This window comes from Nicotiana sylvestris, chromosome 4 (assembly GCF_000393655.2).
Source record: "Nicotiana sylvestris chromosome 4, ASM39365v2, whole genome shotgun sequence".
Lineage (NCBI taxonomy): Eukaryota > Viridiplantae > Streptophyta > Magnoliopsida > Solanales > Solanaceae > Nicotiana > Nicotiana sylvestris.
The window spans coordinates 69,120,460-69,192,548 of record NC_091060.1 but is presented as its reverse complement, the minus strand read 5'-3'; the positions used below and the strand labels follow the sequence as shown (position 1 = coordinate 69,192,548).

General features: G+C 37.1%; 1 protein-coding gene and 2 long non-coding RNA genes across 4 annotated transcripts; 1 reads left to right on the top strand and 2 right to left on the bottom strand.

Annotated features, from left to right (window-relative positions):
* Positions 1-14,736: 14,736 nt before the first annotated feature.
* On the bottom strand, positions 14,737-15,204 carry LOC104216432 (uncharacterized). The gene is made up of 3 exons (XR_708485.1): positions 15,107-15,204; positions 14,959-15,011; positions 14,737-14,858 (listed from the first exon to the last, which is right to left on the bottom strand). It is a non-coding gene; the product is annotated as an uncharacterized lncRNA (long non-coding RNA).
* A 22,420-nt stretch (positions 15,205-37,624) lies between these two features.
* LOC138889012 (uncharacterized) lies at positions 37,625-43,193 on the bottom strand. The gene is made up of 2 exons (XR_011406556.1): positions 42,715-43,193; positions 37,625-38,119 (listed from the first exon to the last, which is right to left on the bottom strand). It is a non-coding gene; the product is annotated as an uncharacterized lncRNA (long non-coding RNA).
* Positions 43,194-51,626: 8,433 nt separating this feature from the next.
* On the top strand, positions 51,627-57,974 carry LOC104238143 (ATP-citrate synthase alpha chain protein 2-like). Of its 2 annotated transcripts, none has more exons than XM_009792431.2 (13): positions 51,627-51,763; positions 51,945-52,053; positions 55,019-55,195; positions 55,355-55,516; positions 55,627-55,707; positions 55,944-55,995; positions 56,075-56,189; positions 56,302-56,383; positions 56,779-56,874; positions 56,981-57,082; positions 57,251-57,367; positions 57,455-57,571; positions 57,648-57,974. In XM_009792431.2, exons 2-13 carry the CDS (start codon positions 51,955-51,957, stop codon positions 57,717-57,719), a joined length of 1,272 nt encoding a protein of 423 aa, XP_009790733.1. In that variant the 5' UTR covers positions 51,627-51,763; positions 51,945-51,954; the 3' UTR covers positions 57,720-57,974. The 2 variants fall into 2 exon arrangements, with proteins under 2 accessions (XP_009790733.1, XP_009790731.1); XM_009792429.2 differs by having other exon boundaries at positions 51,723-51,823.
* Positions 57,975-72,089: the final 14,115 nt, after the last annotated feature.

Genomic DNA, 72,089 nt, shown 5'->3' with positions numbered 1-72,089 from the left:
GTGGTGGGTTTGGACGTGGTGTTTGGACATTGGCGGAGGGTCAGTGACGACGAACAGCAGTGTCGTCGGGGCAGTGGTCGAGGACTGAGCTAGTAACGGCAACAATGGCGGATTCAAGGAGGAGGAAGGCGATGGTCGTTATTGTCGCGACTGGTTTTAGTTACGACGGGGTGAGGGCTGCTGACGGGTTAACGATGCTGCTGCCGGACTGGTTTGGGTTACAATGGTGGTTTGTTGACGGTGGTGATGGAGGAGGCAGAAGGGGTGGTTGTTTGGGTGGTTTGACGGAGGTGGAAGCAGGTGGTTAGGGTTGTTTGGTTCTTCTTCTTCTTTGTGAAGAAGAAGATCAACAGTGTATCCGTTCTTTTTTTCTTTAAAAAATTTCCAAGTCCCCTCTCTTTTAGCTTTGCCCGTGCATTTGTAAGCCTCTGCCAAGAAAAATGAGCCCCACGCGTGGTGGGGTTCGAGACTTGTGTCCCCCACGCGTGGTGGGGTTCTCCGTGTACGGTGTTCCGTCCGTGTTCCCCACGCGTGTCCCCTCACGTGTGGTGGACTCGAATTATTATGGGCTAGGTCCGAAATTAGGCCTAAAATCGGGTAGTTTGAACCCGAATATTATTCTTTTGCCCGGACCCGAGAAATAGGAACACGACGTTGCTTAACTGATTATGTAAGCAAAATAACTACAAAAAATAAGACTAATAATTAACACAAAACTAGATCTTTTTTTTAATATTTTTTCAAGATTAAAATAACTACAAAATACTAATAAAACTATTTTTTGTAATTTTCGTTTTTAATATAAAGATAAAATATAAATTAACATTTTTTGTATTCTTCAAAATTAAAATGACTATAAAACATTAATAGAACTATATTTTTGGTAATTTTCGAAATTATATAAAGTACAAAAATAAAGTACAATTTTTGCATTTTTTCAAGTTTATGAGAAATACATAAACTAAAATTTATATATATTTTTGTAATTTTCCTCTTTTGCGACGAAAATAAAGTAAAAATAGTCAAAATAGTTATATTAGACCTAAATTAAATATTTAAGCTAAAAATGTGAAAATTCTCGGGGAGGGTCAAAAATCAGGTGTCTACAACAGCAAAGTTTCAAAGTAAGCTGACGAAAAAGTGAACACAAAAGAAGGATGAAGACAGGAAACTGTTAACAAAGATTATAAGACTTGAAGATATTGCAAAGGATTAAAAGATAGGGAATTGGAATATTTATAAGTCATCTAAGTGTATTGGAGGAGTGGAAAGGACGGCCAATAGCGGTTCGTGGGATTTTCGAGAACCATGTTTGACAAGTCCTCTGTATAACTTTTTTGTCACGCCATTTAATGATCTCACGTGGCTGACATCACAATGGGAGTATCGAAGAGGCAAGAACTCAAGATCGTTTCTTATCATTTCATTCTAAGAAACGTGGGGACTATTTGTATATGGCCAAAATCGGGAAGTTTGACTTAGGGGCTACTGTGGCTCTCCACACCCAACCTCGAGAAGCTCGAAGCAAAATTTGAAGTGTGACCTCGAGGTGCGTCCCTCAAGGGAGCACGTCGAAGGTTCATTGTTGTCAACCTTGGAGCAGTACAAATCGGTGATCATAATGGAAAGGCGGGAAAGCTCTCAAGCACACGTGGATAGAGCTGATCAGGTCTGCAAGAATAGTACAAATACGTACTGAGCCATTATACAGCTATATAGCATTTTCTCATTATTATTAGACTGGTACTATGCTGGGATTCTCTCTCCTATATAAAGGGACCCTTATCATTTTGTAATGGACACAATATTGAATACAATATAATATTCTCTGCTTTTCTTGCCTAAACGTGCTCAATAATTACTTTTCAGATTTATTACTTGTTCATTTATTGTTCATTCCTTGTTCTTCATTTATTGCACATTATCAACCTTTAAAGGCTGCCCTCGAGGTCCCATATCGCTGATCTTGAGGCCCTCAGTCTTGTGACCACACTGATTTGCTTATTATTTCTTGCTCGTTTACACTTAGCATTATTCATATAACAACTAGTATTAAAATAAATCACGTATTTTTAGAACCACAAATCAAATATAATTGTAAATACCATTTTCAATGTAAATAAATTTTCTTGCTAGGATCTTTGAATTCTTGAATCCTTGCGTGATATCCATTGATTAACAATACAAATGAAAAGGGATGATAAGCCAAGTCTTACGGATAAGTTCCGGAAACATAATACCTAAATGTTAATCATCAATTTATAAGCACGTTGCATCCAAATGGTAATTCTCTTTTTTTGTCATAAATTTACCTCTTGGAAACAGTGTCTCTCAAGTGTTCTTTAGTTTATTCTAAAGCACTCAATAAGACTACTGACCCCCTTTTTACTAAAATGGTATATGAGTGACATAATGTGTATATGAATCACTTAAGGCATTTGCATATGGCTGTCACGTGGGTTGATTTAATTCTTATCAAAAGACCTTAGTCTTTATCCAAAGACAATCATTAATTATTAATTAACTAGGTAATGTTTCATTACCCAATAATTAACTAATTACTCACATAATTAAGAATTTTTTTCAGTTACTTAAAATATTACTCACTTTTAACATACATTATACACTTTACTATCATGGTCACGTAGTACCTTGTATGGTACTAGTCCATAAATATCGGGTATTATAGCTCGGACCTTATTTTATCCCAAATTGTTAAACTTCGATGAGACTCATTTTATTCGATTCACTTACCCTCTCACATTCACGAATTTACTTATCACTTGTTTGAAATAGCATGATGCTTATAATTCCAAAATAAATCTCAATCCCAAACTTACGTCGATTAACTTACGACGAAGCTTTAACGTACGAAAATGCAGAATGTAATATCTCATTTTTAGACTTTTATCAATTTACTTATGTCGTACTTTCATGTACGAAAATATGGGGTGTAACACTAACACTTCTCATCCTCCACCCAAGAACCCCACTGATGTAAACACCCGCCACCCAAACCAAAAGAACATGACATGGGAAATGATACGAGAAAAGAATTTGTGTTACAAATGCCATGACAAATACCACCTAGGGCACAAATGTAAAAACAATGTTATTAACACCATGGAGGCTGAGGAACTTGTAGATGCTTATGGGGAAATCTTAGAACCGAAAAAAGTTGAGTGTAAGGACACCGACCAAGCAGAGGTTACTCTAAACGTGATACTTGGAAGGAGTAAAACCCCTTCAACTATTAAAATTATGGGTTAGGTTAAGGGTCAGCAAGTGGTAGTATTAATTGATAGTAGGTCAACTAATAGTTTTATTGACCCTCATGAGGCAAAGGCAAGCTCTATTTTAGTGGAAGATTTGGGTCGGCCCATGCGAGTTAAAGTGGCCAATGGCAATATTTGTTGTGCAAACAAAGGTGCCATAATCTGGGATGGAAAATGCAAGATATGGAATTTAAATTCAACTTTGGGATTTTAAAAGTGGGTGGTTGTGACATGGTGTTGAGCATGAATTGGGTTGACACCTTATCTCTAGTAATATTGCATACACGCCCATTGAGTATAATATTCTTTCATAATAAGGAATAGGTTACTTTATGGAGTTGTCTAGATGATGATAAGGTGTCTAACATGGACACAAAAGTGATATACAAGCTACTAAACAAAGGGAAAGGCAATTTTGTGGCCCAAATGCTCTTAATGGGTTGTGCTCATGATAGTAAAGAGCGATACCTCCATCAGTGGAGAAATTATTGGCCCGTTATAATGAATTGTTCCAGGAGCCCAAGAAATTACCTCCAAGTCGAGAATGTGACCATGCAATTGAGCTTGTGCCTGGTGCCAAACCCGTTAATTTAAGACCATATTGTTATTCTTTTGACCAAAAAAAAAGCTATTGAAGAGATTGTGGCTGAAATGCTCAAGGCTCAAACTGTGACCAAGAGTGCGTCTCCTTTTGCCTCCCCAATTCTCTTAGTAAAAAAGAAGGATTCAAGTTGGCGAATGTGTGTTGACTACAGGAAATTAAATGATATTACAGTCAAAAATAAGTATCATATACTAGTTTTGGAATACTTTAGATGAATTACATGGGGCTCAATTTTATTCTAAGTTAAATTTAAGGTCAGGTTACCATCAAATTCGGATGAAGAAGGGAGATGAGTACAAGACAGCTTTTTGCACCCAATATAGGCTTTGGGAATTTAGGGTCATGCCCTTTGGGCTGACTAATACGCCAACAACATTTCAAGGCCTCATGCACCAAATCTTTGGGCCTTTTTTAAAGAAATTCATGCTAGTGTTTTTCGATGATATCTTAGTGTATAGTGCTTTGTTCAGGATAAAGTTGAATATTTAGGTCATATTATTTCAAGTGACGGGTTAGTACTGATGGATCTAATGTTGAAGCCATGTTGAATTGGTCGAGGCCCAAGACTATAAAAAGCTTGGGGGTTCCTTGGCCTTACAGGATATTATCGAATATTTATCAAAAATTTTGCTATTATTAGCAAACCTTTAACTAATATGTTAAAAAAGGGGGATTCAACTGGACCATAGAAGTCACTCAAGTTTTTGAGGAGCTAAAACAAGCAATGTCTAGGGCACCTGTTGTTGATGCAAAATGGCATGCCCCTTGCATTCATCAGTCAAGCATTAAGTCCTATACATTTGGGACTTTCTACCTACGAGAAGGTATTGATTGCTCTACTTCATGTTATGGAGAAGTGGCGTCACTACTTGCAACCTAACCATTTTATCATTAAAATAGATCATTTCAGCCATAAGTTCTTAAAAGACCAAAGGATCACTATTTCATTACAACATAAAGGGGTTACTAAGTTGCTTGGCCTTAGCTATGAAATTCAATATCGCAAGGGTGTCGAAAATATAGCTATTGATGCACTCTCAAGGCAATTTAAGGAAGGGGAATATTCTGGTATTACATTAGTTGAGCCCAAATGGATTGAAGAAGTCATGGACAACTACCAAAATGACCCAATAGCCCAAGAATTTATCACCTAGTTGAGCATAGATCCTAGTGGAATTCAAGGGATGCAGCTGCAAAATGGAATTCTTAGAAAAAATCATAAAGTTTATGGTGGTAGCTATGGTTCTCTTAGAGAGAAATTAATCAATGATATGCATTCTACACCTTGGGGTGGCCACTCAAGCATACATGGCACTCAACAGAAAATCAAAGCATTATTTTATTGGCCTACTCTATTGCAGGATGTCAAGAAACAAATTGCTGAATGTGAGACTTGTCAAAGGAACGAAGGAGAAAGTATGGCTTATCCTGGACTTCTACAGCCTCTGCCTATACCATCAAGAGGTTGGAAACATTTTGCAATGGATTTCATCAGTGGGATGCCTAAATCTAATGGGAATGATTCAGTGCTTGTAGTGATGGACAAGTCTACTAAGTTTGCGCACTTTTTTGCCTTGACTCATCCTTACTCTGCAAACCAATTTGCTCAGTTGTTTTTAGATAATATGCAAGCTACATGGTATGCCTAGTTCAATTGTTTCATATAGAGATCCAATCTTTGTAAGTAATTTTTGGAAGGAATTATTCGAAGGGTTACAAGTACAGCTTAAGCCTAGCACTGCTTGCCACTCCCAAACCGACGAACAGTCAAAAAGATTAAATCGATGTTTGGAAATCTACCATCGATGTATGACCGGCCATAAACCTTCAGATTAGAGCAAATGGTTGTCACTAGCAGAATTTTGGTAAAATTTCAACTTCCAATTGGCAGGCATGACTCCGTTTAAAGCCTTGTACGGTTATGATCCACCACAACCCACATTTGATTTGATAGCTCAATCTAAATTGGAAGCAGCAAATGTAATCTTGAGGGAATGCCAAGAAATGTCCAAGATATTACACGACAATCTCACAAAAGCACAAGCACAGATGAAGTTGTATGTTGATGGTAAAAGAAAAGAACAAAACTTTCAAGAAGGAGATTGGGTATTCTTAAAATTGCAGCCTTACCATCAATCGTCCGTAGCAGTTCGCAAAAATTTGAAACTCTCTGCTCTATTCTTTGGGTCATATAAGGTAATTCGAAAATTTGGGGTTATAGCTTATGAACTCAAGTCTACCAGATGGATCAAAAATCCATCCCGTCTTTTATGTCTTACAATTAAAGAAGAAAGTTGGGGAAAGAGCTTTTGTAACCCAGGATCCCTCTTACTACACCTCTGATGAGCAGATTTTGATAGAGCCTTTGTAGATTTTGGATCGTATGATGGTAAATAAAAAGGGGAACAAGGCAGTGGCAGGTTTTGGTTCAATGGAAAAATCTTGCTCCTAAAGAAGCAACTTGGGAGGAGTATTCATTCCTAAGAAGCCAATTCCTAGATTTTGATCCTTGATCAAAATTCTTTAAGGGGGGTGGAGTGTCGTGTCCGACATGTACGGATGAAGCTTGATTCATTATTGTAGGTGACTCAGCTTAATAAAACCCATAGTTTTCTTATTTACGCATTAGCCCTTAAGTTTCATAGAATAAAGTTAAGTCCTTTTGTCATTTTTCTAGTTTTTTCCTCTTTCTAGAAGGTGGACACTTGCGTACTAATGAGGTAGGTTGTTACATTTCCTTAGCTGGCCTTTTTTTCTGAATGTTATTTAAGATTTCAATCATTGTAATCAGATAGGAATGGAATGAAACCTTTTTTCTTTATCTAAATTCTTTGTTGTTTTATTGTAATTTTCCATTTTCTTCGAATTAGTAGCGCAATCGCTACATTCTTTTGCTACTTTGGTAGTGATTTTTCATAGCTTCTTAATTTTATTTATTTTCATCCATGACTATTGCTCAAGTTTGCTCCTTCTCGGAGCTTCTATGGACGATTAAGAGCAGTCACCGTCCGGCCTAGAGGTGACAGTGGTTTCTGGCGGCGACGAGAGACCTAATTGGGTAAACAGAAAACTAATTTCCTGCGTCTGGACAACAGAAATCGATAAAACTTAAAATAAATTATTATTGCCATTTTATCGATCAATGTTTTACTAGATAAAACTGATTTGTCCTTTCATAAATAGTTAGAAAAGTGATTTCAAAGATATTATTTTTTTTAAAAGGTTAAACAGATTAACTTATTCCAATTGTACGCCGTACACATACAAAATACAATTATACAAAGTTCTAGATTCACCAAAAAAAATTAAACTATTTTATATTTGTTCAAACAAGAAAATTAGCCTATGGCTTTGCTATAAATGAACGAGATAAATTAAACAAATTAGATTAGTGCGTAATCGTAAAACGAGAACTTACTTATTCGCATAGCGAAAACGGAAGAAACTAGATGAATCGCGACTGAAATTACTCGTCGGCGATGGTTATCACGGTGTGCTGGAGCAACCCCCAATTTTACAGTCTAAAACCCTAATATTATTGATAGAGAGAACATAGGAGAATATTGCTCATTGTTACTTTAAAATATATTGTAATGTCTTTATATAGGAAATATTAGCATTAATCTTTAGTTACCCTAATTGGCCTTAAAGCACTCATTATTGGTGGACCCAAATTTCCTATAATAGGGGACCTCTAGCTTTACTTTGAAAGATCGGGAGGTGAATTAATTATTACATGTGTAAATTTCTTTTTCGGTCTTAGTTAAGTTTCTAATTATGATCCTTTTTTACTTTTATTTTGTCTTCCGCATTTTCCATACAAGCATATTTTTTAACTAGTATATTTGCCCGCGCGATGCGCGGTGGTATATGATATTAACAAATTTATGTTTTATCTAATTATGAAAATTCAAATTTCAAGAATATAAAAAGCTCAAACTAAAATTAAAATTAGATAAATTCTATCTTAAGACTAATAATTATTAAATAAACATATTTCAATGATAATTTTTCTTACATAATTATTAGCAACAAAAAGTCTCTGACATCAATGAATTTAAGTTTATCTAATTAAGAAAAATTTAAATATTAAGAATATAAACTCAAACTAAAATTAAAATTAGACAAATTTCATCTTAAGACTACTAATTACGAAAATAAACATATTTAAATTTTATAATTATTCGTATATTAAAATATGAAAATATGTATAACAATAACAACAACAACAACAACATACCCAGTATTGTCTCACACCTTGTGAGGATAGAGAGATTGTTTCTAATATACCATCAGCTCAGGCTAAGTAAAAATAGACCCTCGGCTCAGGCTGTTTCCAATACTTGTACTTAAAATATGTATAAGTAAAATATAATTATTTTTCTTTTTTTTAGTAACAACAAAAAGTCATTTGAGAAAAGCTTCTTGCTCGGTCAACATAATTGTCTTGTTCTTGGATTGTGCATACCTTGTATTTAAAATAAATAAAATGAAAATTAGTAATATAAATATCTAAAAATAGATTGTATAAATTTAAATAGTTCAAATTTAAACTTACGATGAAGCCTAGATATAAATATAGAACACAATTGAAGCTTATCTTTGATGAAAACAAACCCTTTGGTTGCAAGGGTATTAGAGAAAGCAAAAAACTTTTTTCCAGTAAAAAGAAGATAACATTTGAAGTATAAATAAAATTTATATTTTTGCGTAGAAAATACTTTTACTCTATGTCCAAACAATTAGCTTTTCTAAAAGAAGTATGCTATAGCAACCATTCTTTCGGTTAATTATATGATCTCATTTAAACTAAAACTACAATTATCTATTTACACAAAATGTGGAAGCCTGAATTGAATGAGGACTCAGAAGGAATTGGACCTTAATCACCCAATTTTATTGGTCATTAAATTTACAAAATTATGAGTCTGTACTGACTGAGAAGTACACATTTGAAATAAATATAAATATATGCAAGTTTTTTATCAATGAAAACTGTACCGATATTTTTCGCTATAACCAGATTGAAGAATTAAAATAAATTGAGATAATCCGAGCAACCAGTGCCTAAGCCACATGGCAACCAAGGGGTGTCCCTTCGCTAAAAAATGACATTGTGTAAATACGTAAAAGAAACTTTTTTACGTATATATACTATATGTTAAACTTCCTTAATTTCGTATATATTTACTTTTTTATATTTTGATACCCGTCAGTAAAAATTCTAGTTTGGCCACTGCCAGTAATGTAACAAAAAATGCCTAAAGTAACAGTATTGAATTATTCATGTACTTGAAAAAAAAAATAACCGGTGATGCCTTTTGACCAAACTTCCACCTAGGGGTGTACATAGGTCGGGTTGGTTCGGATTTTACGATTACCAAACCAAATCAATTGTATCGGATTATTAAATCTAAAGACCAAACCAAACCAATAAAACTCGGGTTTTTCAATCTCGGTTTTTCTCGGGTTTTTCGGGTTTTTTTTCCGGTAAAAACTTCGTAGAACAAAACATATAACTTGTACTCAAAATATTCTTTAATCCTTGTAAGATACAACTATATAAAGTATTTTCCAAGAAAATAATACAAAATATGAGATGTGTCATGGTATTATCCTAAAATATTCAACAATAAAGACAATAAAATTATGTAATAAGAATATTGCTAATTAAAAAACCATAATAAAAATAAACATAATCTAAAAGTGTTAAGTCATGCTAAAGCAAATAGACTAATAAGGGAGTATTAATTACATGACTAAACGCTAAAGAAAAGATAAAAATAGGTTATGCATTGTTATCTAAATTATTGCAAAACAAAAAATAAATATTCATTACATTCTCGTTCGTAGTATTGACTATTGAATTGAATATTTTTTGTTAGCATTAGTGTTGATTTAATTTTGGTTTGGGTTTTTGTTAAAATTATTTAATTTACTAATATTAATGGTTATAAAACTTACTAGTATACGTACCCGCGCGATGTACGGATTAGTTCAAAAGGAAAAAGCGCTGAGAGAGATAACAGGAAAAGAAGTATATATAGCATTAGCTACGGGAAAGACCAAAGTCCTCCCCATTGTTGCATCAATTAAAAGCGTATTATTTTTGCTTTTAAGAATACGTTTCGAACATTTATGCATAATCTTTTCTTCCATATTCTTGATAATAATATATTGCATAGACACTCCAGATCATATGGCGTCGTCTAATATTCTTGACTTGCATAAAACTAACAGTATCATATCCTTGACTTGCATAAAACTAACAGTACCATAATGATTCTGAAAATTACATGAGAAATTCACTCGTTTCTTTTTTGGTTCTTTTGCCTAATTGAAAGAAAACTTCCTAGTTCTCTTCAAGATATCCAATTTAAATAAGAATGAAAAGCTCCTAAGAACATGTAAGATTGATTTTTACCAATAGCCATGAGACCAAGAAGAAAAGAAAGAGAGCTTACTGACCAAATATTTTCCACTTTATATCAAGTAAGCAAGCTAGCTCAATTGTGGGGCATCAAGGGTCTTCTCCAACAACCTTAGTTCTGTATCTTGGAATCTGATAGGGATTTATGCCCATGCTCACATGATCTGGCATGACCCTTCTTCAACGAAAAAAAACTTATGGGTGTTTGATTTGGAAATTAAAGGAGTATTAATTGATAGCATCTTATAGCTTTAATGTAAATTAAAGGAACATGTATCCTTCCGTAGAAGATTCTAGAACATTAGTCAAAATACTTATGAACTTATTCAACCTGTAATAGTTGAGGCAATATGATAGAAAGAAATGACATCACCATAATTGTTACACTTTTGGCTCTAAGGTATTGCCGCCAGAAGAAACCAAAATAGGTAAATTATGTTAGTTTGAGAAAATTGGGAATACCAGAGAGGCTAAATTATCAGTTTCTCATGTTTTAAATTAACGCAATCTATATAGTATGACTTTAGTTCTTTTCTATTACATTATTATTTTATCATCATTATAAGTCGAGATGAATTATTATCTCATATAGGGCTATTTCTAAATAAAAATATATTTACAAATGAAGCTCTTTATGATTTTCATCACGAGTTATAAGTAGGAAGGGATTGAATATTGTAATGATGATGGTGGATAAATAACAAATGAAGTTAGAAAATTAGTAAATAAAGAATTTTTTAGATTCATTTATTTATAATTTATTCGTTTTGAATCATCTTATATTTTCATATTATTTGTAGCAGGGCCTATATAATTACAATATTTGAGTATCATTCAAAAGTTATTTGATAATTGTATGAGTTGTTTATATAATTACAATTAAATATTACCATAATTAGCCACTACGCAATGCATCTTATACAATAGAAACATGTTTCAAACCTGATTGTGCCCTCTTAGAATAAAGAAACAGATAATAATTGACTAACTCATCCTTCTTACAAAAATAGCAGCAATTTATCACAAAACACAATCTTGTGATACAAATATTAATACAGTTTATTAAGTTTTAATACATCATATACGCCTACTTACTACTGAATATAAACCCTTGAATTCTAATAATCAAGTTCTTTAGTATATCCTTCGAAGAATCCAGGTTTGACCAGATCTAAAAAATTTTGATCAAATATATCTATCCATATATATAAGTAAAATAAGTGTCATCTTAAAGGACAAATTAAAAGTGAGCATGTACTTACCTCGCATTCTTTCTCTTCATCTACGCCTTGAATAGTATTGAAGTCAGGATCTTAACAAATATAAAAAAATTATTGAGTTTGAAAAAGACATAAAATAATAGATTTAACAAAAATCTGCAACTTAACTACATGTTTTTGCTATTGATTATCCCATGAATATGCACATAGAAATTAGAAAAAATACACGAAGAGCAAATCAAAAAATTCAGATTTGAAAATAAAAAAACGTAGAAGCAAACGTGATATATGTTGTAGTATATCACTGAGAAACATATTTGAGGATACATATGTTTAGTGCATAAATTCTTCAATCGAGTTTTGGTACTGATTATCCCATAAATACACACATGCAAATTAAAAGACAGAGTTACCAAAACAAAGTTTTAATACCTTTTCATCTTATAAAACCTATTCAATCGAGAAAGTAGCGTCTAAATTGTAACGATCTGGTTCTTCCAAAATATTGCATTCTTGAAATTTTTATAGCCTTGATTCATTTTTTGCAGAAATCATACGATTTCTTGAATTTTTTATAGCAGTGGAAGATTTGAATTTAAGAACACTATCAATCGGAGAAATAGCAGTTGGGCGGCAGTTTGGTTTTGTGAGTTTCATGTGCGTATGTTTCATGAGTTATGCGTGGTCGAGCAACTGTCCATTATGGGTTTTGTAGAGAAAATTTAGGAAAAGTGGTTTAAAATATGTAACTTCTTTTATTTTAATTTACAACTGTTTTCTCTTTTTAAGGTGAAAGAGTACGTATATTTTAAAATTAGTTAATGTGTTATAATTAAAGAAATATGAAATTTGAAGTAAATAAAGCTGAAATTTTGAATTAAATAAAGCTCTTTAAAAAAAGTTTGCTTTTCATGGTTCAAAGTTAAAGAGTAAAAAATATATTTTTAAAATGTGCAACTTTTAATTTTTAATTTTTTAATAATAGTGTAAATCAGATTTATTTATTAAAAGTTAAATATTAAAAAATATATATTTAAAATCAGTTAATATTTTTAAAAATAAAAGAATTAATATATTTTTAAAATGTGCAACTTTTAATTTTTAATTTTTTAATAATAGTGTAAATCAGATTTATTTATTAAAAGTTAAATATTAAAAAATATATATTTAAAATCAGTTAATATTTTTAAAAATAAAAGATTTTTTTTTATTTTTTTAAAAAATAACAAAGAAACCTGAAATTTGCGAAGGAGTTTTTAATTTTTCCAAAATATTTTATAGTTCCTATTTTTTTTGGAGGATTGTCCTAAAGTGTCAAGTGGCATATTGTGATGATGCCACTTGGCGTAATGATAGTGCCTTTTCTTCTCCATTTAATTATAGATAGTTTGGAACAGTCAAAAGTTCTAAGTTCAACCTTAAAATAATACCTTAAAAGATAAATTTATGAATTTTTTTAAGAAATATTTATAAATTACATCACAATAAATATATTTATATATTAAATAGATCTAAAACTTTTATATATATAATGTCGGGTTGGTTTGGTTTCGGTTTGACTTTCTTTAGTTAAAACCAAACCAAACCAATTATGGTCGGTTTTGTTTCCAACACCAAACCAAACCAAACCATAGTTGGGTTTTTTTTTCTCGATTTGACTCGAATTATCGGGTTGGTGCGGTTTGTCGATTTCCGTTGTACACCCCTACTTCCACCACCGATTTCATCAACTTTCTTCACGCAACTTCTTATAATTATAAGCTTATGTGTATATTTTTTTCAGACGTATGTTGCAATCATCACATACGCACAGAAAACTTAAGCTTGAATGAATTAATAGCATCTAACATCAGAGGCTGATCCAGGATTTGAGGTTTATGAGTTCCTACCGTAATTTCAGATTAATATGCAATAATAACTGGATTCACAATCAGATATTTACCAATATTTAGTGAATTTCTTAATATAAATAAAGTCTACGCAAGAATTACCGGGTTCCCTGTAGGTGTGGCCAAATGAGTAAAACAAAATAAGTGACCACCCATATTATCCGCTAAAATGTGGGTTGGATAATAAATATTTTAAAAACGGATTAAAATACAGATATTACCCTATTGTCTATATTTTAAATTTGTAACTACCAGTTATCCATAGGTAATAAAGTCAAAACCTCCCCCAAAAGCATTTTCGCCCCTTTTTACCCACCCCAAAAGTATCACTGAATCCAAAAGCATCACTGAGTCCTACGCGCTATATAGAGGGGAGGTAGACAACTTTTGAATTGAAAAGGAAAATAGACATTGGTTATCGTGATTATAAAATGTTATAATTCCACTATAAAATCTGGTAGTATAAATTTTAGTTTGCTTATATTTTATTTTCGTTATAAAATCTGGTAGATCCAATATAATTTTTTATATTAAAATTTTGTATCACATATGACGTGTGATAACAATCACGATTAATTAAAGAGAAAAATAAGTAAAATAAACAAAATTGTTCATGTGCCAAAAGTCCTTTCTAGTTTTTTTCAGAAAAGATTAAGATTTAAATTAGAAATTATAATTTATCTAGTTTAAGACTAAATGTACGTTCCAGAATATACATGTCATTTTTAATTTAATGCAATACATTAAACAAATTATAAGTACTAAGTAATGAGAAATTATTAATTTTAATATTACAAACAGGATATTATAAATCGCAACATTATCATGCTTGCTAGCTGTAACTTGTATCTTCCTCCGTTTTGCTTGATGATCAATTGGATCACTAAACAGTTGAGGTTAATGTGAAGCATGAACGGATAATACAGTTAACCATTTTATCCGTCGGTTAATTCGTTTTTTATCCGTATTAAATATGATTCGATCGGATATTTTATCCGTTTTTGCATTACCCGTTTTTAACCCGAACCGTATCCGACCCGTCCGTTTGCCCCCTCTAGTTCCCGGGAACCCCTAGGTCCGCCCCTGTCTAACATAGTTCAGGATTCCGAATAGCCTCTCTATTAAACCCATCATATAGAGTTTGTTAAAATCCAAAAAAAGAAATAGAAAATGAGTTTAATTCGTTCATAAAGTCTATCAGAATCCAAAAAACATTACAAAATGAGTTTATTATAGTAATGATCTCCGCACTAAAAGACTTCAAAAAGTAAAGTTTTTTTCATTATTTAAAAAAAAAACAGCAAAATTTGAACAGCCACCAGAAAAGGGGAAAAGGAAAAAAAAAATTCATTGACAGCCTTGTGTTAAGTTGTTCCCTTCATGACTTGCATCAATACTGTCAACATTTTCATTGTGATGCGTCTTTATTTTGTGCTTCACCTGCATCCAAAAAACCAACCAAAATAGTCAACTTTCACTATTTTCAAATTATAAACTTATAATAAGCAGAGTAGATATAAACGAAAGAAACTAAGAAAACCTGGAAGTTTGAAAAACGTCAGAAAGAGCTTTGCGGTTCATTTTATACTTCATCTGCATAAATAAAAACAGCCAGAGTAGTCAGTTTTCAGTATTTTCAAACCATAAAATTATTATAAAGTAGAATATGTTAAGAAAAGAAAGTAGACCTTGAAGTTACAAAAAGTTTCAAAGTGATCCCTTCCTTTGAGAGAAGAAAATAATGTTGAATGTTGGGTGCACTTAAATGGATACAATGAAGGTTAGAAATCAGAATGGATTGACTTTTGAAATTCTCTGTTAATGTCAACCTTGTTAAATAGGGAAATGGGGAAAAAGCGTTTCAAAATATTTATAGAGCCCCTTTTAGTGATGAGTCTTTTCCAAAACGTATAGAAAAAGTATAACCAAAAGAATCTGTAAGGTCATGTCTTTTAGGAAAAAGAAATAATTACTTAACAGAAACATAAGTTGAAAAATGAGGAAAATGTCAAATAAATGAGAGAAGAGATAAATAGTAATCCTAGCTTAAAGAGATATGTCATGTCAGCATTCATTTACATTCCTTTATATATATATACCTTAATATTACTTTATTATTTTTGCAGATTACTTCTGTATAGAAGAAAATGTTCAACTATTATCATTCTTGATTTCCAACACATGCATTTGCGACTTCATGAGAGATAATCTAGATGGATGAAAACAGACTTGGATTAATTTTAGAAGATATAGTTTGGTTTTAGGCTATCAAATCTGTGTAATTATAACTGAAGTGGAAACACGTAAAATACATTTTTGTATAATCATGTTGGGCCATTGCCGTGCTAGTACTGACAGAAATGGACAACAACTATTTGTAGTTTGTTGTTGCGAAAATAAAATCTGATGGCTGCCAAAAACAAGAGTCAAACAAATACTAAGAGGCAGACGTAGTACAGTTTTGACTGAATTAGTTGAACACATTGACTGGCATTTGGGACTAATATAACATATTTACAAACTCAGCTCTTAATCCCAAAAAGATGGTAATGCGTCTCTCTTTATATATATATATATATTGTGTAAATTTTGTCCTTGAACTAATAATATAATTTATACAATCAGGTCACTTAAACAATAATTGTAGATAACTTTATTTAATAGTATTGATTGATAATTTAGAATAAGTGATAAATAATATTTTATAATAGGTTAAATTACACTATCAGTATAGGTAAAACTTAAATCCTACATATACATATTCATATTGCAGTGGAGTCTGTGAGCACGTGATTTTTGTTTCGCACGACAATCGCTCCAAAAAGAAATAAAAAAAAATATAATTGGCCCTGCTGCACAATTTTTGGATTTCTGTGCGGCACCTTGTTGATTTGTTTGTGACTTCGGCCCGTTTTTATTTATTTACTTTATTAAAACAAAATTTAAAAAATATGTGTGTCCTGCATAATTCGAACCGTAATCCGGTCGTTAAATAGAAAATCATGAATAGGCATCTTCGTCCGTGATTTTATTTTGTTTGACTTTACCTGTTTTGAAATATTTTAGTATGTGTGCAAATAATTGTATTGAGTGTGTATTTAATTTTAATTTGATTTTTTGGCTTAGTTTTGTTTTAAAATAAATAAGAAAAAAAGAAATAAATAAAAAAAAAAGAAATAAATAAAATAAAAAAAGAGGACCCCTTCCCTTCCGGACTTGGGCCAATTTTAACAAAATTGGCCCAAACGAACAGCCCAAGACCCAGGCCTGCCCGGTCCAGACCATCTGATACCCAGGGTGTCCAAACGACGTCGTTTGAGTCGTGCCTGATCTGGGCCGTTGATCTCAAATTAATCAACGGCCAAGATCAATTCCCCATAACCCACCAATAAACCCGACCCGTCTCACCCGGACCGACCCCAACCCTCAACCCTCAAAACGACACCGTTTCATTTAAGACCATCAGATCCAAACCGTAGATCTAGATTGATCTAACGGTTGAGATCAACCCACCCACTAACTATATAAGCCTAGATCCTTACCCTGCCCCCCCTATCCAATACCCCAGCCTCGTCGTCTTCACCCAAACCCACAAACCCTAGAGCCGCCCCTGCACTCTTCACCATGAAAACCGGCGGCATGAACGCCGGTGACCTCGCCCTGAACACCATAGAACCCCCTCACCACCCTGAACATAGACCTGTTAACCGTTTGGTTCGAATCACCCCCAGGTCCTCGAATCTTCATTTGAAGATTCAAGTCAAAACTCGATCTACACCAACCAACCCCAGCTTCATACCAGACACTCCCCGGACCCTCCTCGTGACCAAACCATACATGGTTTGGTCCGAATCTAACCAGGGAAGCACGAATATTAGATCTGAGTTTTGAAACCACAAGGTCCCTCGTCACTGGTTCAAAACGGTTCAAACCAAAGAGATTAAGGTCTAATGGACCTTAATCGAAGTGTTTCTCATCTGAGAAACACTTCGATTAAAGTCCGTTCAGCCTTAAGAAAGGTCTGTCCAAATCCGGGTTCAAACTTTTAACTTTTCAAGTTTAAGGTGAGTCTGCTTTCTTTTCCTTTATTTGTTTTTAGCCCGTGTGATTTGTTTTAAAAGACTGTTCATATTTGTTTTAATTTTATCAACTTTTGTTTGTCCACTTTGTTTGAACCTCTGTGTTTGTCTGAATCCCTCCCCTCCTATTCTGATGAGGCATGTGTATTGGTTGTATTCCAAATTTGTACTGACTAACTAATTCCTCGAAGTACAATTCTGTTTTAATCAGTATAAGTCGAGTCATGTGTCCCATACTTTTGAATGTCTGATTTTTGGCTACGATTGTGTATGTTAATGCTAATATAGTCGAATCGACATGAGTCGTCAATTAGTTTCAACTGTCTGAGCATAGTAAATCAACTTGCTTCTGTTGAACATTTGTTGAACCAATTAAAAACCAAATTTGTTTACTTATAGCTGTTGATTTGGATCAGTAATGTAAAAGGGATGTTTGGTTTAAATGCTGAATTGGAGGGCATGTGCACTCTTGCACAGCATGTGCATTGGTGCACCTCATGTGCATTGGTGCACAGCCTGTGGCCTGCATAAAGGTTTTTGTTTAATTTTAAAATGGTTTGACAGCATATGCTGTCAACATATCCTACTGCCCATACTTGCTTTTAGTTAAATAAAATGGAAAAGTTAAATCTACCAGGGAATGATGGGGTTTTTATACCTAATTAACTAAAGTGGAACTGAAAAAGGTTAAAGGCACATGGGAGGGGTATGGTAATAGTCTAAACAGGCTGTTTAGAAAGGGGTAAGGAAGGCTTATAAAGAGGAGGGACAGACATACAGAAGAGGATCAGAACGGAAAAAAAACACACACACACACACTGTGAGGAGTTCGGAAAGGAGAGCTGAAATACATACAAAACAGATACACATAGATAGAGAGAGATTAAGGGATAGAAGGGATACAACCAACAATCAGAAACTTTTTCCTCCTATTATTATTGGGTTTTAATTGTTCAACTTGTTCAAATCAATTCTGATTCTTTGAAATTCCAGTTGTGTCTATTAGTCGAGTGTCTTCATTGGTTTACCACTGGTTTGGTCTGTCTGGAGTTCTGATTCTACTCCACTGGGTTTTGCTGTTATTTGGCTATTGCTTTCTGTTGGCCATAGTTGCATTTCTGCACTCGAGCCTGCTTCTTGCTATATTGCTTTGCCTGCTGCTATCTTGCCCTGCTGCTGCTGCTATTTTGTTTCTTGCTGCTGCTGATTTCCCCATCTTTTTCTTCTTCTCCTTTGCATTTTCAGTGTTTCCAGGTACACATTTCAAACCCAACTTTGGTGTTAACTGTAACAATTCAAAAGCATGAAATGAAAGGAGTTTCCTGAAGAAGATTTAGATATCTGTTTGTAAATGTTTGTGATATACTGACTTCAGATTGTATAAATTGATTAGTGTGATTCAGTAATGAAAGATTAGTTAGATAATACCCAATCAAGTTTAGCCTCTAGCTTCTTAGTTTGTAGTTGTTTGCTGGTACAAAAATGTAATGACACAATACAGAGAGGGCATGGAGAATTAGTATAGATTTTGACTAGGATTCCCGTTCAACTGAACGACATGCATAGAATAGAATATTTCCACCTTACACAAATGTTTCTTTGTTCATTTTAGTTTTCTTTTATCATAACTCGTTAGGCAGTACATAATATTATGTTCAAATCCCATTAGTGACAATGCCTAGTAGTTAATTCCTTTAATTCGGCCCCAATCAGTCTAGTAAATTTCAATTCAAGAAACGTTTGGACACAAGTATAATGTTGGGTCAATCTCGAGTGTAATTTCTTTGCCCAATTAAAGTATGTTTCATGAGTTATGACATCCCTCCACTTTGTAAATAATCAATCAGAAATTGATAAGAATCCGAATTAGGCAAAAGCCTATAGTTGAATTAGCACGTACCTTTTCTTCTAGTTTTAGAGACAAATGCATTAGAAATGTAGCCACTTTAGGATATCTTTTCTAAAAAATAGAGATGAGCCTCGCCAAATAAAAGTGCAACAATTGCGGGGCCCTCCATAAATAACCATGATAATTATCTAGAACTCAAGATAGGCCATTTAATAAATTTCATGGCTTTCTACAAAATAATAACGCGTTAGACTCTTTAGGCACGTTTTAAGTAAATTATATTCTTAAAATCGGGTGCACATTGATGTGACCCAAATTCAAGTCTCAACGGAGTCAAAAATGTGTTAACAACTACGGGTGCATTGATTGTGACGTGGTTCGATATGCATTTTCACGACGTTGCAATTCTGTAAAATAAATGATAATAATAAAAGCGGTTAAAACTTAATAAAAGCACATAAGTCACAACATGTATTTAAATCAGATATTTAGCCATTATAACAATTTAAGCGACCGTGCTAGAACCACGGGATTCGAGGGTGCCTAACACCTTCCCTCGGGTCAACAGAATTCCTTACTTAGAATTTCTGGTTCGCAGACTTCATTTGGAAAAGTCGAAAATCTCCTCGATTTGGGATTCAAGATAAACCGGTGACTTGGGACACCAAAAGCCAAACCTTTCCCAAGTGGCGACTCTGAATTAAATAAATAATCTCATTTCGAATATTGTCACTTAAATTGGAAAAACTCCCTCGCGCATTTAACCCTTCGGGGCGGGCGCGCAAAAAGGAGGTGTGACAGCTCTGGCGACTCCACTGGGGATTAAAACCCAGAACCACTGGTTCAGGGTTCAAGAATTCGAGCTTAGAATAATTGTTATATTTGGCTTTATTATCTGATCTTTATTACATGTTTTTGCATAACGTGCTAAATGTTGTCTTTTACCGCTTTGATATTATCTGAACTGTATATAAACTGTGCCGAAACCCTTCTCTCTTCACCTCCGGGGAGAAGCTCGCTGGTCGAGACTCCCTATTCTGTTAGTGTCAATACCCGAAATAAGAAAGAGGACGGATAAGTTACGAAGCCGGACGGCCTTTTGGTTCCCGGTAAGTTGCCCCTCCTCGACTCGAGTTGTCCGCTCGGGTACACAGTCTAGAACAAATACCAAGGTTTAAACCTAGTATAACTCGACTTCATGCCGGATCCCTAGTAGGAACGCTTATTTGCATCATGTTGCATTTGACTTAGGGGGCTCAACACAGGGGTTGGGTCCGTCTAGGACAAGCAACCAGAAATGAAAAGACCACCCTGATGCATCTTATTTGTTTTGCGCATTTATTTGCTTCGGTTCCGCATGTTGATCGGTTTCTAAAAAAAAAAAAATAGCAGCGTAGGGAGATAATTACTTATTTTGGAAAAATAAAACCAATGCCCAAGTAGTGTCGAAACCTCGTCGGAATTTTTCTAAAAAAAAAAAGAAGAATAAAACCAAAAGTTGCCTTTTAGTCTGATTAAAAAAAAACATATAAAAAATTGTTCTTTTCTTTTAAGAAAAAGAGGGTATTTATTTCAAAAAAAAAATAAAAAATGGAAAACTCATAATTCAAAAAATGCGTTGTTTCTTTTGTAGTACCCTTTTATAAATTCGGACTAATAGTCCAAATATTGCCAAAAAATATATATATATATATATTTTTTTTTAGTATTTATCCTTCTCCAAAAATAACAAAAAATGCTTATTTTTGATTACTAGGTTTATTTGATTTTCTCTATTCACGATATGACCGAACTACGCCGGTTTGATTCTCGCACGGGGTGAGATACGTAGGCAACCCTCGGCGGGTCCAACCTCCCATTTTTACAAAAAAAAAACAAACAAAAAAAAAATCTAGATAATTTTAATTTTTGAGTCTAATAAAGTTTATCGCCTTAAATAAATGTGCAGGATGAGCACGATACAAAATGAATCATTTTCAATAATGACCAAGATCCCTTTTGAGTTGCGATTATGGTGGAACGACTTAGGCAAAGAAGGGCAAGGCAAAGTGAGGAAATATCTGAAAAATCTCCCGGATTTACTAGACATTCAGCCTCGGGGTGATATTATCAGATCATTGGTCACTTACTGGGATTCGGCGCACAATGTATTCCATTTTTCAGACTTCGAACTCACCCCGACGTTGGAGGAAATAGCGGGATACATTGGGGGTGATGAAGCTCCGTTAAGGTTCAAGTACTTGATTGCACCTAGGGCCGTCACGGTACACCGATTTTTGGATTTTCTGAAAATACCCCGAACATTTCACCATCCAGATCTTGCCAAAGGTTTCTGCAGTCTCCATCTCATGTATGCTAGATACGGTCATGAGGGCGGGTTCAATAAGCCGGATTTCAAACTATGTAGTAAAGGCAACCGACAAAAATGGGACGAACACAGGCAGTTGGCTTTCATGACGGCCTTCTTAGGTCTTATAGTGTTCCCAAGGAAGGACGGCCACATCGATCTAAGAATAACTGGGGTTGTCAGTACTTTGCTTACCCAAGATAAAAGTACTCTGGCGCCTATGATTATGGCTGACATTCTCCGGGCTCTCACTGTTTGTCGAGCCAGGGGTGACTTTTTCGAAGGATGTAACCTACTGTTGCAAGTGTGGATGACCGATCATTTATGTCATCGCTCCTCACTTTTGGGTTATAGTTCGCCAGAGAAAACTTGTATTGGAGAATTCTACACAAGAATCAAAGGGCTCAATTTACCTGAGGGAGTCACATCATGGACCTCATTTCTCCGAACTCTCACCGCCAACCAAATCCAATGGACGCTCGGATGGTCACCTATCGAGGAAATCATATACATGCCGGCAACCCGGCCTCACTTTCTGTTGATGGGACTGAAAAGTATCCAACCCTATGCACCGTATCGGGTTTTGAGGCAACTTGGGAGGTACCAAGTGGTACCGAAAGATGAAGATTTGAGTACCCAAGTGATTGAAATCAGTCCGAACGGTCATTTCCCTGAAGAAGAAGTTCGCCAAATCTGGAGTGAATGCCAACATCTGACAGCAAACACTTGTGTGATCGATACGGCAAAAGGGGAAGTCGCCCCAGGATATCACGCTTGGTTTAGAGGTAGCCTGTCTTACGAAAGACCGGCTAAGAGGCCGCATCTCAAAGATTTCGTAGAATCATCCCAAGGGCAATGGAACTGGTTAGCAAAAGAGAAGGGTTATCGAGCAGAGATTGGCGATTTGAAGCTACAAATAGATAGTTTGAAATTCGATAACAGCGTACAAATCGCAGCGGATCGAAGCGAAAAGAATAGGTTGATCCAAGAGAATGAAAAACTTAAGGCCCAAGTCCAAAAATTGAGATTGTCTCTTGATGAGCAACCCAGAGGTCAATCAGACCAGCGGTTGATAAAGGGTCTGAAAAGAGAGATCACGGAATGGTAAGACAGGTTAGAAGAATCCGAAAAGGTCATGACAGAGTTCAAGGCACGGTGGGAAACAAGAGTAGATAAGCATCGCCGATGTTTGAACCAATCGAAACGTGACCACGAGAAGGCCGTTTCCAAAATAAAGAGGGAGATGGCTACACTTGAGTTTAAAGCAGTTAAGCAGGCCAGGGATTTCCAAATGGAGAGTAGATACTGTTACGACTTGTTGGCCCAAATGAAGGAAGAAGTGCGGCAGCTGAGGGATCAACACATACAGGACTCACAGGTATTCAAGACGTGTAGTGATCAGATAAAGCACCTACTCCTAGAGAAGAAGCAAACCAGAGATAGGATCAAGGCCATTGCCCATGCCGTCACCAGACGATGTCTACGATGTGAGAACATGTCCAGCGCTACCGTCCTCTCAGCAGTAATGGGTTATGTCAAGCAGACTATGCACGAGCTGGAGCAACTTGAGAGGGATCTCACGCCTAGGACCGCGGCGAGGCCGAACGACGCCCCGCGGACACCAATTTTCAAAACTATAATGCACTCATAAGTCAAGCCTGTATCTTAGCGTCTTCTGTTTGTTTTTCCATCATGGTGATTTTTAGTCTATTTTTGAGTTTAGGTTTATTTTTCAAAGTTTGATTTTTGCAGAATGTAGTTTGTAATAGACTGCTTCAATAATAAAGAGTTTTGCTTCTTTCACGCTCATTTGTGTTATTCGAACTACGTAATGATCTGATTCACGTAGGCATCGTGATACGTAGGCAATCATCATCGGATCCGGTCGCATTTCTTTTACTACAAAAAAAAAAATATATATATAATAAAAAATAAAAAAAAAAGAGGGGGAAAGACTAATAAGAGAAAAATGCCGGAATGACGCATGCTCTCATAGCAAACATATAGTAATCCACTTAACTGCATAGGTGCATCATGCCCAACGTGAGATTAACTATCTATTATTTGCTGCAAAATTAACCGTGCGTTTGTCATTGAGCATTTTCCCAGGGTTTTTGAAAAGACGGTTGGTTTGGTGAAAGTCTGGCCTCGCACTCATACTTCACGAGGTCAAGGAGAGGTGTTCAACTACCTGTTGTTAGGACCAGAAGCAGTACTCACACTTACTTCACCAGGTCAAAAGGAAGTGTGGAAATGTCTTCGGAAATTCCATTGCAAACAGTCCCCGTCTCTGAGGAGAGCTCAATCTCAGCCGTCCTCACACCTGAATCCGCAACTGCGGAGGAAAATAGGATCCTACGGCTCCGCATGTTGGAAATGCTGGATGACTGGAACAATGGGAAAGAGCCGCCAAGTGTCGTCCCCGGATTCCCTGAACTATTCTCCAGGTCAAGTGGGACTTCTAATGTTCCCATAAATTACCCTGCTACCCCATTTGGGTACCCAGCCACCTCCGCCTTCTCTGCAGGATCACCTTCTGAGCCTCATCCCCGAATGTCGGCCAATGATGCAAGCATGAACATCTTTACTGCATCGCCTTGCCCAGCTACGGCACAGCCTGCCACGTACAAGCCAAGCCTTGACTCATCCTCTTTTACATTCCAAGCACCGTCGTTCTCAATGGAACCAACTAGGATCGCTACCAGTACTAATCCTCTACCGCCTCAGTGCGAGCTTGTACCAGGGCAGGATCAGAACCCCAGAGTTGTAGAACAAAATGAGATGGCCAAAAGGATGAGAAGCCTTGAGCAAAGTCTGAAGAATATGCAAGGATTGAGCGGGCAAAAGAGCGTCTCTTACGCCGACCTATGCATGTTTCCTCACGTACACCTGCCAACGGGTTTCAAGACCCCCAAGTTTGAGAAATACGATGGGCACGGTGACCCCATTGCACATCTTAAGAAATACTGCAACCAATTGCGGGGAGCCGGCGGAAAAGAAGAACTGCTAATGGCATACTTTGGGGAAAGTTTAGTAGGGATAGCTTCGGAATGGTATATGGATCAGGAAATGTCCCGATGGCATATATGGGATGATCTCGCCAGAGATTTTGTAAAACAATTCCAGTATAACATCGACATTGCGCCAGACCGAAACTCTCTGTCGAATTTGAAGAAGAAGCCTTCGGAAAGCTTTAGAGAGTATGCTATTAAGTGGCGTGAACAGGCGTCGAGAGTGAAGCCTCCCATGGATGAAGTGGAAATGGTCACTACCTTTCTCCAGGCTCAAGAGTCTGACTATTTCCAGAACATGATGTCGGCCATGGGTAAGCCATTCGCGGAAGCGATCAAGATTGGAGAGATGGTGGAAAATGGGTTGAAAACGGGAAGGATTTTGAGTCAAGCAGCCATAAGGGCAACCTCCCAGGCCGTCCAAAGCGGGTCTGGAGGAACAACAAGGGGGAAGAAGAAAGAAGAAACGACTATGGCAGCCTCTGAAGCAAGGGAGTATCGTCATCCCAGGCCCCATTTTCCGGAAAGAGCCCCACAACACTATTACCCCCATTCAAATTCGGCATATGCTCATCAACCTTATATGGTCATGAATGCCCAACCTTATAACCATCCACCACAACAAGCCAACCGAGGCCCAGCTCCACCTCCCAGAAATCAGCCTCCTTACCGCAACCACTATAACCCACAACCCCCGCAGAATAACTACCGCCCCCAAGAGCCACCTCGACGGCGGACTTTCACACCCATCGGTGAGCCATACTCAACTTTGTTCCCAAAGTTGGTCCAGTTGGGTTTCTTGCAACCCATCCCTCAAACAAGGCAAAACCCGACATCTCCTTCTTACAAAGCCGGAGTCAGATGCGCCTATCATTCAGGGGCCGAGGGACATGATACAAACGACTGCTGGTCATTGAAAAGAGTGGTCGAAAATTTGATAGAGCAGGGGAAAATAGTGCTAAGGGACGAGGAGATCCCGAATGTAACAAACAATCCACTGCCCGCTCACAATAATGGGCCGCTGATCGGCATGATTTGTGAAGACAAAGAGTTCGACCCTGCTTTGAAAGCCATAATTGCCATTGTCGACACGGGGAAGAGGCCTGAAATAGACCAAAAATCAGAAAAGGGGGAGGAGGCCAAGGTTGCAGAGAGCAAGTCTGAAAAGAAGGTGGAAAAGAAAGTGGTACCAGCAAAGGGCGGAGTTCTTTACGTACCGCGAGGTCAAGCTGAGAAGACGCAGAAATCCGGGATCAAAAAGACAAAACCTATGTACGTGCCAAAAGGGGCCTATGTGGTCCGGGGGACGATTCAACCACCTCGGCTGAATGAGCCAGTGGTTATCGGACGCGTGCCACAAAAGCCAATGACCAACCCGACCACAGTGCCGTGGAATTATCAAAAGACCTTAGTGATGTACAAAGGAAAAGAGGTCATGAGAGAACTTCCAGAAAATACTTTCATTGGAGGGTACTCAAATACCCAAGAACTGAACAACGCCACACAAAGGCGCTTTCCTCCAAAGAAGCCTGTGAGTGTTGAAGAGGCGGAAGTGTTCTTCCAACAAATGAAGATGCCGGATTACGAAGTGATAGATCAGCTGCGCAAGCACCCTGAGCAGGTGTCCATGCTATCATTATTGATAAGGTCGGCCGAGCATCAAAAGATCTTACTGAAGACCCTGAATGAGGCATATGTGCCGGTTGAAACCTCGGTTGAGCAATTAGAGCGGATGACAGAAAGATTCTTCGCCGTCAACCAAATCTCCTTCAGCAAGAACGATCTACCCCCGGAAGGAGCAGCACACAACAAGGCATTGCATTTAACAGTCAAATGTGAGGACTACTATGTCAAGCGGGTAATGCTGGATGGGGGATCAGGTGTTGACATTTGCCCGCTCTCCACGCTGCAAAGAATGGAAATTGAGACCGGAAGAATCCGACCCAACAACGTCTGCGTAAGAGCTTTCGACGGCATCAAGAGAGACACCATGGGAGAAATAGACCTGCTGCTGGTCATAGGACCAGTCGAATTTCGAGTCACCTTCCAAGTGATCGACATGGACACATCCTACAATTTCCTCCTTGGCAGGCCTTGGATCCATGCGGCAGGAGCCGTGCCTTCCACTCTTCACCAGATGGTGAAGTTCGAGTATGAAGACCAAGAGATCGTGGTCCATGGGGAAGACGAACATGCCATTTATCGGGACCCATCCATCCCGTATCTTGAACCGAGAGAAGGGAGCGAACATACGGTCTATCAAGCTTTCGAGGTGGTACTGGCAGAGCAGCACGAAGAGGGAGTACCTTGCCCCCAGCCTTTCTTGTCTAACGCTTCGGTCATGGTGGCCAAAGAGATGATCCGACACGGATTTAGACCAGGGAAGGGACTTGGACGAACCCTTCAGGGAATAGCAGAACCCATTACTTTACCAGTCATCAAGAAACCTTTTGGACTAGGTTTCAAACCTACTCCAACAGACGAAAAATGGGCAAAGAAAAGGAGAAATGAGGGCTGGAAGTTGCCTCAACCGTTGCCGGATTTATATGCGACTTTCGTCAGGCCAAGGTACGCTGAAGAAGAAGATGATGAGGTCTTCACAGCTGAGGAAATCGAGGAAATATGTGGGGCGATGAGAGAAATGCTCTACGAGGTCCACATGGTTCAACCAGGTGAAGGCACAAGCACTGCTGAGATGCTGTACATGGGACCGAACGCCCAACTTCAAAACTGGAAGGCCACGCCATTCCCGACTAGACGGAAGTCCGGGTAGACCTGCCCTGCCACCTTTCCTGTATCACAAGTTATCCCCGGGACATGACTTGAACGTTTTCTTCTTTTCGATTGTTGTTTTGAATTCCTAGTTGTAAACATTGTTGTCTTCCAACTTTCCAAAAGAAATATACAAAAATACAAAAAAAAAAGAATCATCATTGCTTTCCTATTCTTTCTTTTGTTCTGATTTTTATTACTTTTCCTCTTATCTTCCTTTTCAGTCCTAATAATGCGGCTTTAAATATGACATGCTTGCGGACTTCACGCCCAGATCACAATGAGCTATTTAACTGCGAATTAATGAACCCAGAACCAGAATATGATGCGGAAGAGGCTTTTAGGGAGATAAACCGAGAGTTGGAATATTTCGAGAATAAACCTAAGCCAAATCTGAATGACACTGAACCGGTAAATTTAGGAACCCCGGAAGAAATCCGGGAGACCAAGATAAGCATTCACACGGACAAGAAAACGAGAGAGGCGATAATTCAACTTCTTTTTGAATTCAAAGACGTGTTTGCTTGGTCATATGATGACATGCCGGGACTAGGTGTCGATCTAGTGGTTCACAAATTGCCGATTCATCCTGATTGTCCTCCAGTTCAACAAAAGCAACGAAAGTTCAAAACCGAGGTCAGTGACAAAATTAAAGAGGAGATCACCAAGCAACTGAAAACAGGAGTGATCCGGGTAGTCCAATATACAACATGGTTGGCGAATGTGGTTCCAGTACCGAAAAAGGACGGGAAAACTCGGGTATGTGTAGATTACCGAGATCTGAACAGAGCAAGTCCTAAAGATAATTTCCCGCTGCCCAACATCCACATCCTCGTTGATAATTGTGCCAAACACGAGATACAGTCTTTTGTAGATTGTTATGCTGGGTATCATCAGGTACTGATGGATGAAGAGGACGCCGAGAAAACCGCCTTCACCACGCCTTGGGGCACCTACTGTTACCGGGTCATGCCATTTGGTCTGAAGAATGCTGGGGCTACTTACATGAGGGCCATGACTGCCATTTTCCATGACATGATGCACCAGGAAATAGAGGTGTACGTGGACGATGTGATAGTCAAGTCCAGGACGCAGGATAATCACATCCAAGACTTGAGGAAATTCTTCGAGAGGCTAAGGAAGTATGACTTGAAGCTAAATCCGGCCAAATGCGCTTTCGGAGTTCCGTCGGGCAAACTTTTGGGTTTCATCGTAAGCAGGAGAGGAATTGAGCTAGATCCAACTAAGATAAAATCCATCAGAGATCTACCTCCCCCGAGAACGAAGAAAGACGTGATGAGTCTGTTGGGCAGGTTGAACTACATCAGTCGGTTTATTGCCCAGCTGACAAGCACGTGTGAGCCCATATTCAAGCTGTTAAGAAAAGATGCGGCGATTAAGTGGACAACGGAGTGTCAAGAAGCCTTTGATAAAGTCAAAGAATACCTTTCGAATCCCCCAGTCTTGGTCCCTCCAGAACCAGGAAGGCCACTTTTCTTGTATCTGACAGTCTTGGAGAACTCTTTCGGCTGCGTCCTCGGGCAACACGACGTAACCGGAAAGAAGGAGCAAGCAATCTACTACTTGAGCAAGAAATTCACCGGCTACGAGGCCAAATACACTCTGCTGGAAAGGACATGCTGCGCTCTCACATGGGTTGCTCAAAAGCTGAGACATTATCTCCAAGCCCACACTACATTCCTCATAAGCAGGTTGGATCCTTTGAAGTATATATTTCAGAAACCAATGCCTACTGGGAGACTGGCTAAATGGCAAATCTTGCTTACGGAATTCGACATAGTTTATGTCACTCGCACGGCCATGAAAGCCCAGGCGTTAGCAGATCATTTGGCCGAAAATCCGGTTGATGAGGAATACCAGCCATTGGATACTTACTTTCCAGATGAAGAGGTAAACACCGTAGAAGTAATCTCGGAAGAAGTTCATGTTTGGAAGATGTTCTTTGACGGAGTCGTGAACGCCAAGGGTGTAGGGATTGGGGCGATTTTGATCTCGCCTTCCGGTCAGCATTATCCCGCCACAGCTAGACTTCGTTTCTTCTGCACAAATAATACAGCTGAGTATGAAGCCTGCATTATGGGCATGCATATGGCAATCGATCAGGATGTCGAAGACTTACTGATTATGGGAGATTCTGACCTGATCATCCGGCAAGTCCAAGGTGAATGGGAAACTCGGGATGTCAAACTTATCCCATACCGACAACATGTGGAGGACCTCAGCAAGCGCTTTACCTCAATAGAGTTCAGGTATATTCCGAGGTGTCACAATGAACTGGCAGATGCACTTGCTACTCTGGCTTCTATGCTACCCTACCCGGGCAACGCCCACGTCGATCCTTTGGAAATCCAAATCAAGGAAAGACACGGTTACTGCAGTGTAATCGAGGCGGGATCAAATACGCAGCCTTGGTACCATGACATCAAGAGGTTCCTGAAGACGCAAGAATACCCCGAGCACGCTACTGGAGATCAAAAGAGGACCATTAGGCGACATGCAAGTGGTTTCTTTTTGAGCGGTGAATTGTTATATAAGAGGACTCCGGACCTCAATCTCTTAAGATGTGTCGATATCGAGGAAGCAAGAAAGATCATGCACGAAGTACACGCAGGTGTGTGCGGACCTCACATGAACGGGTATGTCTTAGCGAAGAAGATCCTTAGAGCAGGTTATTACTGGATGACCATGGAAAAGGATTGCTTTAGCTTTGTTCGGAAGTGTCATCAGTGTCAGGTGCACGGTAATTTGATTCATGCACCTCCCACGGAACTGCATCCCATGTCCGCACCTTGGCCATTTGTCGCTTGGGGCATGGACGTCATTGGACCAATTGAACCAAAGGCTTCGAATGGACACAGGTTTATACTGGTTGCCATCGATTACTTCACAAAATGGGTAGAAGCTGTCACTCTCAAGTCGGTCACCAAGAAAGCTGTAGTGGATTTTGTACACTCAAATCTTATCTGTCGCTTCGGTATTCCTGCGACTATCATTACGGATAACGCAGCAAACTTGAACAGTCACTTGATGGGAGATGTGTGCGAGCAATTCAAGATAACACACAGGAATTCCACTCCTTATCGGCCAAAAGCCAATGGTGCCGTGGAAGCGGCAAACAAAAACATCAAGAAGATTCTGAGGAAAACGATCCAAAGTTCCCGACAGTGGCATGAGCAGTTACCTTTTGCATTATTGGGGTACCGCACTACAGTACGCACATCGGTGGGAGAGACTCCTTATCTTTTGGTTTATGGGACCGAGGCTGTAATACCGGCAGAGGTAGAGATTCCTTCGCTTCGAATCATTGTCGAAGCAGAAATCGAAGACAGCGAGTGGGTTAAGGCTCGACTGGAGCAATTGACGTTGATTGATGAAAAGCGAATGGCCGCAGTTTGTCACGGACAGTTATACCAACGAAGGATGGCCCGTGCTTACAACAAGAAAGTCCGACCCCGGAATTTCGAAGTAGGTCAGCTGGTACTGAGGCGTATTCTGCCGCATCATGAAGAAGCAAAAGGAAAGTTTGCCCCAAATTGGAAAGGCCCATACATCGTAAGGAAAATATTGCCAAGAGGAGCATTGTATTTAGGTGATATCGAAGGAAATGACCCTGACACAGCGGTGAATGCAGATGCAGTCAAGAGATACTACGTCTAGATCATACTCCAAGCGGTCCTGACACATTTGAGAATGGCGAAGGTTTTATCCCCCACTACTCCCAAACACTACCCAATCCTCTCTACAAAAAAAAACAAAACAAATTTGATTGAGGCCTGAACTACGTTTGACTTGATTCCGAAAGGATACGTAGGCAGCCTCTCCCTGAGGTTCAGTCACACCAACAATAAAATCCCATTCACCCTGAAATTGAAACCGGGGCACGTCGAGCAGTTTAGAAGTTAGTATCATCTACCTCTCTTTACCAAACACAAGCCTTCAAATCAACTACCAAATATGATGGGGAACCAATAAGCGTCACGAATGGAGACCAGCACACTTTGAATTGAGAGAGATAAAATGAGAGAGCCTCGGCGGTGAAAACCTTCGGGCACCCTGAGGCGACGGGAGTAGAGAAACCAAAATGAGAGAGCTTGTTTAGTAAAAACTCGCAAAGAGTGCTATCAAGCGATGACAGGAAGAGAAATGAGAGAGGTCAGCCAGCGAAAACCCGCAAAAGGGCGCTGTTGGCCGAAAAGAATGACTCCATCCCAAGAAAGTTTCGGCAGAGTGCCACCAGTTTGGAATCACAGATCCGTTCTGGTTCAGGAAAACACAAGCTCTTAGAAGGTCAGACGTCCAGTCCAAAGAGCATGTCATGTCATTTAAAGCCAGCGTTATCTTCCTCAGATAAGTTTTTCTCGTCCCGAAAAGGGTGTTCTTTTTCTGATTTTATTTTCCCCTTTCTTTGTTTCTTTTCGAATCCCTTTCGCATTTTAACCCCGAGTTTAGGACACGCCGGAAAGGACAGGTGGCATGGTTTGTTTGCACGGAATCCCGTCTCATGAAGGAAAGCGCCTCATCTCGTTGATATGATTACCCAAGCATGATGAATCATGATGTTTGATGTTGTTCCGGAGTAAAGAAGAAAGAGAGAAATCTTGAAGTCTTCCCCAGCAAGTCCACCTTCGGACAAATCCCCACAGAGTCTCCCCCTGTACAAATCCCCACAGAGTTTCTCCTTTTGTACAATCTCCCACAAAGTCTCCCCAGTAAAAAAAAAAAAAAAATCCCCGTTGGAATTTCATCAGCACATCCCCGGCGAGTCCTTTTGTAAATATTCCCCAACAATCTTACCCTAACAAACCCTGGGAAACCCATTTTGAAACAAAAACCCAGCACACCCCATTGTACGGAATCCGCACAAAGAATCCACTTTGTAAATATTCCCCCCCACATAGCTTCCTTTTGTACAAGTTCCCACAGAACACCTCCAATAAAATCCCCGTTGAGAACCTTCAATCAAAACGGGACAAAAGAAAAAAGAGGCCTTACGAGGCAAATCATCACAGAATCCGGAAATACAAGCCTGAGCAGTCTAAAGGTTTCGCCATTCGAATCAAATCAATGGCGGGACTTCGCAACAGAAATAGAGACGCAACAAAGCAATTGGGAACGATCAAGGTCACCAAACCAACCGTCGTTTCCGAACTAACAAATTTTCTTTGTCTGAAAAGTTGAAACAGGATTGATCCAAGACAACCATGCAAGAAAGCAGGTGTCGCCCAAAGAAGAAGGTACACGGGTAAAAGAAACATTTTGGCAATAAGGAATTCAGCATTAGGGTTTTAAACCCTAAACTGAATTTTCTTTTAATCAGCATTAGGGTTTTAAACCCTAAACTGAATTTTCCTTTCAGCCAGCATTAGAGTTTTAAACTCTAAACTGAGCTTTTCCATGCAATCAGCATTAGGGTTTTAAACCCTAAACTGAATTTTCCTTTCAGCTAGCATTAGAGTTTTAAACTCTAAACTGAGCTTTTCCATGCAATCAGCATTAGGGTTTTAAACCCTAAACTGAATTTTCCTTTCAGCCAGCATTAGAGTTTTAAACTCTAAACTGAGCTTTTCCATGCAATCAGCATTAGGGTTTTAAACCCTAAACTGAATTTTCCTTTCAGCCAGCATTAGAGTTTTAAACTCTAAACTGAGCTTTTCCATGCAATCAGCATTAGGGTTTTAAACCCTAAACTGAATTTTCCTTTTAGTCAGCATTAGAGTTTTAAACTCTAAACTGAGCTTTTCCATGCAATCAGCATTAGGGTTTTAAACCCTAAACTGAATTTTCCTTTCAGCCAGCATTAGAGTTTTAAACTCTAAACTGAGCTTTTCCATGCAATCAGCATTAGGGTTTTAAACCCTAAACTGAATTTTCCTTTCAGCCAGCATTAGAGTTTTAAACTCTAAACTGAGCTTTTTCATGCAATCAGCATTAGGGTTTTAAACCCTAAACTGAATTTTCCTTTTAGTCAGCATTAGGGTTTTAAACCCTAAACTGAACTTTTTCCTTTCAGCTAGCATTAGAGTTTTAAACTCTAAACTGAGCTTTTTCATGCAATCAGCATTAGGGTTTTAAACCCTAAACTGAATTTTCCTTTCAGCCAGCATTAGAGTTTTAAACTCTAAACTGAGCTTTTTCATGCAATCAGCATTAGGGTTTTAAACCCTAAACTGAATTTTCCTTTCAGCCAGCATTAGAGTTTTAAACTCTAAACTGAGCTTTTTCATGCAATCAGCATTAGGGTTTTAAACCCTAAACTGAATTTTCCTTTTAGTCAGCATTAGGGTTTTAAACCCTAAACTGAATTTTCCTTTCAGCTAGCATTAGAGTTTTAAACTCTAAACTGAGCTTTTCCATGCAATCAGCATTAAGGTTTTAAACCCTAAACTGAATTTTCCTTTCAGCCAGCATTAGAGTTATAAACTCTAAACTGAGCTTTTCCATGCAATCAGCATTAGGGTTTTAAACCCTAAACTGAATTTTCCTTTTAGTCAGCATTAGAGTTTTAAACTCTAAACTGAGCTTTTCCATGCAATCAGCATTAGGGTTTTAAACCCTAAACTGAATTTTCCTTTTAGTCAGCATTAGAGTTTTAAACTCTAAACTGAGCTTCTCCATGCAATCAGCATTAGGGTTTTAAACCCTAAACTGAATTTTCCTTTCAGCCAGCATTAGAGTTTTAAACTCTAAACTGAGCTTTTCCATGCAATCAGCATTAGGGTTTTAAAACCCTAAACTGAATTTTCCTTTTAGTCAGCATTAGGGTTTTAAACCCTAAACTGAACTTTTTCCTTTCAGCCAGCATTAGAGTTTTAAACTCTAAACTGAGCTTTTCCATGCAATCAGCATTAGGGTTTTAAACCCTAAACTGAATTTTCCTTTTAGTCAGCATTAGGGTTTTAAACCCTAAACTGAACTTTTTCCTTTCAGCCAGCATTAGAGTTTTAAACTCTAAACTGAGCTTTTTCATGCAATCAGCATTAGGGTTTTAAACCCTAAACTGAATTTTCCTTTTAGTCAGCATTAGGGTTTTAAACCCTAAACTGAACTTTTCCTTTTAGTCAGCATTAGGGTTTTAAACCCTAAACTGAACTTTTTCTTCCAGCCAGCATTAGGGTTTTAAACCCTAAACTGAGTTTTTCCATGCAATCGACATTAGGGTTTTAAACCCTAAACTGAATTCTTCCTTTGTTCGGCATTAGGGTTTTAAACCCCAAACCGAACCTCTCCCCAGCTAGCCGGTGTTAGGGCTCCAACCCTGAACTGAGCATGCATATCCTCTTTCATCAATTTTATGAACTTCCTGGTGAATAATTAACGAAATTTTCCTAGTGAAACTGGGGCAGAAAATTTCGTTCGTTTGTTTGTTTTTTCCCGCAGGTCTAACCTCGAGCCACACGGATCGAAATGACCTACGAGATGAGTCTCAACTCAGAATCAAAGAAGAAAGGACAAAAGAAGACATTCCGAGATATCAGAGTGAATGGAGAGCGGATTGACTCCAACGTTTAATTAAGGGCCTGAACCTTGCCAATCGCGTCTCACTCAGTATCCCAGAGGTTACACAAGTCGCCGCAACTCGCAAGCATCAAGATTCAGATCGGAGTCTACAAGCAGAATCAGCTAAGACCCAAGATCAAGTCGTAAAAGAATCATAGATAGGAATCTTGTAACTAGCAGTTGACATACATATAAGTAGTTAGTTCAGTTTCTAATTTTCGTTTGGTTGTAATAAGGCGGTCAGTGACGTAGCAGTGACAACAGCAGCAGCAGTAGCAGCAAGCATTGCAGTCCCATGGTAGTCCCAGCTACCAAAACTTCTCGAACTACATTGACCTGATTCCTGTTTAGCCCAGGATATGTAGGAAATCTTTGAAGCAAGATTCGGTCAGATCTTTCAAAAAAAAAAAAAACATGCTTCATACGGAGTGGTCCATAGGCAAAAATCGCTCATACACGCTCACTTTATCTTTGCACGAAAACTCTTCGTGTTTCCGAACAAAGAGGGGCAGCTGTGAGCACGTGATTTTTGTTTCGCACGACAATCGCTCCAAAAAGAAATAAAAAAAAATAATAATTGGCCCTGCTGCACAATTTTTGGATTTCTGTGCGGCACCTTGTTGATTTGTTTGTGACTTCGGCCCGTTTTTATTTATTTACTTTATTAAAACAAAATTTAAAAAATATGTGTGTCCTGCATAATTCGAACCGTAATCCGGTCGTTAAATAGAAAATCATGAATAGGCATCTTCGTCCGTGATTTTATTTTGTTTGACTTTACCTGTTTTGAAATATTTTAGTGTGTGTGCAAATAATTGTATTGAGTGTGTATTTAATTTTAATTTGATTTTTTGGCTTAGTTTTGTTTTAAAATAAATAAGAAAAAAAAGAGAAAAAAGAAATAAATAAATAAAAAAAAAAAGAGGACCCCTTCCCTTCCGGACTTGGTCCAATTTTAACAAAATTGGCCCAAACGAACAGCCCAAGACCCAGGCCTGCCCGGTCCAGACCATCTGATACCCAGGGTGTCCAAACGACGTCGTTTGAGTCGTGCCTGATCTGGGCCGTTGATCTCAAATTGATCAACGGCCAAGATCAATTCCCCATAACCCACCAATAAACCCGACCCGTCTCACTCGGACCGACCCCAACCCTCAACCCTCAAAATGACACCGTTTCATTTAAGACCATCAGATCCAAACCGTAGATCTAGATTGATCTAACGGTTGAGATCAACCCACCCACTAACTATATAAGCCTAGATCCTTACCCTGCCCCCCCTATCCAATACCCCAGCCTCGTCGTCTTCACCCAAACCCACAAACCCTAGAGCCGCCCCTGCACTCTTCACCATGAAAACCGGCGGCATGAACGCCGGTGACCTCGCCATGAACACCATAGAACCCCCTCACCACCCTGAACATAGACCTGTTAACCGTTTGGTTCGAATCACCCCCAGGTCCTCGAATCTTCATTTGAAGATTCGAGTCAAAACTCGATCTACACCAACCAACCCCAGCTTCATACCAGACACTCCCCGGACCCTCCTCGTGACCAAACCATACTTGGTTTGGTCCGAATCTAACCAGGGAAGCACGAATATTAGATCTGAGTTTTGAAACCACAAGGTCCCTCGTCACTGGTTCAAAACGGTTCAAACCAAAGAGATTAAGGTCTAATGGACCTTAATCGAAGTGTTTCTCATCTGAGAAACACTTCGATTAAAGTCCGTTCAGCCTTAAGAAAGGTCTGTCCAAATCCGGGTTCAAACTTTTAACTTTTCAAGTTTAAGGTGAGTCTGCTTTCTTTTCCTTTATTTGTTTTTAGCCCGTGTGATTTGTTTTAAAAGACTGTTCATATTTGTTTTAATTTTATCAACTTTTGTTTGTCCACTTTGTTTGAACCTCTGTGTTTGTCTGAATCCCTCCCCTCCTATTCTGATGAGGCATGTGTATTGGTTGTATTCCAAATTTGTACTGACTAACTAATTCCTCGAAGTACAATTCTGTTTTAATCAGTATAAGTCGAGTCATGTGTCCCATACTTTTGAATGTCTGATTTTTGGCTACGATTGTGTATGTTAATGCTAATATAGTCGAATCGACATGAGTCGTCAATTAGTTTCAACTGTCTGAGCATAGTAAATCAACTTGCTTCTGTTGAACATTTGTTGAACCAATTAAAAACCAAATTTGTTTACTTATAGCTGATGATTTGGATCAGTAATGTAAAAGGGATGTTTGGTTTAAATGCTGAATTGGAGGGCATGTGCACTCTTGCACAGCATGTGCAGTGGTGCACCTCATGTGCATTGGTGCACAGCTTGTGGCCTGCATAAAGGTTTTTGTTTAATTTTAAAATGGTTTGACAGCATATGCTGTCAACATATCCTACTGCCCATATTTGCTTTTAGTTAAATAAAATGGAAAAGTTAAATCTACCAGGGAATGATGAGGTTTTTATACCTAATTAACTAAAGTGGAACTGAAAAAGGTTAAAGGCACATGGGAGGGGTATGGTAATAGTCTAAACAGGCTGTTTAGAAAGGGGTAAGGAAGGCTTATAAAGAGGAGGGACAGACATACAGAAGAGGATCAGAACGGAAAAAAAACACACACACACTGTGAGGAGTTCGGAAAGGAGAGCTGAAATACATACAAAACAGATACACATAGATAGAGAGAGATTAAGGGATAGAAGGGATACAACCAACAATCAGAAACTTTTTCCTCCTATTATTATTGGGTTTTAATTGTTCAACTTGTTCAAATCAATTCTGATTCTTTGAAATTCCAGTTGTGTCTATTAGTCGAGTGTCTTCATTGGTTTACCACTGGTTTGGTCTGTCTGGAGTTCTGATTCTACTCCACTGGGTTTTGCTGTTATTTGGCTATTGCTTTCTGTTGGCCATAGTTGCATTTCTGCACTCGAGCCTGCTTCTTGCTATATTGCTTTGCCTGCTGCTATCTTGCCCTGCTGCTGCTGCTATTTTGTTTCTTGCTGCTGCTGATTTCCCCATCTTTTTCTTCTTCTCCTTTGCATTTTCAGTGTTTCCAGGTACACATTTCAAACCCAACTTTGGTGTTAACTGTAACAATTCAAAAGCATGAAATGAAAGGAGTTTCCTGAAGAAGATTTAGATATCTGTTTGTAAATGTTTGTGATATACTGACTTCAGATTGTATAAATTGATTAGTGTGATTCAGTAATGAAAGATTAGTTAGATAATACCCAATCAAGTTTAGCCTCTAGCTTCTTAGTTTGTAGTTGTTTGCTGGTACAAAAATGTAATGACACAATACAGAGAGGGCATGGAGAATTAGTATAGATTTTGACTAGGATTCCCGTTCAACTGAACGACATGCATAGAATAGAATATTTCCACCTTACACAAATGTTTCTTTGTTCATTTTAGTTTTCTTTTATCATAACTCGTTAGGCAGTACATAATATTATGTTCAAATCCCATTAGTGACAATGCCTAGTAGTTAATTCCTTTAATTCGGCCCCAATCAGTCTAGTAAATTTCAATTCAAGAAACGTTTGGACACAAGTATAATGTTGGGTCAATCTCGAGTGTAATTTCTTTGCCCAATTAAAGTATGTTTCATGAGTTATGACATCCCTCCACTTTGTAAATAATCAATCAGAAATTGATAAGAATCCGAATTAGGCAAAAGCCTATAGTTGAATTAGCACGTACCTTTTCTTCTAGTTTTAGAGACAAATGCATTAGAAATGTAGCCACTTTAGGATATCTTTTCTAAAAAATAGAGATGAGCCTCGCCAAATAAAAGTGCAACAATTGCGGGGCCCTCCATAAATAACCATGATAATTATCTAGAACTCAAGATAGGCCATTTAATAAATTTCATGGCTTTCTACAAAATAATAACGCGTTAGACTCTTTAGGCACGGTTTAAGTAAATTATATTCTTAAAATCGGGTGCACATTGATGTGACCCAAATTCAAGTCTCAACGGAGTCAAAAATGTGTTAACAACTACGGGTGCATTGATTGTGACGTGGTTCGATATGCATTTTCACGACGTTGCAATTCTGTAAAATAAATGATAATAATAAAAGCGGTTAAAACTTAATAAAAGCACATAAGTCACAACATGTATTTAAATCAGATATTTAGCCATTATAACAATTTAAGCGACCGTGCTAGAACCACGGGATTCGAGGGTGCCTAACACCTTCCCTCGGGTCAACAGAATTCCTTACTTAGAATTTCTGGTTCGCAGACTTCATTTGGAAAAGTCGAAAATCTCCTCGATTTGGGATTCAAGATAAACCGGTGACTTGGGACACCAAAAGCCAAACCTTTCCCAAGTGGCGACTCTGAATTAAATAAATAATCCCATTTCGAATATTGTCACTTAAATTGGAAAAACTCCCCTCGCACATTAACCCTTCGGGGCAGGGCGCGCAAAAAGGAGGTGTGACAGAGTCCAATACATTTTATATCTCCCCCACTCTTTTTTTTAACTGCTTTCAATAAGGACCATTCAAATACTACTATATCACGAATGATTCCACTTTGTAATAATGTTACTATTTAAATTTTAATACTATCAGTATCTTTATTAGCAAAAAAAAAAATGTAATTGAATGATGCGGAGCAGCCGCACATCATGTTTGACTCATACTCTTTAACTGTAATGGTTCACTTTACCCTATCACATCTATATATATATATATATATATATATATATATATATATATATATATATATATATATATATATATATATATATATATGAGAAAGATGATGTCTTTCATTGTGTAGGGATTCTATTTATTTTTATTCTCCTTTTTTTGACTTTTGCTTTCATTTTTTCCTTTTAATCTTATTTTTTAAAACATACACACATTGAACTTACAGTCTTACACCTCTTTATTGAGGGTTATATGACTGAAGAAGTAACTGTAATACCATTAAAAAAAAATGTAACGGCTGCTATAGATGGGATGTTACAATTATGAAAATAATGATAGCAATTAAAAGTTGCCAGAATTAATAATTCTGTTCATCCCATTTTTCCAGTATCCCAGTTTCTTCTTCATAAAGATAGGACAATTCTCGTGCCTTGCATATTAAGAGTAACAAAAGTTTAAGCATCCCTTCCATATGAAGTGAGGGAAAGTTTTTTCTATTTTCTCCTATGAAGAGGCTCATTGGAAAAGCAACAACACAGTGTTTTACCAGATGGTGCTCATTCATGTATGTTTTTGTTAAATTTTTATTTGTTCATCTTTCTATTTCATCATGGTATGTTTTTATTGTTTTGTTTTTTTTCCAATTTCTTAATTGGTTCTACTTTTCATGCTTACACTTCTGTTAATATGTTCGTATATATATATATATATATATAATACGCACACACATACACACACTTACTTTTTAATTAATTGAATTTTATATATTTTAAACATGTTTTTTTATTTATATTTTAGTTTTAATTTTATGTTTATAAAATACTAAAACATTAAAGATGAGATTTAAGCCCCGCCACAACTTTTGATTTTTTTTGGTTCTTACAGATATTACCTTAAGGGATTTAGCTAACATGTTATGCATTGCAATTGCTTTAGTATGATCTTACATAACATATATCAAATATGCAATTTCGTAGGGTAGATCTTAGGTTATAGTGTTGTTTTAAAAATTCAAAAATCTTTCTCATAAATAATCTTGTAATTTTAATAAATAATCTTATAATTCTAAACGTGGACACCTGAGGGGAATAAATTTGATCTTAATATACTTCTTTACCTACTAATAATTGATTTCGGCTTTGCTTTCCAGGGTATTACTACTACCTGACTCATGTTTTATCAAAAACTATTTCACTGTGGGTAAACGATTTCAAATATGAAAATTTCTTTATTACCTCATATATAATTTGAGTCTTATTTTTGATGTAGAGGGAAATTGTTCTTTCTTTGTATTTTATTTTTGTTTAATATAATATCATAAAATACAAACATATTGCATAAATATATTTATAGGGAACTAAAAGTTGTGCTGGATATTTGTCTGCAACAGAGAACTTCTTGGTTGTTGATAGGTATATATATGAAACCAAATTAATAGTGTTATGTTGGAGATATTCAGAGGCTAAAACTGATCAAAGAGTACTGCTTCCCTAATCTTTCACTGTATGCTCTTGATAGTATAGAACATACTTTGTTGAAACTGACCACTTTACATAAAATTTAATATTATTTGTAAGAACAAAACGAGAATAAGAATTACATTTCGTTAAACTTAAGGATGAATTTAAAAGACTGCATGAGTTATCTCAAGACCATGAGTTTGGAAATTATATTTATGTCTTTTAGCTACTCTTTTATTAGTAAAGACTGATTTTATGTGATAAGAATTCTAACAATTATTGTTTACCCATATTTTTATTCTCTTTCGATGACCGCGCGAAGCGCGGATAAATTTACTAGTAATATATATAAATTTAAGAAGCATTTATTGTTAGATATTGATTGACGCACCTTTGCCAACTCTTCTTGCATTTCCTCAATTACTATTGCACTAGGGATCTTTTTCGCGTTTCGCGCGGTTATAAAAGATTTAAATAATATTGTTTTAATATCCGAATAATAAAAAAATATATTAGTGGTCATATCTAAATATGTTAGATTTTTAAGTTTTCATCATTGAAATTGTATTATCTTCTAAAGATAGTTCATCCTTTTAGATAACCTATATAAGTGAAATTATATCTTTCTCTCGTCTTTTACCTTTTCCCTTTTTCTTTCATTTTTTTTCTTCTTACTTCCCAACCCATACATCTTTCAAGAAAATAAATAAAAATTAAATGGTAAAAGTTGAACTCAAATATAATTCTCAAGAAGTAGTCAAGCCTTCTCAAAAATTAAATGGTAAAAGTTGATATTGCCGAGCCTCGACGTATTCCCATGAGACCATAAAAGAATATATTATTGGCTCGCTCACGATAGTTGTTATATTGCTCAAATATTATTCTTTTATCTTCAAAAAACGCACAATGTTAAACTACTAATAAAGAATACAAATAGGAAGAAGGTTAACAATTATTCAATTCATTTTGAGAAAAAGAAGGAAAAATTTCACATTTAATTTAACTGCTAAGTATGAATATAAAAATTGAAAGATATTTACAATCAAAAGTTTTCATATTACTTTATAGGAAAGAAACTTGACTCCAAAATTTGCAAAAGTCATTAACTACGAAATCAATTGGCATGTTATCACTAATTTTCTTACCTTTCTTTCTCTCCTTCTTCGCTGTTTTCTCTATGTTTTCGTTTTTCTTTTTCTTCTTTTTCTTTCCCCCCTTATTTTCTTTTCCTTTATTTCCTTTCTTTTTTTTTGTTTTTGTGTAAATTGGCGTTGCCTCATGGTACAGTATGCTTCATTTTTATTAGTATTTCTTTTCCTTTTTAATTTTTTTTCTCTCTTTCCCCATCAAGACCATTCAATCATTCAGACAAATATTTATATCTTTTTCCTAATTCTCTATATGAAAGTTATCTTCTTTTTTCTATTTATCTAAATTTTCTTACCATTGTGAAATTTTATCATCCTTTTTCTATAAATTCAATGAAGAAATCGCGGTGTTTTAAAAAAATTTCACTGCAGTAACAACACATGCATAAAAAAAATTAAAAAAATTACCAATGCTTCAATAAAAAAGTCAAAGGAAAAAGCAAATACCTGTAATAGATGAATAAAATCTTGAATCTCAAATTTTCCAAAACCTGCTCTAAATTCCTGGCCTCTCCTCCTTTTTTTTGTGTGTGGGGAAGATTGAACTCTAACATTAAATCGTAACATTGGAAGCTTTTCCAAATCCAAGTCAGATAAACATTTCTTTGTTGGATGTATATATGGTTTGTGTATTAATTAAGCTTTATGAAGATTAAAATGGGTGAAAGATTGACTGAAAAGTGGAAGAGTGTTGCAGTGGTTTACTACTTTATGTGCTACAATTATATTCACTTTTGTAACTTTCCATCTGTTGGCATCCTTTCAATTGCAACGGTAATTGTTATTAATTATTGTGGCAACCGTTCCACAATTTTTGGAAGAGCATGGCTTTTGAGAACATAAATAGCAATTGAATGAAAGTTTTGTATTAATACAAACGAATAGAAAAAATAGGAAAAGAATGCCAAAAAAAGAGAAAAAAAGATAAATAGCAATCCTCATCTATAGAAGATGCCACATCAACTTTTTTATTCCCAACTTTATATATATATATATATATATATATATATATATATATATATATATATATATATATATATATATATTTGTGCACAGACACAAAAAGACACACAACCATAACATAATGCAATAATTCTCAAGAATAAAAATATAAGTTACACAATTTAAGGGTAAACAATGTATATATTTGAGAATTTGATATGTTAGAGTATATCAAGTAAAAAAGGAAAAAAGAAAAAAATCAAGTCAGTGTTATGAAATAAAAGCAATTTAGTAAAACATGAACAAGAAATAAAAGCAATTTAGTAAAACATGAACAAGAAATAGAGATAGAGAGAAGGAAGAGATTTTCTTCTTCAATTGTGTGTATTTTCCTATCTATTACAAGGCCTTTATATAGGCATGAAAAGTGAAGAAAATATGTCATGGAATATGTCATTGAACATAGAAAATATGTCATTGAATATGTCATTAACCATTTGAGAGAAAGATCATGGAGGAAGAGTAGACATCCACCATATTTTGATTTTTATCATAACACTCCCCCTTGGATGTCCATAAATAATGTGCCTCGTTAAAACCTTATTAGGAAAAAACCCTAATGAAGGAAAAAGAGTACACATATTTAGAAATACGCCTTTTGGTTGTCTAGTTAAAAACCTTGCAAGGAAAACCCAATGGGACAAAACCTTGTAAGGGAAAAAGAGTACAACGCGTATTAACTCCCCCTGATGAGATCATCAGTTCACATCGTTGAGCCTTCGTATCCTAATCTTGTACACTAGTTTCTTGAAGGTTGACGCCGGTAGATATTTGGTGAACAAATCAGCCATATTATCTCTTGAACGGATCCGTTGCACATTAATATCACCATTCTTTTGAAGATCATGTGTGAACAATAATTTAGGTGAAATGTGCTTTGTCCTAACTCCTTTATGAATCCTCCCTTTAATTGGGCTATGCATGTTGTATTTTCTTCATACAAAACTTTGGGTAGTTTATCACACTTCAAACCACATTTGTCTCGAATAAGATGTATAGTAGACCTCAACCATACACATTCTCGACTTGCTTCATGAATAACAATTATCTCAGCATGATTAAAAGAAGTAGCCACGATTGATTGCTTAGTCGATCGTTAAAATATGACAGTGCCACACATGTAAACACATAACATGTTTGAGATCAAGCCTTGTGTGTGTCAGATAAATACCTCACATCGACATAACTAATAAGATCGATATTGCAATCATTGCCACAAAATAAGCCCACACCGGTAATCCCCCTTAGATAACGCAATATGTGCTTGATTTCATTCCAATTTCTCCTTGAGCAGAGCTATATCTTGCTAAGACATTAACTGAAAAAGTTATGTCATGCCTTGTAGTGTTAGCAAGATATATTAGCGCACCAATTGCATTAAGATATGGTACTTTAGGACCAAGAAGCTCTTCATTATTTTCATGAGGTCAGAGTGGATCTTTATTTATATCGAGTAATCTCACAACCATCGGGGTACTTAATGGATGTGTTTTATCCACATAGAAGCTCTTTAAAATCTTTTTAGTGTATGCTGATTGAAGGACAAAAATTTCATCTTTCATATATTCAATTTGTAGACCAAGACAAAATTTTGTCTTTCCAAGATCTTTCATTTCAAATTCTTTAAACAGTCTACTGCTTTAGGAAGCTCTCCGGGAGTTCTAATGATATTTGAATCATCAACATACATGGCGATTATAACAAATTCAAATCCATATCCTTTTATAAGGACACAAGGACAAATTGAATTATTCTTATACCCTTCTTTCAACAAGTATTCTCTCGGGCGATTATACCACATGTGCCCTGATTGTTTCAATCCGTATAAGGATTTTTGAAGCTTTATTTAATAAATTTCTTGGAAACCTTAATATGCTCCAAGACAATTTAAATCTTTCAATGATATCCACTATACGCATATCAAGTTTTTCATATATTGCCAGATTAAAACCTGAAGTGACTATATCCACTATAAGAGAACATGTCTCCATATAATCAATGTGAGGATATTTACTAATTTTCTTGTGCCACAAGTCGTCTTTATGTCTATCGACTTGAACCTTTCGCACAAGAACACATTTATACCTCAATTGACTTTATACTTTCAGGTGTTGGACTATCCGTCCAACTTCACATTTTTCAAGTGAAGTCAATTTCATTGCATATTTTTTATTTGGCCAATCTTTTATCCGTCCAAATTTCATGACAGATTTGATCTCAAGATCCTCGTCAATATTAATCATATTGAGCGCTACATTATATTAACAATATCGTCGACAATCATTTTATGTCAGTTCCATTATTACCCAATAAAGACATAACTTATTGAGATCTCTTTATTTCATTATTTTCATGTACCTGAGCCTCTCTCATGAGGTCTTATGAAGTGTTATGTCGTGGTGCTCTTCTAGGGCACTTGCCTCCTTATTATGACCATTTTGAATATTTGCCCCTCTCCTTCTTCAAGGAGTTTTATCTTTGGAACCGATTGGTCTGTTACACTTCATGCGTGCCATAGACTCTGTCCCTCATGGACTTTATTCTATTTGGAGCATTAGCAGCTGAAATATGACATTTAGCTTTGGGTCAGCAAATGCGTCTGGCAATAATTTGTAAATGAATTATCACTTGAACTTCAAGTTTATATTTTCTTGTACGAGGATCTATATGTATTCATAATAATTCATTTCACGTATCACTTTCTCAGCTGCCCATTTTCTCCCCCTAATGTTGGGATCACCAACACATTTCCCAACCATCTTTGGGAACTCATCTTTGTGCATTTTGGTGGCATAATTAAATCATATAGCACATCCATATTTCTATATAGAAATTATTTGGTTTCTGACCCTGAACCGATTGTGATAGGGAGAAGTTTTTATAACTTGGCTAGATGCGTACAAGTGCTGCTGTATATTAAATAATAAATCTCATACCAAATTTTGTTTTTGGAAGTTTTGTTCTCATAACCAATGATTTAGCTATAATTGGAGCATACAATTTCTGCTAAACCAACTTGGATTTTAACCAGTATTATTAAGATAAATCATCATAATTTATATTCTGGAATTGTGCTCTAATAATTTGAGCAAACAATCTTGCAAAAACCAAACTACAAGTTGATAACAAATGCACATGTGACCATAAAATAGATGCATCTATTAAAATCATATAATAGTAAACGGTCCACGTGGCAGGTGACTGGGCCCATATATATATATATATCACCTTTTATTCCTTCCAGAAATCAAAGGATTCAATCCCAACCTTTAACTGGTATATCATGAGAATAAGCAGCACAAGAGAATTCTTGAAGAATCTTTTATTCTTCAATATGTGTCAATGTAATTCTTAATTAATTTTTCGCATCATAATTGAACCGATATGGTCAACCGGTCATGCCAATTAATATTTATTTTAGTAAATCTCTAGTTTACTTGTGGCATATGATTCCAGCATCATGCTTATATTTGTGTAGTACAAATAGAAAGAAGATCGGGTAACCTTTCATATTTACCCGGTATGATTATAGAAATATGAAGATATTCAATCTTCCTTTCATTTATAGTCTCAATATGCCAATCACTTTGACTTATATATTTGAAACTCAAAAAGTTTCTTTTGAGACTTTACAATATCAATGTCATGAATAAGTTTATTCATCCGGGTAGTAACAAATTAGTTTTTCCGGAGTTCTTAACAACTTTTGTACTACAAGATCTTTTATCATACCATTCAAATGATAAATGTCTCCTTCACGGAGAAAATTATATCATAATAAATTATCATGGTCAAAATCATCATAAGCAAAATCATTTCTTGCTTTAATTTTGCCTTTAATAACTTTTATAAGGCATGGAAAAATAATATTTGGCATATCACATGTACGCGATCAATGACATATTCATGTAACCACACAATAATATTTATTCTCTTTATTTTACTCAAACCTCCCTTAGAGGTGAGTTGTGTGGTATTCATATAATCATGAATTGCATGTCTTTATTCATTGCTTTTATCACATATTGCCACATTCAACTTTAGGAATGAGTTTGCATTCTCAATGCTTATCATAAGTCACATTCTCTTCAAGGAATGGATCATAATCAGCGACGTGCTTTATTATTTTCATACCAATTTGATGGTAAGCATTGCCTTCACATTTTGAAGGACTATTTTGAGGACCCTTATTGTTCTCCTTTTATAATCATAGTGATGATTATTATTATTTTGATATTTGGAACGCCCACGTTCATTGTTCAACCAATTGTCTTCATTGAAACTTATTATGCATTGTTATCACATTCACTTCAAGAATGAAACAAATCAAGTGGGACAATTTTCATGCCTTTTTCATGAAAAATATATTAGTTTTCTTTAGTCATCATTATATCATCAATATAGTACATTGGGACTCAAACCCAATGTCTTACCAATATAAAGGCATGTTAGACCATAATAAATTGGGACTCAAACCCAACTCTTATCATTATGGAGCATCAGGACTTGATCTCGATGTCTTATTCTCAATTAATGGCATAATAGGCTAAACAATATTGAGATTCATTCTCAAGCCTTAATTTCAATCACATGCCAAAAAAATTATATACAACTAATTTGCAACTTAGCAAATCAAATTTGCTTTCTTAAATAAGTGTACAAATCTCAAATCAGCGTAAAGCTTTATTAATTATTTGTAACATCTATATGAAATACAATCATTTGTAGTCAGAATATTTTTTCTAAATTCTATTAGAGTTTAAAAGGATCATAAAATCATTGTCATAATATTTATTGAGTCTCTCTCAAAAATATTGTTGTTTTCGGGGTATACCCTACCTATTGGATTTGATTTAACGCCATGACTTTCCTTCACTCAATTCAACCAAGCAATTAGTGAATAAATTTATCAAAAGTACACCTAACACATATATAGCACTAATACACAAATTCAGCATTTATATTACCTGAAAAGTGACATTATAGGTAACAACTTACCAGTTGTAGCTTGTGCATCATTCATATAAAATACTTAAAAATGGTAAGTCAGTAGCAAACATCAAGTAGGTCATGGATACTCAAAAATACCTCTTCTAGTAATCATACTAATCATTGTTTGCTTTCAAATGATACGATCATAAATTATGAAGTATATTTTCAAATAGCTGGTTTGTTTTCCAAATATCAAAGAAGTACTAATTAATCAACCTAGATAAAGATGTGAAGTATTTCTTGTTTTCTTCAAGATGATTTATGCTTTTAATCAGTATGACCAATTTTATTTTATTTTTTATTCCTTTTTTTTGTACTATATGCAAGTGTAAAAATCCAAAAGGAAAAAAATATTCATCCAAGTAAAAGAAAATGTTTAAAGCGGCAGGACAGATTGAAGATAGTTAACACATAAATATGCATAGGACAATTTATATAAAATATCCTTGGTTACCATGACATGCATCATATCAACAATTAACTGCTACTATGATTTTCACATATAGAACTTCGAAAATTTTATTCCATTCATGTGATATAAAAGATGTAATATTAATATGTGCTTATGCAATACAGGTGTAGTACGAAGTTGTGTGCATATGAGATTTTAAAGGAATGACAAGTATAAGATAATCATACCTTCTTACATTTCATTACTTACCATATGTAGTTTCTCTTTACATTTAACCATGTGATGATATGTATGGCTTCTAATTGTAATCTTTCCGGATGTAGAATTTTTTTTGTAGATATATATATATATATATATACAATTGGTTAGAGACTCGTGCTGATAACGTGTTATGAAATAAAAGCAATTTAGTAAAACATGAACAAGAAATAAAAGCAATTTAGTAAAACATGAACAAGAAATAGAGATAGAGAGAAGGAAGAGATTTTCTTCTTCAATTGTGTGTATTTTCCTATCTATTACAAGGCCTTTATATAGGCATGAAAAGTGAAGAAAATATGTCATGGAATATGTCATTGAACATAGAAAATATGTCATTGAATATGTCATTAACCATTTGAGAGAAAGATCATGGAGGAAGAGTAGACATCCACCATATTTTGATTTTTATCATAACAATCAGCACCTATTCTCACATAGGATTACATACTATTTTGAATTTTGGATTGGTGTCCATAAGGAAACAGTAGCTATCTTAGTATAAAAATCGATTCTTTGTATAATGATGTCGAGGCAATTAGAGAAATCAAAATATGTTGGTATGTCTAATTCCCAATCGTGGAGATATGGTAATTAAGCAAGACCATATGAGGCTGCCAAACATTAAACCAGCACGAGATTCCAACTTTTGTACTATATAGTATACTAGTATTAGTACCCGCACGGATGCGCGGACACTAATCATGTCAAATATTTAAGTTATTTGGATTGTATGTAAATAATCTTAAAATTTACACTTTTTCAGTAAATATAGATAATCATTGGATATTAACTACATGAAAAAAATTAATCATTTTTTCTATTTTTCTTTTTTGATACCATTCTTGCCAATGTCATTGGATCCTAAAAATAGTCAGTAAGCAAAATAATAACTCATATTTATGGCAAAACAATCAAATGTTGAGACAATGAATAACTCTTTGGATAAGACTTCACTCTTTTACTACTACTTGTACTCTTATTTGGTGTGTTGATATCTCTTAAAAAATATTTCTTTCTTAAAATTTCAGTTTCTAAAACATTATTTTTCAATAATAATTATTTTTATGATAATGTAATTGAAAATATTATATTAGCTATAAAAAGTAAACAATAAATATGGCCGGATATTATGTAAATATTCCATAAGATTTCGATTTTTTGAGTTTATCCATGATATAACTTCTATTATAATAATTTTAAAACTCTCTACTAATGTTCAAAAATATCTTATCTTTTTATTATCTTTGAATTAACAAAAGTAAAGAGTTTTTTCAAAATAGTTTGTTTACATTTTAAAAAAAATATTTCACATCATACCAATTTTTTCTTTATATATACTCTTTGTTACACTTAAAAGTCGCTATAGAAACTATCAATTAAAAACTAATTTCTCTCTTGCTGAATTTGAAAAAAAAACCTTTCACGTAATCTAATGATTCAAAACTAATATTCTTCAACGAAAAAAGTATTATAATCTTGCAATATTGGCTTGACTACAGCTAAATGAATGAGTTTCAGCTTATACCCTTCAATTCCTTGAATGTGCTAAATTGAAATTAATGATAACAATTGTATAGTTAAAGTTTTATTAATTGTTTGATGTCCATTTATGCAAATTGACTCTTCAAACAAATATTCTTCGAGAAGAAAAAAGAAACACCTTTTTTTTATTTTTATTTTTATATTGACTGATTTTGTGATGTTTCTTTCTCCAGCATGTATGTTTACTTTATTATATATGTAAGTAAATTTTTATTTGATTTTGTAAACTCTTTTTTGTTATTTAGATAAACATAGACGTGTACCTTATATATTACATTTATTTTAAAAGAATTTCGTTTTATTCAAATCTAGCTACGATGTTTCAAAGAACTATATTTATAGGATTTAAATGTGAAAGAATTTTATAGTTGTATGGAATAGTTTTTTTTGCTAGAGGAAAGTAGTATTTAAATAATTAGAAAAATAACAAAAGTTCCTAACATGATTGCATATGATCATTAACCGAATTAAGTATGATAACATGATAAAAAAAGATAAATTTTATTTTTAATTTAAATTCAAATTTTATAACTTTATCTATAAATTTAAAATTATATTTTAATTCAAAGTCCGTATATATATATATATATATATATATATATATATATATATATATATATATTATACTTGTATTTAACTAAAATAATCAAATATAGAATAAAGTTATCATATACTATTGACATTTATTATCTTGCCATCTAGCTTAACCATAATGTCATTTATATATGGTAACTTTCTTGCTTTAATATATATATAGATATAGATATGACAATAATAAAAGCATACCTATTACTCCCTCTGTCAATTTTATGTGGCATTATTTTATTGGACATGAAGTTCAAGAAAAAAAATATTAGAATGAGCTATTGATTTTTTGTGATAACATATAATCTTATTAAAAATAAAATAATTTTTTTTAATTTCAATTATTTTTGAATAAATAAATTTATATTTTTTTAGACGGACTAAAATGGAAGTGTGGCAAATAAATTGAACGGAGAAAGTAATATATTTGATACTAGGCAGCTAAAGCCATAAATTAGCATAAATAGTGAAGTTAGTTGGTCCACATTAGTGGGTAGGTTGTTTGCTTATGCTTCACATGTGTCCGCTGTCCATACATACAACTACTTCCCGCTATTATATGATTCTATTTTCTGTATTTTTCTTTATAGTTACTATTTTTCAATTAGTCCAATATTTATAATTTCCAGCAGCCATCTCTGAAATCCCATTTCACAGAACTATAAATAGTGGCAGTTGAGACCCAAGATTTCAGCCTGTATTGTAAGTTGTAAATCCTTAATACATAGCAAATATTCAACTTTTGGGTTCTCTTTTATAACGGTATAGATCCCAACTCTCGTGCTAATTTTCTCCATAACTCTAATTTTGTCAAATATTTTGTTAATTATTTTGGTTTATGGGATTTTGGATCTGTGCTCAGATTTTATATTTGTCTTGTTAGGGAAGCAAAAATGGCCCGGAAGAAGATCAGAGAGTATGATTCCAAGAGATTGTTGAAAGAGCATTTCAAGAGGCTCGCTGGTTATGATTTGGCCATCAAATCTGCCCAGGTAAGTGAACAATGACATTTTATTTCAATTAACATTGGCTCACCTGAAATCTTTTTAATGTAGGAAACAATTTAGGTGTTAAAATTAGGCCTACTGACTCAAATCTGCACACTGTATTTTAGGATGCAGATTTGAGTCTGAATTAGAGAAATGTAGGATGTTTCTGTTTGTTCTGCATTTATTTGAAAATAAATATTCGAGTTGCAGTCTAGTGGCTGTAACTCTGTCTTAGGTGCAGAATCTAATCCTGCCAAAAAAATTCCCCTTTTCTGGAGGAAATTCCTAGGTTGGTCCAGATACATTGCTAAAAAGCTGCCTAATAAAAGAAAAGGAGTCTAGCTCAGTAGCAAAGCCAAAATTTCCACTAAGGGGTGTCCAAATTTAAAGAAGTAACCAGGAAGAAGTTAAGGGGATTCAATACATAGTATATATACATCAAAAAAATTATTTTTACCTATTTAAACAGTGTATTTTTCTGAAAAAGGGGTGTCCTGATGATAGTGTAGGAACTAGGAAGAATGTTGGGACCACAGGCTCTGAGCCAGCTACTAAAGTGAAGAATAATAGGACATGATTCTTAGCTGTAAGTAAATTTCTAGAAGTGGTAGTTACTGTATATCAACCAGCAGGGACAACTTAAAAAATTGGTCGCCCAAAGCTAAATTTCAATAAGATGCCTTAAACTTATTCAATGAAATTCACATGTATTTCTATTTAAGCTCATTCTTCTACGTTTTTGAGATACAAAATGGAATCTTGGCAAATCGTATGTATTTAGAGTTCATAGGTATTTTTATTTACCATTCATTCTTACAGCCTATTCAAGCAAATCGTGTTAAAACCGAAAAATGAAATTGTCTTAAACAGACAAAAAAAGTGAATCCGTGTGAAGGTGGAAAAATAAAAACAAAAGGGAGATCATTGCATCAATTAGGGAGTGATAAAAACCTACTGTAATTTTCTCATTCATTTGAACAACCTCAATCATATTCCAAAACAAAAACGTAAAATTTGATTGGATAATTGTATCAGTTATATATTATTTTATCAAATAGTAGTAAAGATTTGAGCCTTTGATATCTTTTTTGGAGGGGGGGGGGGGCTAAATCAATGGCCTTAGCCGCCCTTGTCAACCAGTGTGTTAAATTTTTTTTGTATATCTTCTTGAAGTCTTTGATTGTGATCCTTTTGCCCGGCTTCAGGGGCCTCAAAGCAATAAGCTAATAATGAGCTTCAGGGGCCTCAAAGCATAGTTCTGATTGACAAGTCGCGAACCGGTGTTAACGAGAGGCTGGAGGTTTGAAGACAAACTCTTGAATCTAAGGGTTTCAAGCTTAGCAGGATAAAGACGGAATACCTGGAGTGTAAGTTCAGCGCTAAGCAGAGGGAAGTAGGCGTGGATGTGAGGCTTGAATCACAGGTCATCCCGAGTAGAGACAGCTTCAAATACCTTGGGTCGGTTATCCAAGGGGGAGGGGAGATCGACGAGGATGTTACACACCGTATCGGGGTAGGATGGATGAAGTGGAGGTTAGCATCTGGAGTATTGTGTGACAAAAGAGTGCCACTGATACTCAAAGGTAAGTTCTATAAAGCGGTGATTTGGCCGGCCATGATGTATGGGGCTGAGTGTTGGCCGATTAAGAAATCACATATCCAGAAGATGAAGGTAGCAGAAATGAGGATGTTGAGGTGGATGTGCGGGCATAGTAGGATGGATAAGATTAGGAATGATGATATTCGAGAGAAGGTGTGCATGGCTCCCATTGATGACAAGATGCGGGAAGCAAGACTCAGGTGATTCGGGCATGTTCAGAGGAGAAGCCCAGATGCTCCGGTAAGGAGGTGCGAACGACTGGTGGTGGAGGACTCGAGAAGAGGTAGAGGGCGGCCTAAGAAGTATTGGGGGGAGGTGATTAGGCAGGATATGGCGATGCTTCAGATTTCCGAGGACATGGCACTTGATAGGAACATGTGAAGGTCGAGTATTAGGGTGGTAGGCTAGGAGGTAGTTGAGTCTTGCCTTATGCCATAACTATGGGAGACCAGTTTGGTAGGGATACTATTTTGCTTTTGCTTTGTATCATTCCTCTTGATTTCATGTTGTTCTTATTATTCATATATATATATATATATATTTCTTTCATATTATATTTCTTTCATATTATTTCTGTGGTATTACTAATATTATCTTCTTTTGTCCTTTTGTCTTCTTGAGCCGAGGGTCTTTCGGAAACAGCCTCTCTACTCCTTTGAGCTAGGGGTAAGGTCTGCGTACACACTACCCTCCCCAGACCCTACTAGTGGAATTTCACTGGGTTGTTGTTATTTATTCTGTCTATGTCCAGACTCCATACAACACTGTCTTAGATTTACTTTTTCGTGTGTGATGAGGATAGGAGGACAAACCCACCAGAGGCTTTACTATTTCAGGTGGATAGGACCAGAGAAACAATATTTCATGTTACTTGTGACTAGGAGTGGCAAACGTCGGGTCGGGTCGGCTATGGTTCGGGTCGAAAATGGGTAATGAATAAGGATAAATTATCCGACCCGACCCATATTTAATACGAAAAAAAACGGGTTAATCGGCGGATAATATGGGTAACCATATTATCCATGACTTCTTGCATATGATCACTTTTGAGAGAATTCTTAGTCTCCCTAACTTGAGGAACCCCCAATTTGAGGCTTTACAAATGTAAAAGTTAGACTCATTGGTTATCCATTTTCTAAATGGATAATATGGTTCTTATCCATATTTGACCCGTTTTTAAAAAGTTCATTATCTAACCCATTTTTTAGTGGATATATGGGTGGTTAACTGTTTTCTTTTAACTATTTTGCCACCTCTACTTGTGACAATTATGGATTGCATTACATTATTTATTTTAGAGATTATAAGAACACGGTAATTTATTCCTCGCTGCAACATCATGATGTATTTTTCCTTTCTATGGAGTAGGTTACAGAATCAACTGATCTGAATGAGCTTGTAGAGAAAGAGCCATGGCTCTCCTCAACACAATTGGTGGTAAAGCCTGATATGTTATTTGGGAAGCGTGGAAAAAGCGGGCTAGTTGCCTTGAATCTTGATCTGGCTGAAGTTGCTTCTTTCGTGAAGGAACGGTTAGGCAAAGAGGTGATAAAAAATTTTCGTGACTTGTCTTTTGTTGTGATTTTGTTACAAGGAGAACATGTTATATACTTTATAAAACAAACATTATATATACTCGGACATTTTAGCACATATATATCTTATAATTTGATCCTATGTTTGCATGTATTTTCACATTAAAAGGTGGAGATGGGTGGATGCAAGGGGCCCATTACAACTTTCATTGTTGAGCCATTTGTACCCCACAATGAAGAGTTTTACCTTAACATTGTCTCAGAGAGACTTGGTTGTAGTGTTAGCTTTTCTGAATGTGGAGGAATAGATATCGAAGAAAACTGGGACAAGGTATGTGAAATGTGCCCTTCTTTTTACAAGGCAACTGAAGATATGTTAAAGTTCAACATCAGTATTATATATTTTTATAATGATTTGACATGACAACTTTGTTAATCCAGGTTAAGACAATCTTTTTGCCAACGGGGACATCCTTTACATCAGAGATTTGTGCACCACTTGTTGCTACTCTACCACTTGAGGTAAATGTTCGAAAGAACCATAACCTTGGAAAAGTTTGCTCCTTGATTGCCACCTGTTAAAATTGTAACTTCATTGTATGTTGGAGCATTGAGTTTTGTTCTTATTCTTCAAAAAAAGATAGGAAAAAAGGAGGGGGGGGGGGGAAGAGATCTATATTCTCCGTGTTCTTTTGCCATTTTTGTTTCTGCAATGTATATCTGAAATCACTGATGTGAAATTCACTTTTATTGAACAGATCAAAGGAGTAATTGAGGAGTTCCTCAAAGTGGTTTATACTTTGTTTCAAGGTATGCCCAAATTTCATTTTCATGTCATCTTAATAGCCTTTTGGATTTGCTTTAGCCTCTGAACATTTGCTTGTATCAGATCTGGACTTTACTTTCTTGGAGATGAATCCTTTCACGCTGGTCGAAGGAAAGCCTTATCCACTGGATATGAGGGGAGAGCTTGATGACACTGCTGCTTTTAAGAACTTCAAGAAGTAATGTCTTGCCATTTAGTCGCTGACATTTACTTGTTCTACTGTTTTCAGGAAACATTGCGTAAATTAATGTGCACACCATTAGTGTAACATTACATCTTTCGTTTTGCAGGTGGGGAAATATCGAATTTCCATTGCCATTTGGAAGAGTGATGAGTGCTACAGAGAGCTTTATTCATGGTCTAGATGAAAAGGTATATCTTGACTCTTTGGCATTTAATAAATAAAAAGTCATGGGAAACAGAAGACTCAGAATTGTCAACCCTCTCCCACCCCCTGGATGTAGAAAAAGATGTATTAGTCTCTATTGTTTTGGAATAGTAAAGAGATGACTAAGGATCAAACTGCTGTTATATTCTCATCAATCAGTTTTTCTGGAGACTCTTTTCCGTAATGCATACTCAAGATGGAAAAAAAGGATGATTCTTTTAATATAGATGTGTACCTGCACGTTTGTTGAACATGAAATATTGAGCATTAAAGTACTTGCAAAGTGTTTCGAGTCCAAACTCTATCAGCTTTAGGTAGAAGATGGTTCTGTTAACAACTTATTACATGCTAAAGCGTTCAATCCATTATTCTATTTCAGACAAGTGCATCTTTGAAGTTCACAGTCTTGAACCCCAAGGGGCGAATTTGGACAATGGTTGCTGGTGGAGGTGCCAGTGTCATATATGCAGACACTGTATGTTTATCTCCTTCGATAAACTTATGCCGTTTGTATCTGGTTAAATTGACTCCCCTTCTGTTACCTGCACGGCTCTAATATACGTGCTATATTACCTTCCCAGGTCGGTGATCTTGGATATGCTTCTGAGCTTGGGAACTATGCAGAATACAGCGGTGCTCCAAATGAAGAAGAGGTCTTGCAGTATGCCAGAGTTGTAATTGATGTAAGCATAAAGTATTTGCATAAATTTACAGGATTAGACATGCTTTAGAACCTAATATACAATCATGAGTTTACTCGTTGTAGCATATTCTTTGTTTATGCATCTAGAGAATGAAAACAAAACATTCTTATTAGGAGAAAGATAGTCACTTGAATCCCAACTTTGCAGTGTGCAACTGCAGATTCTGATGGTCGTAAGAGAGCCCTTGTGATAGGTGGTGGAATAGCCAACTTCACTGATGTTGCTGCCACATTTAGTGGTATAATTCGAGCTTTGAAGGAGAAGGTATGAAATTAACCATCATAACTCATAGTCATCTCCAATATGACTTGCAGTTATTTGGACACTCCTTACTCGGCATTCTTGTGACAGGAATCAAAGCTTAAAGCTGCAAGAATGCACATATATGTGAGGAGAGGAGGTCCAAACTACCAAAAAGGTCTTGCCAAAATGCGGTCTCTTGGGGAAGAAATTGGCATCCCAATTGAGGTACGAATTAGCATCCTAGCCTAAAGAGATTTTCTTTTGAAATATCGTTGTTAATTTTTCCCGTCTGTCGTTGTAGGTATATGGACCTGAGGCAACCATGACTGGCATCTGCAAACAGGCTATTGAGTGCATCACTGCAGCTGCATAGAGCAACCAAATCTGTATTCTTCAAGCTTAATTGTTTTGGTTATTCTTTCTAGCTTTGTGTTAGCATGATGTTGTTTGCCAAAGATAAAAGAGATTGATTTGTATTTTTATGACATTTTTTTTTACGTAAACGAGCCATCAGCAATGGCTTCGTTTCAAATCAGTTCAGTATCTTTCTGCTGGCAGAAAATTGCTGCTACATAGCATGAGAAGCATAAAGAAATCCTACATATTAATATGAAACAGTTTTAACAAACTCCGCCTCCAATTTGAAACTATAGGCATTCTCCCCATCCTATCTGTATTATTAAATCTTCTAAATTCCTGTTTTACTCTCTAGGTTTTGAATCTCTCTTTCTATTTTTTCACTACCGTGATATTTTTCTTTTAACTCTAATTATATATATGTAATTGGACTCTTCTATATAACAAATTAAATTATATTTTGGAGTAAATAATTATATAAATAGTAAAAACATATATGTATTTATTAACTTTGAATAATGAAAGAATTTCGAGACCAATATTTTCATACACACCGGTTACACCAAACTCTAACAAGTACCCGTCAAATCAGCATTTGACTTTCTCGTTCTTGTCGTTAAGAGATAAGGCTCAACAGGGCTTCGTTTTGTAAATCGGATTGATGGATTCAAAAAGCTCAAAATACAAGGATTTTTTTTTAATTTTTTTTGCTATTTTGTTTACCATTAAAATTGGATAACAATTAAACTTATAAGTGATTTTAAGGATACGTGATTTCACTTGGTTACCAAATTGAGAAATATAAGAATTAATGTTAGAAATTAACTGTAAAATAAAGCAAACCAATATAATGAGTGGTTATATCCTTCGAGCTAGATAGCCCTCGAACTAACAAAATATGCTAATAAAAAGTATGAACTGAATAACAGAGCTAAAGAGAGAAAATGTAATGTATTACTTTGTTATACGTGAATATGATGTCTACAAAATGATTAGAACCCCCTTTATATAGTAGAAGAATTCTACTTATGGTACAATTCTAAATACAGAAGGAAATCCCATGATTGACTAAATAACCGGTCTTGACTTGATACGTGCCGGGATTTCCGCCACGATCCTTGCCCGGTCACGGATATCTCGGCTTTCTGTTATTCGACTTAGCAAGCTTCCTTCAATCTCGCTCGATCTCCATCCCGCTTCGGTCCTGATCATGGTTGGTCTCGATCTTGATCGGTCATTGATTCATGAGCTTAACAATCCATCTTCGTGCCATGGTTCGATACAATGCGGGGCCGAGCCTTGGTCTGCCACCCCGGTTCCGATTAGCCATACAAAATTAAGCAAGCCCGATTTTGACCGTATACAGATAGTCCCCTCGTTTTTTGAAGTGTAATGACAAGAAACGAATTGAGTCTTCGAGCTTCCCCTCGGTTTACCATGACGTAAGCAACGAGCCCGACCATGACGTCAGTGACAAGTGGGCACTGATGTTCCATCAGTTCGGATGTCGAGGCATTAAATGCATATCAGTTGTTGTCGGCCACTACCGGTTCTGAACTGCCGTCTTCAACCTATAAATGTATCTGTTGATACCCAATTTTTTCCTATGCATTTTATATATGAAAAATACTTTCAAAATAGCATATATATGCATATATAAGTATGCCCAAGTGTTTTAGTATTTTTCCTAATTTTTAAAAGATTTTTTAAATCAATTTATTGCCCATTTTAGCAGTACAAAAACTAAAAGTTATTCCCAAAATCATCATTTTGGTGAATAACTTATTTTATTCTCACATTTATACCAAAATATAGCTAAGGTAAATTTTACGCATTTTTACAAATTTATTTAGTATTTTAAAGCTAAATTGCATATGATTGCAATTTTAGCCTATCTTAAGATTTAATTACGTTTATGACTACAAAATTGATTCTAGTATTTTTAATTTAATATTTATACATTATTAATTAATTTAGTACTTTTAATTTGTTTTCGGAAATTATTTTACTATTTTTATAAAAATAAAAGGGAAAAGTGGTTATTTAAATACTAGCCCTATTTCATTTCAATTAAAGCCTAAAATCAGCCCCAATTGACCCCAATTTCAAATTCAAACGGGCTAGCCCAATTCCTAAAATGACCCGCCCCTAACCCGCTTATCCAACCTGCCTGGTTTCCCCTTTTCATCCAGGTCGTTGATCATTTCGATCAACTGCCAGAATTTCCCCTTTCCTTTTTAATTCCCAAACACCCCCAACCCTATCCCATTTCTCACCAACAGCCGCCTCTAAATCCTCTCACCTCTCAAATTCTCTCAAAGGTTCTTGAAACCCTAATCATCTCCTACTGTCTTCTACCTTCAACTCACCGGAATCCATGGCCTCTCAGGCCATGGATGGCTTAAACTCATCTCCCTCTGCTCTTAAACACTTGGTGTTCGAAGTTTCGAGGTCTGACCTCAATGGTGTCCGTTCAGATCCTCTCCGATTCGAGGTTTTATGGCCTCTCCGGCCTTGCTCTGGCATATCCAAGCATTATGAGCCTATTTCTGACTTATCCGACTCAGATCGGACCTTTTTCAAGCCTTTCTCGCTTTAGGGTTCCTCTGAAACACTAGCTATTCGAGGTTTTCTCTGATTGTTTTCTTAAATCTGTTCTATATTTGTGCTCTACTTGAGTTTTTAAACGTTTTCCTAATTTTTCTTTAAAAAATCACTTCTTTCTGATTTAGGGTTTTTCTGAAAATCTTAAAATGTTTCTCTGACTTTTCTTCTTCTTTTCTTTGTGTGTATTTGTCTATACTATGTTCTGATGTTTTCTTTTCTACCACGCATGTCCTTCTACTGTGTTCTTATGTTTTCCTTTATCATGCATGTTCTTCTGTGCTTTGTTTTTCTACTGTGTTTTGTACCATGCTCGCATGTTTATCTTGCTGTATCTTCCTATATGATCTTTTGCTATGCTTTTTCGGTATTTTTGTGTTCTTCTACTGTATGTATTTCTTACTAAGTTCTTAAGTTTTGTTTGCCTTCTACTGAACTCTGTTTAAGTCCCTTCTAAAAGGTTTTCTTAAACACGTTTCTTCTACTGTCGTGACTATTCTCTCATTATGCTCCTACGCTCTGTCTACTTTGAATATTATTTGTATCTGCTTGTCTTCTCAAGAGATTTTGATAGGAAATCTTTGAGCCTGTTGCCTCCTCATCTCTGTATTTGACTCGAGTTGGAAACCCTAGAATTTGGAGGTTTCCTCCGAGTTTGGTCATATGATCAAACTAGGGTTCTGTTTGAGGACCCTTGGCTCTTTCAGACTTATTTCTGGGTCTATAAACTAAGTGTGAACTTCTTTTGTTTGCACACAATTCTGATTCTCCTACACTAGACTCTTCTGAATAGCATGACAAATTTCTTCATGTTTAACGTGTCTGTATGCTTTTATATATGAGGAATCTTTCTTCAGAATGGTTTTCCAACTTGTGATTGATTCAGAATTCCTTTTAATAAGTCTAATTTATTGGCACTGATTTTCCTGAAGTTGAAATCTTTCCCATCTTTCTGACTTGGTTCATTCATACAAAATCTTCAATTTTCGATTTTCTTGGCTGTTAACTGATTTTCTTTCCTTATTTGCACAAACCGTGTGCTGTCAAGCCCCTGTCCTTAAATAGACCTTTATGTATTTACCCCTTTTATGCTGATTTGAAAAAGTGTTTGATGAATCCATTTCCTTAATTAGTTTTGCCCGTTTGAAATCAGAATCCCTTAATTTGGGGGAAACCTTGGGTAATTGATTTTCAAACTATTTTTCTTACCTATTTCTGCTTGCTTTCTACACTATAAAAGGGCACGACCCTTCTACACTTTAACAGACCTTCAGTTCAACACTTTTACACTTCATACTTCACCCTTACAGCCTCACGATTCTTTTCTAAGATCATAGCATTCTGACTGCCTGTTTGCACTTTGGCTTTGCAAGACTACTGCTTTCTTTCACTTGTTTCTTTGAGACTGGTATGTTCTAGTTTTAGCTTCAGCATCATCCCAATGTGTTCACTTATAGACTTTACATCCATGTCTACTTTACTGTCTATATAGAGTTGAATGTTTAATTAGCATGTTAATTTCTTTTACTTGTTTCTGCTATGAATCCCTGTACCCCTATTCCCCTCTATGTGATTTGAGTTGTAGTTCATGACATGACAATATGCAAGTTATTGTTCATGTCTGGACTTGATCCCTTAGAGGATCCTAACTCCCAAAACAATGTGTTCTAACAGGCTTGTGGGGTGTGCCAATACTTCCCATTGCTAGGTATGCCCACTAGCCTGTCCCTGTTTCTCTACCACTTCCCCTTTCCCCTTTCCAAACTCTGCACTTACACTTACTCTTAGCTTCTAAGCTTTGCCCCCTCCTGTAAGCCTTGCCTTGGGACCTTGAGTTCCCTCTGAACTTGGATACTTGAGGGCTGACCCTTCCACTCTGCATTATGTTCTTAATCCTGTATGTGTTTGGGTGTGAGCACGACCCGGAGTCCATTTGAGGCTCTTAGGGAACTCTGGCACATCCAAATAAGAGAAAGGCTTGGGATCTTGATCTTTGGAGTTGGTTCATCTCATATTTCAGACCTGGAGTCTGAATTAGGCTCCCCTTGATTGTACTTTAATTTCTGATGTAATTTTGCTTTTCTTATTCATTCTGGGCTGTAATAATTTGTAATAACTATTGGGGCTGTTAGTGAAAAAAGGAGGGTCAATCGTGCATGCAAAGGGGTAGATACCATATTCATAGGGGATTACTATACTTCTGCATTCACGTATCCTGCTTTCAGCTTTTGCACTTCTGCATTTCATATAGATACCATGTCTATAAATTTTTTGCACTTCTGCATTTCATATAGATACCATGTCTATAAGTTTCTGCATTTCTGCATTACATAGAGACCATGTCTATAGGTTTCTGCACTTCTGCATTATATAGAGACCATGTCTATAGGTTTCTGCACTTCTGCATTATCATATAGATAATATGCCTATAGGACTTCCTGCATTTTGCACCTGCATCTGTCACTAGGCAAATGAGTTTATAGGCTTAAATAATCGACTGCATATAGATGACCTGCCTATAAGATTCTTGTATGCCAATGACAGTGTATTAAATTAACAACGCCTAGAAAATATGCCCATAGGAACTATCAATCAAATCTGAATCGCCTCGCTCGTTTTAAGTTTAATCTGCAGAACTTGGTAAATAATTGGCAATCTTCCTGTAATCAGTTTACTGCTTTATTTCTGAAACTAATAGATATCATGCCTATAGGTTTCGTCCAAAACCTAGGCAAGCTTTAGGGTAAAAGCTATAACTGCGCTAGTCTTTGATAATTACAACCAGTGGGCAGGTCTAATTCGGACTTCTTATCTGAAAATATGTGATAAATCAGCATGCTTTAACCTTTTAAGTTTAATCAGACCATAATCAGTACGTGTAAGACATGTTAAAACTATATGCTCTCTTTGGTTTAAGGAGGTTTATTTGAGCCGTATCTGTTTACATGCTTTCCCAATACTTACAATATATGTTTTGATTGTCGCCTTAGAATTTTGTCCTTTAAAACTGCAAAACCTCATACCCCTCCCTTTTAGGATTAGTAGTCCCAAGTACCTCCGGGACTGATAGGAATGAGACGGATAATAGCATGCAATAAGTAACGAAACCATTATGTGCTCTAATACCTTAACGGGGTGGGAAAAGGTAGATATGGATATGATGACCACACGAAAACATCTCGTGTAGCCCCTCTTTGAGGAGTGATTACCGGATGTTGTGTGGGGTGATCCATATTATTTTTAAACCTAGGAACCCCCTCTCCCTTTACTTGTTTATTTTTTCAGAATTTTCAAACTGTTTTCCTCAAAAATTCAGCTTCCTTTTGTTTTCTTTAAACTTTAATCTATTTGCAACCATTACGTGAAAACCCTTATATTTAAAACTTCTATTTGCCTACTTGTTACTTAAAGTCACAATTGTAGCATGACCGGGAACCACACTAGTGGATCCTGAGGGATGCCTAACACCTTCCCCTCGGGATAATTTCTATCCCTTACCCAATCTTTGGTTTTCTAGATCAATTCCTTCCTAGTGTCCTAATTCACTTTAATCATTAGGTGGCGACTCTCCAATTCAAACCCAATTCCCAAAGGGGAACGAGTTGTCCTCCCAAATGTCCTAAACCCGATTTCGCTAGAAAAAGGGGGTGCGACAGCATGGCGACTATGCTGGGGACATACTTTTAGGCTCTTACCACTTCAAGCTATTACTGTGACTTTACATTTCTTCTGTGCTTTATTTATTTAATACCTTTAAGCATTTAATTCCCTCTTCTACTGCAAAAACTAACTTGTCTCTTGTTTTTTTCCCTTGTTTCTTTCACTGCTTTCCTTTACTGCACTCCTTTATTACTGTTTTAAATTATTGTAATTATTACTTTATGAACGTGCAAATACGTGACAACTTGTTTTATAAGCATGTTTTCAACATCATATTCCACTTGTGCCAAACAAATACCATAACAACGCTTATAATGAGTGGTTGCGCTCTTCCGATATTATCACCCTTTAAATCCGGCAAAGGCGTATTTGCGGTAAAACCAGTCAATCAATGAATCAATGTTGTAGTCGACGGTTTCGCGCCTTTCCTCTTGAGTTGTCCGCTCAAGGGTACCAGTCTAATACCAATAGAGACCTTACTCTGTTTAATTGTGCATGCATCATGGTCAAACTTAGCCGAGTCAGTTATGTTGTCCGCATAATGACTCTTTAAGACAACCTCGTCCAAAGTCCACTGGGTTTTCTAAAAACCCAAACGGACACTACCACATTCTGTGCATTTATTTGGAGAATTAAATGCTTTTATGCCAATTATTGGTATTTAATAGTCGAGTCTAGTGGGGGTAAGGGCCTAACCCTTTTTTGTCTTACAGAAACATGAGGCACGAAGTCCCCAGATTTGGCATGGTCACAAACATCCACCCAAGGTTGCTAAGTTGGTGGGAGGATCTTCATTCCAGTGATCAGACTCTTGTCCGAAAATACCTAGGAAATCTACCTTTTCTCCTGAAGGTCCAACCCAATAACAAAATCATAGAAGCTGCTACTCTGTTCCGGGACTATGATAGGTCTGTGTTTCGCTTCAGGGAGATTGAGATGACACCCCTGCTAGAGGAAATATGAGGATTGACTGGTATACCATGGGAGACTCCGGGTTTGTTAATGCCGAAAAATCGCAAGGGTAGATGTTTCCTCAAAATGATGGGCCTAAAGTAGAATCCAGACTTGACATGTTTGAAGGAGTCTTACATTCCCTTTGAATATTTGTACGAAAGGTACGGTCACAGCAAATCCTACCGTACTTATCCGGATGAATTTTCCCTTACATTGTTGGGGCATATTCACCGAAGGGTCTTTGTCTTCATGTTCTGTTTCTTGGGGATGATAGTGTTTCCAATGAAGAAAGCAAGTACCATACCAGGCTAGCCATGGTCACCAAAACTTTGATGGAGGGAATTGGGGGACAACCATTTAGCATAGTGCCCATGATCATCGCAGAGATATACAGAGCCCTGGAAAAGTGTCAACAAGGAGCCCCACACTTCGAGGGCTGCAACTTGCTACTCCAACTCTAGCTCATGGAGCATCTCCAAAGGGGTGAATATCGGCAAGAGATTCAGCATAGAGACTGGGACGATCATATTGCCTTCCATCAACCAAGGCGAATGAACTACATGCCCAACATGTTTGCTCAGACAGAGGATGCCAAGGGATGGGTGGAGCTGTTTGAAAATCAGACTGAGGATCAAATACAATGGATGTTCGAGTGGTTCCCTACTGAAGAGTTCATCGCCTGATCTAGGAACGCACCATTTCTGATACTGATCGGTTTGAGAGAAACCTACCCTTATGTCCCTCTTCGGGTAATGAGACAGGCTGGTAGGAAATAGGTTATACCAAGGGTCGACAAGATGAGTCACTTCTAGACCGACTTCCAAGATGATGACCGTCCTTATAAGTGCCAAGCTCAGCATATGTGGCATTGCAAGATCATCACGGGGAGAGATACTATCGAGCCAGACAGATACCATGCTGGCTGCACCCCATACTATTCAGGATGGCTGGAGAACAATCACAATGGTCTGGGCCAACCTGGGTTTATTCGAGGTCACAGAATCATCGATGAAAGGGCTGAAGCACAGGTCAAATACAACCAACTATGCAAGAGGATTCGGGAATGTGAAAGCGAGTGCCGTGAGATTCAAGAAGCCCACCAAAAACTGATTGAAGAGTGGAAAGACATGGCTGTCAGTGCCAACAAGCGATTAGGATACCTGGAACGAGGTTTAGTGGAGCTAGAAAGGAAGTTTCTCAAGAGGATCGAGGACTGCCAGAATGCTGAAGAAAATGAGGGTGGACACCTGGCCAGAGCCTACCTGCTGTTGGGACTTCGCGAGCTGGTGAAGCTGTTCGATGGAGCCAAAGATGGCGAGTCTGGGGAAGGTCCTTCAGGGACCAAATAGATAGGAATTTAACTTTTTGTTTTATAAATGTAATAAGGCCAATGACCATTAGTGACATTTTTATCTTCTGTTATTTAGTGTCGTTTTGGGATTCGTCTTATTTTTATCAATAAAATGAGGCATTTAGCATTATAAGTTCTCCAAATTAACTTGCCGCTAGGCCTACCTCTGGCACAATGAGGCTCTCAAATTAGGACATGACTTATATTTTTTCACTACGTGTTTAAATATCGCAACATTTCTTTTCATAATCCCTACTGACTTGTTGCCTTTTTGTTTTTATTTTTTATTTATTCCCCTCCCCAAGGTTAGTTCGTGTACTCTGGCATCATCATCATATTCCACAAGATCTAAGGGCCCTCCACCCACTCCTCCTCCTATCCTCGTCAGAAACAGGAACAAAGGAAAGATGGAAGATTTGAACAACACCAGAAAGGAAAACTCAACTGAACGGGTAGAGGTCACTCATGGTACTCTGGTTCTTAAGGAAAGTGCATCCCAGCTTGAACAAAAGCTGCTGAAATTCCAAGAAGAACTTGATCAGGTCCGAAACTTGGCGAGCTTATCATTTCCCTCACCACCCCAGATGTCAATTTTCCTAATGCTCAGAACCCTACACCTCCACAAAACATCCCAAAACCACAAAACCATCCTGCTCCTCACCACCACTGCAACACCTGTCATACTTCCAACAATACTCCATTGCTCATCCCAGAACCGGTGAACTCCACAAATGACCATTTCCACACTCATAACACCCCCATCTACGTGGAAACCATTCCGCACTCCACCCAACCCATTTCAAGCACACCCGAGTCTGATGATAAAGACTTACTCATCAGGAGTCTGGTTGAAGAGCTTAAGAAGTTGACTAGCCGAATTCAGGGCATTGAAGGAAGCAAAGGAATTGAGGGGCTAAACTATGAAGATCTTTGCATACAACCCGATGTTGAACTGCCCGAGGGGTACAAACCTCCGAAGTTTGAGATGTTTGATAGTACAGGAGATCCGAGAGTTCATTTGAGAACATACTGCGACAAGCTGGTTGGAGTAGGAAAGGACAAAAGGATCTGCATGAAACTCTTCATGAGGAGTCTGAAGGGAGATGCTCTGTCTTGGTACATTAGCCAAGATCCAAAGAAGTGGTCGAACTGGGTAAGCATGGCGTCCGATTTCATGGACAGGTTTAGGTTCAACACAGAAAATGCGCCAGATGTGTTATACATCCAAAACCTAAAGAAGAAACCCACGGAAACATTCCGCGAGTATGCCACTCGCTGGAGGTCAGAAGCTGCCAAAGTCAGGCCTGCACTAGAGGAAGAACAAATGAGCAGGCTTTTTGTCTGAGCTCAAGACCCCCAGTACTATGAAAGGTTGATGCTGATTGAAAGCTAGAAATTTTCCGACATCATCAAGCTGGTGAGAGGATCGAGGAAGGCATCAAAAGTGGTATGGTCACAAACTTTGAGGCTTTGCAGGCTACCAACAAGGCTCTACAGTCTGGTGGCACAACCAAGAAAAGGGACGTGAGCACCGTGATGGTTGCATAGAGAACCAAGTCCCCTATCAAATAACAAACCTACCCGATGCCTCCACTCACATATCAACCTACCCCAAATTACCAAGCACCCTCGCCCTCTTACCAACCTCCACCACCTACTTACCAATCACCTCCACCTCCCACATATCAGCCTACTTCACCCAGATATTCCCAACCCGCACATGTCTACCAAGCCTACAATACTCAACCCTCTTACTATTAATCACCTCCCACTCGCCAAAACTTTCCTAGACCCCGACCAAATTTCGACCGCAGACCTCCCAAACAATATACCGCCATTGCCGAACCAATTGACCAGCTGTATGAAAGGATCAAAGCTGATGGTTATGTCACCCCATCCCCGCTATAACTTCTGAAACCCTTTCCCAATGGGTCAATCCTAATAAATCCCGTGCATACCATTCCAGCATGAAATGGCATACCATTGATGAATGCCGCTCTCTGAAAGATAAAATCCAAGCACTAATTGATAACAAGATTATTGTCGCAAAGGATCCCACCCCGAATGTCCACAATAACCCTCTACCAGACCACACGGGTGGAGGCATTCACATGATTGAAATAGAGGATGACTGGGACCCCAAGGGGTCAATAGGTTTGATCACAGAAGGCGATGATCCAAAGAAACCAACAGTCGCCCTTAATCCGATTGTAGTCCAGATTCAGCCTTCTGGGGACGCTGAGGTGAACATGTCCATACCACTTGAGTTTGAAACACCATCCTCTACAAAGATGCCAGCACCGATCGAGGTCGAGTTTGGGTCCCCGACAAATGTACCTGAACCATTTGAAGTTGCGATCTTGCCTTCCAAAATATAGGCTCCGTTCGGAGTAAAGGTGCCCATTCCAGTAGCAATGTCGGCTATAACGCCATTCCATACAAATGCCATACCTTGGGACTACACAGCCGAGGCAAGAAGGAAAGGGAAAGCCAAATCCGGAGAAGCAGTCACGACACAGGGTATGACAAGAACCGGTAGAGTATACACCCCGGAACATTTGGCTGGATCAAGCAAGCAGGCCTTTGGATAGCCAACCATCACTGAAGCTGGTCCTGATGATCTTTGGAGAAAAATACAAGCAAAGGAGTACTCAGTCATCGATTAGTTGAACAAAACACCGGCACAGATCTCTATCCTAGCTTTGCTGCAAAGCTTCGATGCACATAGGAACGCCTTGTTGAAGGTGCTGAGTGAGACATATTTACCAAGCAACATCAATGGAAGAGAAATGGCAAACATGGTAGGGCAGGTATTGGAGAGTCACAAGATCACTTTTCATGAAGATGAGTTGCCACTAGAAGGGTTGAGTCACAACAAGCCGCTGCACATCACTGTGCAATGCGAGGATTATTTCATCACCAGAATCCTGATTGACGGTGGGTCCAGCCTCAATATTTGTCTGTTGCTAACACTCATAACATTGGGTAAGAGTCTGCATGAGATCAAGGACGGGGCCATCAATGTCAAAGCTTTCGACGGTTCCCAAAGGTCCACTATTGGGGAAATTAGCTTGTGTTTGCAGATGGGGCCTACTTGGTTTGATGTTGAATTTCAAGTAATAGATGTGCCGACATCTTACAACTAGCTGTTGGGACGACCATGGATTCATGCCGCTGCGGCCGTAGCATCAACACTGCATTAAGCGGTGAAATTTGAGTGGAACCACCAAGAGGTGATCATTCAGGTGACGGTAGCAATCCCATATACAATCGCCAAACCATCCCAGTGATTGGAGGAAGGAGAAAGATAGGCGGGGAAACCTATCACCACATCGAGCGAGTCAACGCCGTTGACAAAGACAAATGGTGGGATAACAAAATTGAAAGCATATTGAACTGGAGTGGATATGAGCCTGGCAAGGGACTTGGCAAGAACCTCCACAGAATCGCCAAGCCGATCAAACTGAAGAAACATGGCACCACTTTCGGTCTGGGATACGAGTATACTTGGAAAGAATTCAACAACTGGTCGCCACCATGGCGCGACCCTACCCACTGGAGCAGCCGATACCCCATTTAGAATAGACTTTTCAGCCAGCCGATGTTATATATGGGTCGGAAGAAGAGGAAGCCTTGGCAGCAATGAGGAATTTATTCGTAGAAGATGATGACATGGATTGCTATGTCATTTTCAAGGAGGAGGGGGAGGAAGACCCTTTTATACAAGCCGTAAGCCGAGGAGCATGCCTCAACAATTGGACCATCATAACCACTAGAGCCCAGAAAGCCTCGGGGTAGCAAGGCTGAACAAAGCATCATGCACTATCTTTCATTTTTACTAGTTGATTTTCCTTTCACATTTTTGAATTTTCGCAATAAGATCTTCAATATTCAAAACAGTTATGGAATTTAGCAAAACATTTCAATTTTCCCTATAAATCTTACTCTTATTATTTTTCTCTCATTACTTTACTCATACAACATTACTATTACTTATCTTGATGAACCAATGACTGTGACATGTAACGAGACAACACAACAAACAGACATAGATTCAGAGGAAGATAACATACCAGAAGAGATTGTTAAAGAGGTTGAAAATTTTGTGAACAGACCTAAGTCCAACCTGGATGAGACCGAGATTGTTAACCTGGGAGATGCAGAGAACGTCAAAGAAATGAGAATCAGTGTCCACGTATCGCCATCAGAAAAGAAGGAATACACAAAATTTCTAAAGGAATATGAAGACATATTTGCTTGGTCGTATGATGACATGACTGGTCTAAGTACATCTATTGTGGCTCACAAACTGCCAACTGATCCGACATGTCCACTGGTAAAGCTTTGCTCAGAAAGTTCAAGCCTGACATGAGTTTGAAAATCAAGGAAGAAGTCACTAAGAAAGTCAAAGCTAAGGTTCTTAGGGTAGTATAATATCTGACATGGTTAGCCAACATCGTGCCAGGGTCGAAGAAGGACGGGAAGGTCAGAGTCTATGTCGACTACCGGGATCTCAACCGGGCCAGTCCAAAAGATGACTTCCCCTTTCCAAACATACACATCCTGATTGACAATTGTTCCAAGCACGAGTTGTAGTCATTCGTGGATTGTTTTGCTGGGTATCATCAGATTTGGATGGATGAAGAAGACGTTGAGAAAACGGCTTTCATTATGTTGTGGGGAATGTACTGTTGCAAGATGATGCCGTTCGGGTTAAAGAATGCTGGGGCCACCTACATGAGGGCCATGACTACCATTTTCCATGATATGATGTCATCATCAAATCCAAGAAAGCCATTGATCACATGGAAGATTCGAGAAGGTTCTTCAATAGACTGAGAAGGTACAACTTGAAGCTGAATCCTGCGAAATGTGCACTTGGGGTTCCTTCCAAAAAACTACTTGGGCTCATTGTGAGTCACCGAGGAATAGAGCTGGATCCATCAAAGGTCAAAGCTATTCAAGAATTGCCACCGCCAAAGAACAAGAAAGAAGTAATGAGTTTCTTGGGGAGACTCAACTACATCAACCGGTTCATAGCTCAATCTACTGTCATCTGTGAGCCAATCTTTAAGATGTTGAAGAAGGACGCCGCTACCAAATGGACTGATGACTGCTAGAGGGCCTTCGATAGAATTAAGAAGTACCTGTCAATGCCACTAGTTTTGGTCTCGCCCGAGCCGGGTAAACCTCTATTACTCTACCTTGCAGTGCTAGATGGAGCGTTCGGTTGTGTTCTTGGGCAACATGATGAAACAGGGAGGAAGGAGTAGGCCATATACTATCTTAGCAAGAAGTTCACCCCTTACGAGGCCAGGTATTCTCTATTAGAATGCACCTGTTGTGCTCTGATTTGGGTAGCTTAGAAGTTGAGGCACTATTTCTGTGCCTATACCACGTATCTCATATCAAGGATGGATCCGTTGAAGTACATCTTTCAGAAGCCCATGCCCACTAGCAAGCTAGCCAAGTGGCAAATTCTGCTAAGTGAATTCGACATTTTCTATATAACTCAGAAAGCAATCAAGGGACAGGCTTTGACAGATCATCTTGCCGAGAATCCCGTGGACGGAGAATACAAATCCTTAAAAACATATTTTCCTGATGAAGAGATATCATTCATAGGAGAAGACATTGCAGAATCCTATGACGGTTGGAGAGTGTTTTCCGATGGAGCAGCAAATTTCAAAGGAGTTGGCATAGGAGCAGTTCTAGTGTCAGAAACCGATCAGTATTATCCGGTGTCAGCCAAACTCAGATTCCCTTGCACCAACAACATGGATGAGTATGAGGCCTGCATCTTGGGACTCAAGATAG

Excerpts from the sequence above, each read along its gene's own strand:
- LOC104238143 (XM_009792431.2), top strand. The coding sequence starts at position 51,955 with ATGGCCCGGAAGAAGATCAGAGAGTATGATTCCAAGAGATTGTTGAAA. Across the intron at positions 56,190-56,301 it reads GCTTTTAAGAACTTCAAGAA|GTGGGGAAATATCGAATTTC; the intron begins GTAATGTCTTGC and ends TTCGTTTTGCAG. Across the intron at positions 57,083-57,250 it reads ATGCCAGAGTTGTAATTGAT|TGTGCAACTGCAGATTCTGA; the intron begins GTAAGCATAAAG and ends CCAACTTTGCAG.